Raw genomic sequence first — 72,089 nt, 5'->3', positions numbered from 1 at the left:
GACTTAAGACATTCGCCACACTATTCATGTAACCCTTTCGATAACGTATTAAAATCTTGCATTAACTCTGCTCATCTAGCCTTTCTTCCCCTCAATTCAGACCCATCACACACATACATGATTGATTGATGATCTGTCAATACAAGAAACTTCGAACCATACAAGGAGTGCCTCCAAACCTTGAAAGCATACACAACTGCATAGAGTTCTTTTTCTAGTGTGTGCCAACGATATTGGGTGTCGTCTAGCTTTTTATTCTCAAAAGCTATAGGTCTACCCTCTTGGAATAAAGCTGCCCCAATTGCAAAATCACTCACATTGGCCTCTAAAACATAATGCTGGGTAGGATCGGGTAATGTAAGAACGGGTGCTTCCTTGATAGTTAACTTCAAGGTTTCAAAAGCCTTGTTCAATGCATCATTCCAAGAGATCGGCTGGATAGACCTGCGTCCATGACGTTTCAATATGTTGGCCAGGGGTGCCGTGATGTTCGAATAATCACGCACAAACTTCCGTAGAAAAATCGTGAATCCTAGGAAAGAAAGAAGTTGTTTCATAGTCTCAGGGATAGGCCATTCCAAAAACTTCTGGATACGATCTAAATCAATGCTAATACCTTCAGAAGAAATCTTGTGTCCTAAGTAAATAATCTCCTTTATAAAGAAGTCACATTTACTCATCTTGGCACAGAGCTTATGCTGTCTTAGTATAACTAAGACAATCCAGAGGTGTCCAATGTGGTCCTCTAGCGTTCGGCTATACACCAAGATGTCATCTAAGAACACGACAACGAATGTGTGCAGAAAATCTTGAAACAAATCGTTCATCATTTGCTGGAAGTTAGCAGGAGCATTGGTCAAACCAAAAGTTAATATGAGAAACTCATAGTGGCCATTTCGGAATGCGGTTGTCACTTTATTCAATGGTTTAAAATCTATACACATTCTCCACGAACCATCTTTCTTCTTTTCTAAGAGGACATATGCTCCCCAAGGTGATTTACTTGGGTGAATATAGCCCATATTCAAACAATCTTGTAAGTGTGAAGGGTTTTAGACCACTCTATTCAAATTAACAAGTCCACATGTTCCAAGTGCATGACATAGCACGTAAGAGCAGCTGTGTAGTCTTGAATCCGGATAGAAAGTGCGTCAATCTTGTGATCCCAAAACTGCTTCCCAGATGGAAGCTGCACCTCGTAGGTGTGATCGCTAGGTATCGTGGACAGGCCCATCCTCTGCACAAGTTTGTAATTAACAAAATTGTGAGAGCTACCCGGGTCAAAGACAATGTGAATTCTTTGGTCCCTTACTTCTCCATAAACTCGGAAAAGGTCATGGGGGCCAACTAATGAATTATTAAAAGTGCAATTACAAGAAAGTGGGCAGGTAATGACATTGACAGAAATACATGTCATCGAAACTTCATTAGCTCCCTTAGCTTTGGTACCTTGTCTCGCATGGAGCTTCGATCTTGGCACTTGCATCTGGTTCTTGTGCTTACGACAATCATTCCAAGTGTGGTCCCGCTCCGTGCATATGAAGCAATGTCCTTCTTTCTTTAACTTCAATGTGCGTAGGAAACGGGCATGACCATTCTTTGTCTGAGTTAGAGTTCTTCTTGGAGCCGTTGTCTATAGACTTCGACTCCCCGGTACCAGTGGTAGACTTGGAGAACTTCCTCTTGTTCTTCCCACTCGTGTCGGAAATGGTGGTTCCCTTTGCGTTGGCCATGGTATCATCATAGATGTGCGCATAGTTCATGGCCTCTTGCAAAGTGGTATACTTGTTGTTCTTAATCTGAAGCTTGTACGAGTCAGGCAAACCATCCACAAAGAAACCTAACAAGGTAACTGGATCCATCTTTGTAGCTCTGGTCTGCAAATCTCGAAACCTTTGAAGATAAACCTCAAAAGTCAAATTCATCTTGGACATATCGAGGGCCTTGAGCTTGCCTACGATATCGTAATCTTTCTCCTCCTTCAAAAACTCTTTCCTGAAGACCTCTTCGAATTCTATCCATGTTGTAGGCTTGGATCGGAGTTCCTTCCACCACAATAAAGCCTTCCCTGACATATATCCTGCTACAAGCTGCATTTTCTTTTCATCTGGGTAAGGGTGAACTTGATTCATATTAACTTGCTCGAACTTTGAATTCACTGAAGGCAATCTTTGTAATCAAATCATCATAGAGGCCCTGGTCATCATCTACATGGTAATTCATATCTTGATCACCCATAGCGAGCCCGGGGTCTACCGAATTAGCCATGAAGAAAGTGGAGTAAGGGAAGCTCTGAAGGCCAAAGGGAAAGGAAAGGGAATCGTGAGGAAAGGATTAGAGCAGCGGAGACGGAAACCAAGAGCAGGCAGCAAGCAACGAATTCCCACGGGATTACGTCAGGAGGGAGAAATAGTGAAGCAGAGGGGTAGCAGGCTGACGAACTAGAAGGCAATGAGAGGGGGGCTGTTCCGTACTGACAACTGCAGCGAACCAGCCTAGGCTGATGGGTTCTACTCGGAGATAACAGGTGAAGAGCTAGGTGCACGCACTCATGGGCCTTCAAGCTGGAGCGTGAGAGATGGCCACTTGAGACAAGAGCGCCATAATCTAGGGCTTATAGCAGCATACATGCGTAAAAAACACACCCCTACTTTTAGTATGGCCTTTGCTTTTTTTAGCTTTCCCATCCCGAATTGCGTCCAAACCAGTCCCGAGAGATTGGCATCTGCTGTGCACCTCTTCCTGCTTCCATCATCTACACCCACTCTTTAGTGCTCAACCCCGAAGGATGCACGCAGCCTTCCATCCCGTCCTAGCTCCTGGCTTACCTTCTCGCCCCTCCTTCATCCCTTGCGTCATCCTCTAAAACTAATGATCCACTCCAAAGCTCTTCCCTACCAACCGACCTTTCTCTCAGCCTCTCTTCCACTCCACCCTGCTTCCTTCAAATTCACCTCTCTCTCTCTCTCTCTCTCTCTCTCTCTCTCCTTCTTTCCCAATCCAAGTAACCACAACCCTTAAGCGATGAACCAACTGACACTTGTAGGGCATGAACTTGAATTTTTGGAGAAAATCACATCCAAGATTTCTTGTAACAGAGATTTCTACCTTAGGAGTTGGCTTTGATACTAACTGACATGACCCTAGCACTCCCTAAACCTTTGATCCGCAAGCAAACACAAGAACACACCAAACGTGAGAATGTGAGTAGGATGCTCACCACCCAACCATGACATCTACGGGACGCGATCCTGAATCAGGAGATGTCTCCTTCGAGCCATGAGCTGAGCTACTGGCACGAACTCCCAACCAGATTCTAACCAGCCTAGTGTCCCCTACCACCAGGTTGTGTTGTGAAGCCTAGGATCTGCTGCTGGGCCTTAGGCTACGCTAAGATGCAGGCACGCATCCGTGACTCAATCTAGGATCAGACCTAGCACCTGCGAATGAGACTTGCTTCCATCAGCTCTCTGAGAAGTGAAACTCTGGGCCCCTTATATAGACTCGGGCCCCATGCACTAAAAATAGCGAAGACCTCTAACTGGCTCATACCCTTGCTACTCAACCCGAGAATCAAGCCTGCCTAGCCCTAAGCCTCCCCAGGCTACTTGAGCTAGTCTTGTGTACCTAGTACACGTCAGATACCAATCCGTGCACATGATAGTTTCTATAAAGAAACCTCATTGAAGCAAGCCATTAAGGTAGTTTTGCCAGTGAAACCCCTTTGAAGTAGTTTCACTGGCGAAACTATCTCGGACAACACTTTTGAAAGTGACATAACTTTCACGTCCAATGTTCAAATATAGTCATTCAACCACTCAAATTAATCGGAAAACCTCATTTGAGCACATTTATGGGGTTATATTTTGGAAAATCTTGCATATCTAGTATTAAATATTACATGTATTTTATGAGAATGATATATAAACCCAAGTTAATACTTATTTATAGTAATTTAAACTTCTTGAGAAACATATCCATAAATATCTTGTTATTTATGCTATAAAAACACTAGAAAGCTCTTGTCATATTGATATAAATGCGTTTAATAAGTAATTATATATGTATAATATTATTACATTAAGAGTGATTATGAGGGATGTTTCTTAAATGAATTATTTTGAAACACATTTTAAAGGTAATAACAAGGGTACGAAGGGATGTCTATGAATAAGAAAATTTATGTTATGTAAAAATGGGTGACTAGTCTGTATATTTTTATGATAAAACCATGTTTCCTAAAGAAATACAATTGTTTAAATCTCTTGAAAAACCTGCTCGGATAAACTTGCTCATAGGTTTTGGCTCGTAAAATTGACGCATCCCTAGTACATGTGCATGAGACCTTGTGTGTACCAGCTATCAAAGGACTATTGGCTGCATTTATCGGTGGCTATGGATCTTTAGAGACGAATATTGGAGGCATTTATACATGAGTGCAAGTACCGGCATAGTCTATAGAAGGTTTTCAGCATAGCTTGGAAAGGTCAGCCCAAATCAAGGAGATGTATAAACAACTCGGGTACCTTGTTGGGTTCTGCATTGCTTTGAGGCCTCTGGAGATCGAGCCTTAGCCATAAGTAGAAAACAACATACTCATCTCCCATCATAAGCCCGCTTTTAAGACCAGCTGTGGCTTGTTTGTCACCGTCCAACCCTAGATTCTTGCGGGATTACCCCTAGCCTAGAGGTCAGGTGACCTTGGGCATGTGCTCTTCTATGTAAGGCTATGTGTCCCATACGGTAACCATACCAGATAGCCCTACAAACATGGGTGTTGTTCAAGTGTCATGAGCCTACATGGGCTACTATCCAAGCTTGGTGCTCTTGGGAAGCCCAAATCACCAAGATGCCCCAAATGAGCCTATGCTCAAACTTATATAGCCTAGAGTGTTATAAGTGTCCACACACTAGGACTATCCCAAGGTATTATTTATTTTAGTGTCCCAAGGTTAGGAGCTATATCTCTATGCCACCGACATCGATAACTAGTGTCGTTATGTCCAAGCATGGACATAACATTCTCGCACCCCCTTATTTAGAGAAGGTTTAGGAAATAAAATCTAGGAATCTGCCTTGTCCTCCTTAGAATGACCTTAACTATTAACTCGTAGCTTTGGAACTACTTTGTTCTTGAGCCTACACTCTCGAGAATTCAGGAGTTTTGGTTCATGGGTACAACATCTGCAAGATCTTCTAATCTTAAAAGTTCATCAAGAGAAACTAAGATCCTTTTGCACCCAACACCCTTTTTTAGTTGACTGACATGAAAGACAGGGTGTACCCAAATACAATCTGGTAATTGCAACTTGTAAGCCTTCTCATTAAATTCTCACAGCATTAAATATGGACCACAATAGCGGGGAGGTATCCTGTAAACCTTACCATTCGTTGCCTAGAGCCCTTGGGGATTCTCAAATAAAACCATTAGCATTCTGAGAGAACTCGAAGTGAGCGCTTCTGATTGGCATAAAATTGTGCTCTATCTTAAACACTTGTGTTTTTTCTTGCTGGCTAAAACAGAACTTCTACTACTTACAATAATCGTAATTAAATTGATTATAGCAGAAGAGAGAGAGTTAGGAAAAGAGGAAAGAACACTCTTACTTGCGAAGAGGATATGTGCTATGGCCGATCACATGGGGCTCACATGTGTCCCAAGTCAGCACACATGGGGGTGGCTAGCTAGAGTTAGCGTTACTTCTTGTTGTATTTGGAGAACAGGAGCATGCTTTGAAAGGACAAGGTAGAAATGATTGTTGTCAATCATAAGTTGTCCTAGCAAGTATAGTTCAAGCCCCTCTTATATAATTCAAGGGAGCTTCACCATATTAACCTTTGTAAGCTGCAAGATTGCATGCATTTTCTTAAGCTCCTATCTAGCTTTTTGAGTGACAATATATTGGTCCAAAATAGTGGATGGTATTTTCACTAAATAGCCATATAAGACTTTAAAAGGGGTGGCCCTAGTAGAAGAGTACTTAGTTGAGTTATGACAACATTTTGCTCGTCAAAGCCACCTATCCCGAGTTTCAAAACAAAAATGCCTCAGGTACTCAAGCCACCGATATCAATCTTAAGATGGTGGGTAGTGCTAGGGGGTTTTACTTTGTGCCCAATCGCATGAACAATTCCTTCCAATATTATGCAAACAGAGTGGAGACTTTATAGGCTAAATAGTTGGTCTTAGTAGGGATAAAATGGGCCTCATTCTATCCACAACAACAAGAATATTGTTTTACCCTTTTGCTAGCTATATATGAGGATGTCTTCAAACAACACAAGGACAAACTTGAACAACCAGGGATTGAGAATCTTATTCATAAGATGCTTAAATGTGGTGGGAACATTTGGGAGGTCAAAAGACATCATCCCATACTCATAATGCCTCTCTGTGTGTCCTACAAGTTGTCTTATACTTATTGCCTGCTTCAACTCTGATTTGATGGCAATGTTTTTTCCATAGGTTATCATGCACTTACTCATACGAGTACGGAAGTATGATTGGAGTATGGTTGAGCCGTTGGGGCTGAAAGATACATGACCCTAATTTTACCAACAAAAAAATCAAAAAAATATACTTGTACACATTAAATTGACATAGAGCTACAAAACTTTCTGCTTGAAACTTGAAACTAGTATTAATTTTATAGTCATGACTCATGATTCATGAAAGAGTCCAACCTTCAGAGACCAGAGTCCTCTGGATTCTGGATACTGATACATAGTGTCAATTATAGATCATAGATCCATAGTACACAAAAACATAATGATCAAAGGAAGTAGGTACCATACCAAACATCAAATAAGAAAAGGCTGCCACAGCTCGGAAATAAAGCTGAAGCTTGAAGCCTGAATGCATAACGAATCACAACCGATGAGGCTCAAACCTCAAATAGCATCTTCATCCTCATCCTCTTGCTCATCCTCATCCTCATCATCATCAGCATCAGTGCCTACACCCTCCTCCTCCTCCTCCTCATCATCATCATCACTATCATCCTCATCTGCCTCGAAGCTGCAACGCCATCCATCCTTCCTATAACAATAGGGGCTGCAATCTCTTCTCCCTCTATATCTGCTTGCAAAGCAAACAGCCTCTAATCATCCTTCTCCTTGTTGATTATTCCCAGGGTCACTTCTATCTTGTCAAATCCCCTTTCCTTGATTTTGGAGGTGAGATGCAAATTAGTATGGATGTATACTAATTTCTCGGTATTCTTTGGAAACAGCCTATTCTTTCTTTTAGTATGGATAAGAGGATGTGCTCCAATTCCTCTCACAAGGAGAAGCATATGTGCCTTGCGAGAGCACTCGAAGAGCTAACCACTGCAAATTTGGTGTGTGAGCCCCAAATGTCTCCCACCATTTCACCCCTTGGTGCATTGTCTTTTCAACTCATCACATAAGGTATCCTAGCTCTCAACATCATACTTCGTGTACCGCTATATGACATCACACCTCCTTGTCACCATCTGGATTTTTCTCTCTCCAAATAGGATGGAGAACAAAACATGCTGTATGCAATGGAGAGTGCATCATATCGCACCTATCAACACACAAGGCTTTGACATCAGCCAGCTTTGAGGAGTCGATCCCATCAATAGTTGCTATCTTCTCCACCATTCAATCAATGAGCTCATATACAAGTCCCATGGTAGCCCCTTTCCTATTTGCCAGAAGAAAATAGGTGCATAAATGTTCACAATGAGTCTTGCATCTTGCCAAAATGAAGCACCCAATATAATAGAAGATGCCCGTTGTGCTTTCACAGTTAGTGACACCTTATTCCTACAATACTCATCTTCACTGACAACCATGCAGTGCAATCCATTGTATACCCTCTTATCCAAGAAGTTTGCTAACATGATCAACATGTAAGCAAACCATGTTTGTGCAGGTCTCACAAATTACTTCTTGCTGAATTTTCTATACATTGCTAACACGATGTGTTTTCGGGTAACAAATGTCACAATCATGTTAGCATGTATCAACATTGGCTTCACCCATGTAAGCTTTCCAATGTCCTCAAACAAGAGATCAAGGCAATGCATGTGCATCTAGTATAGAAAATATGGGGCCACTCTTCCTCCACCAATTCTCCTTCCTGCATACAGTTAGATGCATTGTCCATACACACCTTCACCACATTTTCAGCCCCAACATCAAGAATGACATCTTTCAATATCCCAAAAATGTACTCCCCTGACTTATACTTTCCACTTGTGTCCAACTGACTTCAAGAAGGCTGACCCAAAAATGCATGAGACCATGATATACTATGCATATTGCTTCATTATTTAGCTCCTTCTTGCGCAAAACATTGTAGGATGGAGGCTTGAAGGTAGGCCCAACTTGGCCAATGGCACCATAAAACAAGGGCTCTTCACCTTCCAATGAGGAATGTCCGCTACAAAGAAAAAGTGACGGAGAGCAATGTATGCATCCGTATGTGCCTGTGACTCCCATACCTTGGCCAAGACTCCCTTTGACATCTTCAGTGACTTTTGTTTTGGCTCATATGCAACTGCACTTTCACTTGCAGTACCACTAACCAAGGCATCCCCCAAATCAGCCACAACAGCCTTTACCTACAATCTTCAACAAGTATCTTTCACATTTTCTGGTGGAGTGGTACACTTCTCAATCCCTAAGCCCCCCAGCCCAAGAAATGTGCCCTTATGTGGGTCGGTCCTCATTGACAAGTGTAGTAGCCCTTCCTCGAAGACTTCAACGCCTCTACAAATTCCCATTCTAGTCCTTTTTGTCTTCCCATTTGCAGACCAGCTGCAAATTTGTAAAATAGGGGAAATAAGGAATAGGAGCAATTTGCCAAAGAGGACTTGAAGCCCTGTTGAAGATCTCCATCAACTAAACTAGAGAACTCAGAAGAGAGCAGCCATAACTGCTTGAAAATTGGAAAAGAGAGCAGCCATAACCATACCTTAACGTTTGGAGCAAGTAGAGGCAGCTGTACAGTGATGTTTGGAGCAGATAGAAGCTACGCAAGGACTGGAGATGCAAGGTGAAGGGCTGATGGAACTGCCTGTTGAAGAAAGGGGCAAAGAGCTGCTTATATAGGTCCTTGAGACTAGCCTTGAAGCCTACCACAGCCAAGTTGGCTAGCAGTCAGAAGTATGAATGAGTCGGGATAGGATGCCGTACGGATTAGAAAATGCACTGGAAATTGTGTTCTAAGGTTTGGGCACCCAATTTTTTTGCCCCAAAAAAGTCACGTACGGAATGCCGTACGTATGAACATACGGAAAAACCATCCGTATGTGTATGGACCGAACCATGTTTGATGGTATCCTTGAAAACAATCATACTGAAATACTTAGCACCATGAAACTCATCCAAGAGGTCATCAACCCTAGGTGTGGGAAATCTGTTTTTGAAGGTAATTTGGCTCCATAGTCAATGCAGTCTAAAAGTACCATCTTTCTTTTCCTCTAAAAGTGCTCAAAAAGCAAAGAGTGACTGGTTGTAAGGGGTGAACCGTTTCTCCCAACAAGTCTTGCACTTGAGCTGCAACTTCTTCCTTTTTAAATTTAGGCAACTAGTAGGGGTTTTCTTAACTGGTTTTGCAAGTGGTTCCAAGAGTATAGCATGGCCCACATCTTTGGAGGAAGCCTTGGAGGGGATTAGCAAATACTGTTAAAGTTTATGTGTAGTGAGAGAGCACTTCTCTATGGTGTGCCCACCACCTAGGGAAAGGATAGGCACACATCCTTCATCCAGGCCAGGTCCCAGGGCATTTTTGCAAGGGTCAAGGCAGGTTAGGGCAGAACTCAATTGCTGGTTGGTGGTCTGTTAGAGGCTTCCTAGGGTAGGCCTACTTGGCCCAAAGTTAGGGCAATGTTGGGGCCCGGTTTGCGACATTCAACCAGGTGCGGTCAAACCAAACTAATTGGACCCTATTTGGGTTGGGCCAGCGTAGGCCAGATTAAGGCCTATAAACTGCAAAACCCCTCCTCACACTTGGTTGTGGTCACTTGGGTCCTCTTTGCTCACATGTTCTTCTCTGGCTGAGGTTGTATTCTGTGGCATGTATGTAGTTGCTGTTGCTGTTGCTCTCTCTCTCTCTCTCTCTTTGAGATCAACGAGGGACCGGGAGAACGTGGAGCTAACACAGTGCAAGCAATGTGATATAGATCTAAAGGTGAATTGAAGTGGGCCTAGAACAAGGCAATCTAAGGCAAAAGGAAGAGAAGACTGTTTGGAGCAGTTAGGCATGGACAGCACAACATAGGAGGCTGTTCGAAGAACTTTCGAATGGACGACATAGCGGTCGGCACTGTTGGAGTCAGGTTGTAAGGTTGCTTCTCACAAAGTCAAGAGAGCAGACCTTTATGTGGAAGTAAAAGAGCAAGAAACTAGAGCACGCAATATGTTACGCATTGGGGGGATTGAAAGATGGCTGCCTTCATGATGATGATGAGAAAGGTATAAATGATATAATCATTGTGTTTAGAAGGAAGTATCACAAGTTGAATGGGAAGAAAATGATATATGCGAGTTGCTCCGAAAAGATCTCACCTTTATTGAGTGACGGTTATAGACCTTGGAGGGAATATCAACAGCATCCTGAATCCTGAGTTTTACTTGGATCCCTACCATCACCAAGATCACAATTGAGAGCTAGAGCTGCATTTGGGTAAGGGAAAACATATGTAGGTATTGAGTTGGTTGGATATAGGCCTTCCTAGCCTTAGCCATAAATCCATGCTAGCTTGTGCACCACTTGCATATGCACATCATCCGTAGCAATCTCCTTGCATTTAGGATCTCCTTTATTCTTGGCTTAGAGCAGATTAGTCCACATGACCCTCAGTTGAGTGAAGGCATTATTTAGTCAAACTCCATTGTCTTCTCCATAACCTACACTTTTTGCTCTAGGATCAATTGATGTGAAGTGAATTGAATAAACTATAGTATTATTTGTTGCATCGCATGTCGTTTGCCCATAATTTTTTTCAATAACCTCTAATGACGTATCATACGTTCCTCTTGTTCCTTAATTCTTCTCATAAGGTCCTCATAATTAGACTTGGAGTGATTGGAGTTAGAAGATGATTTTGCTTATGGGAGGTGGACATGGGCTTCTACATTTCTCTGCAGAGCATATTGCAAAGAACATGATCATTCTATTATAAAGCAAGACTCACCATTATAATTGGCTCTTTTAATTTGGTCTCCTAGCTAAAAATTAAAATATTCACATGAAGCAAGGCTCACCATCATCATGGGGCTTGGATACCCATTTGGCATACCATTCTTTTAATATTGTTGCCCTACTACATTCTTCACATTAAGAAAGGCTCGCCATTGGATTAGCATTCTTTTAATTTTCTTGCCTTGCTAAAATCTTCACATGAAGCATAGTGCACGATTGGAAGCCTCTGGTTGTAAGAGCAACATGCATGCATGAAGCATTTAGCCTTTGGACACGTGTTCGACACATACAGTGTGGTCTTGTATGCATTATTCAAAATAAGTATGCAATCACTCATCATGGTGTGCAACATGTTGGCATTGAGAGGGAAAGTTGAAACCTCTCTTGTAATGTAAGCAAGGCATTGAACATGTGTGCGTGTGCATGGCAAAGCATGTGAGGGCTATATGGCATAATGTGTGTGAGGATCTAGTTGGCAATATGTACCCAAACTTGAACAATCTACAACTTGCATACAAAATACCCCTCTATTGGATTCTTGAATATCTATGGAGTCAGTTAGTGTGTCCCAAACTATGGTCCCTACTTTGGAACCTCTAAATTTATCCAAGATTGTAGACAATGCTTTAGCCACACATGTAGCTCTACCTTAGGAAATTAGTGTTCAGATAATTTGCATGCCTTTTGCTTGATAAGACGGCCCTCCAATGTGGATATATTACCAACCATAACTCCATTGTTTAAGCCAATCAAGGTTGTGCTTCTATTTCCTTAATTTGCCACTTCACAACCATTTAGAGTTGGCCCCTTTACTAGCTCTCCTAAGACCTTGCTGCCTCTTACACCACTTTAAATTGCATTATTAAAGTATTAATCCAATCTTTTAGTAGAGCTAACATCAACTTGAGCATCCTTTTTCAATAGTTTCTTGAAATGTTGCAAAAGCTTAGTATCTAGAGGGTGGGGAGGGGAGATTATGCAATTGGTATGACATCTTTCCCCTTTGTCTAATGCCAACGTGAGAATTATAGATAGAGTCTAAGTGCTAAAGTCATTCACTTGATCATCTCTCAAAGCTTCATCCTTAGCAACTCTCTCTCTCTCTCTCTTTCTCTCCCCCCCCCCTCCCAAAAAAAAAAAAAGCTCTCTCTCTCTCTCTCTCTCTCTCTCTCTCTCTCTCTCTCTCTCCAAGATTTTTTAGGTTTGAACTAGGATTTCTCTTATAAAAGAAAGAGATAATATCTTTTAAATAAAATTTAAAGAAAGCTTTCAAGCAATGCTCCTCTCACACGATGATTCTTTTGAAAAAAGGAAAGCAAGTTGCTTAATGCTGGATCTTGAGGTTTATTCAAATGGAAATTTGTAAGGTTTTCTCAATCTTCAATTTGTCCTAAGGATGCTTATAAAGTGATAGAGATGTTATGGAGCGAGAGAGAAATTAGGAAAAAAGGGAGCTCATTTTGGGGCCCTGAGAGAAATCCACAATTTCTTCTTTTTTCGTGAGTCTGAAATATACGAAAGTAATAAAATACTCCTTAAAATATACATAAGTACTGTAAACATGTCGGAGGATGGAAAGAATAAAGACATTCTTCTATATTCACTCCATATCTCATGAACGTTATTATTCAATGCTCCTACAAGCCACGTCTTTCTCTCAATCATTTTATAGCCATCTCCATGATCGTTAAGCTTCTCTGTTAGGACACCATAACTAATCTTGCCATATGCTTGTTTTTCAAAGTTTACCACCTTCACGAGTCTTTGCCTTATGAAAAAGTAATGAAATCGTGAAGCAATGGAAAAACATTGCACTCAAAATGGTAACACCAAACTCCAAGTCTACAGAACAAGCCAACAAGAGACGGTAACACCATCTTCATATTGATTTAGCTCAAGAATATGCGCCTCTTCCAAAACAACACCACGTCGATGTCATGCAAAGAGAAAACCTGAGGAGAGAAGGTTTACAACATATCGACTTATAGTGTGATGGGAAGATTTATCCAAAATGTTTTGGCAGAAGGTCTACACCACCATTCTCAAATCCAACAACATTGCTGAAATTTGAGGGAGACGGAAGAAAAGGTATGCATGGATATACCACGGCTCAGTATCAAGTTGTGCACATGTATAATTCTTTATATGAGCAAGAGGCGAACATAAAAATACAACAGACAGCCAAAACTTCCAGATTGAAAGAGTAGTTACATAATGAAATTGAAGAACATACAAAGACGAGGGAGAAGTTACATAAAGCAAGATCGAAAGTGACCCCTTTGGGATATAGGCTTACAAGTAGAAAACTTCGCAACCTTGCAAAATTGAAAGCAGAAAGTGGAGGGTGCAAGCGTCAAGTACAAGTAGCAAGGTGAGATTGTTTAAAGCATGAGATTGCTAAAAGCGTTGACTATTTGCAATGCCGGGCTATGTGAATCTTCCTTTGTTAACTCCTATTTATGCATCTGGTTTATAGGAAAGTGTTGGAGCTCCAAAAGGAAAATGTTAATCTGAACGCTCTTCTCGTAAAACAAATGAAAGGTCTATTGCGAAAAGGGATGATTGAGGAAAAGAAGTTTAAAACCATCAAACACAATGTTGCGCAACAGTTCGTGGAAAGCAATAAAGTTGATGTAAACTTAATTCAGGAGGCTCTTGATGAGAGTGGAGTTAGCAAGAAAGGTTATTCTTGTATTTTCAAAGTAGTGTCATCAACGTTTAAAGATCAGAGGATCAAACGTGTGCTTCTTCCAAATCCTGCAGAAGTTTGGAATTCAAGAGCTTTACTCAATGAACAAGTAGATGATTTTATTGGTCATTGGTTGCATATTGAGGATGTATTTGAAGGTACCATAAGGGGACCACTGTGTATAATCCTTGAAATAATATTTTTGTTGATCTTGAATAATTACAAAAAAGAATGGTTGAATTCTACGGAATCACATTTGAAGAGTGTCAGGGACAGCTTGTATTTGTCAAAGTTGGATGATTGTGAAATTGTGAAAGGGAAAAAGATTGAAAGAGTGACCATCACACTTATGAATAGGGTACTTGATACATTAATCACTAGAGAAAACTCAAAGCATTTCAGTGTATAATTCGAGAAGCATATTTGGTGGTCGGGAGTATTTGAGGTAAGCATCAACTTTCTTTTTATTGTTTCATTTCATTTATTATATCTAGATGCTTCAATATAGTTTCTTCTTAATGGCGGGTAAAGACAGAGGATCACCAAACCTTGTTTTGGGTGTTTCACCATACCAAAATACCAGAACTCATAAAAAATCAGGTTCAAGGAGGGCAAATTCATGTTGAAGGCAAGGGTGATTTCCAAGTTGATTGGCATATGGCAGGGGACCTCAAGACCCTCAAATGTATGTTTAACATAAGCAAAGGAGGTAATTCAAAATCTCCATGTCTTTATTGCAAGGAGCCAGCCCATGTCATGGATCCTAAATGGTGGAGGAAAGCTCCTAATAGGGACAAGATTGATCTTGAATTCAAAGCAGTACTTGATACTCCTTTGTGTAATATACATATATGCACATTGCATGCTTTATGTAGAACCATTGAAAAGTTGGTCTTTTTGTATATTAGATTTGCTTGGAAGCTTCGACCAAAAAAAAAAAGGAAGAAAGCAATTGCTGCATTAGAAAAAGAGTTATCAGACATGGGTTTCCATGGAGATGTTCCACGGAGACCTTCATATCATAACAGATATCAAGAAGTCCTCAAATGGAAAATATGTTCCTATCAAACTGTCAATTGGTGGAGTCAAAGCAAGAAGATTTTTATTAGAACCACAAAGAGAAGGGAAACTTGGTAGATGATCAAGATATGTTTCCAGGGTAAGATACAGACTTTGGAAGCATGTGCATAATGCAGTTAAAGATGATATGGCAATGGTGGTGCTTGAAATGTTAAAGCGAAGGTGTGGAAATCCTTAAACAAGCTTTTTTAACTTTGTGACAAAAAGACATGGACTAAGAGCGATCATCGTGCATTAGAAAAGGAGCTAAAGAATTTTGGAAAATCCATGAAACAATCATGGACAAGCTGCAATATAACACACTACATGGTAAGTTGAATTAATTTGTTTTGTATGCATAGTTTGTACTTTCAAACATGGTTTATCAAGTTTTGACCTAATATTTTGTGTGATTGTAGCATATTCTTTACATCCAGCTTCCATATTTTGTTAAAAAGTATGGATGCCCTACAATATGGTCAACACAAGGAATGAAAAAGTCTCATTACATATCAAGAAATGCTTTTTTCTGGCATATATAGCATTTTGGAGGAGCACATAAGGCAAATAGTCTCAAAGAAGTATTTCAGTGGTTTTTTAGAGGTATACTTCAAAGGTTGCAAATTCAGAAAAGAGTTTCATTGTCAAAAGTTAAACTTGCCTTTAATATGGCACAAAAGAAAAGAAGAAGAGAGATCCTTAATAATTTAACAACTGCACAGAAACACATAAACTGCAGACAATCAAAGGTCTATGTGAATCACAAGTGGATGGATAGAGTTGGAAACTTTATGGAGATTTATAACAATGAAAAAGAGGCTTTGTAGTATTTTCTAGAAAAAATTAGTATAAAATCTGAGCTGACTATCTTTTTCTTGTAGGACTTTGTGTCCTTTGTAACTTTTGACAATACAATATACTTGAGTTTACTCTTGTACTTCTTTTACATCGAGCTACTCTCCTTCGATCTGTTTAGCCTCAGAATCTAGAAGAAGTGGCTCTCTAGTCCTAATCAAATGATGCTTTCCATAACCATCTAATTGGCTAGGATCTTTGATTCCAAGTGCTCAAGCATAAGTAGTGTGCAAAGTATCATGTCTATCAGGTATGAGGTAATTTGAATAACACTCCTCAGATACTATTCTTTGGCAATTGTGCATAACACTTAGTGATTAATGGAGTTTGTGGCATATTTTACGATCCAAATCATATCTGATGGATATGATATTTTTCTTGCATGTCTAATTAGGTTATATTAACACGTGTGCAAAGCATCGTGCCCATCCAGTATGAGAGCATTCTAATAATACACCTCAGATACTTTTTTTTAGCACTTGTGCATAACACTTGATGAAAAATAGAGTTTGTGACACGTTTGACCATCGAAAGCATATCTGATTAATATAACTTTGTCATTCTGTCAATTTACCTAGTACCCACTAAGAAACTTTGACAAACATTTTAAAAAGTAGATAGCTATCTCTCCATCATTACTTAATTGTCTATGGTATATCAGAATCTTAGCAGATGACATCTTGTTCATGTACTGTGCAAGGGAAGACAACTGTCCAAGTCCCCTTTCTCGGCTCCCACTCGGCCTTCTCAGAAAACTGTCATCTTCAATATAGGGCTACAGTAGAAAAAGTCATGCTAAAAAAGATCTAGCAAAGAAAATAGTGAGATAGTCTAAAAAAAAGAAGCAATGAGAAATATATACAATCCAAAAGATCCATGATAGTGAGATAGCGTACCTTCATATTCTCATCATCCTCCAAAATTTTATCGGTCCAAAGATTAGTTCTTCTCCCAAGCCTCTCTCTCTCTCTCTCTCTCTCTCTCTCTCTCTCTCTCTCTCTCTGTGCCTCGCCCCCCCCTCTCCCTCTATCTCTACTTGATCTCTCTCTAATAAGCATACCAACCTGTACTAACTCCTCATCCTGTGGTCTCATTGATGACTTCAAAGTCAGACTGGTGGGCTAGGCATGTCCCATACCCAGTGCAAATATGTCACCGATTGAGAGATGGCCTCTGTCTGAAGTGGTGTATAGCACACTGCCCCTATACTAGTTGATGAGTGGCAGAGGGCTACATATCACCTGTCGCCTCTCAAATCTCCTCCACTCGGAGATATTACTCCCCTAGAAAGGTGTCTCACTAGGGTATGAAACAACCACCTAGAAAGATTACTCCTCTAGAAAGGTGTCTCACTAGGGTATGAAACAACCACCTAGTTGATACGGGTCTGGAAGAAACTATCACTAAATAACTGTATTCGTGTACAATCTCCACCTCCTCCTTATGGTATGCAAAACTGTCTGTAGGACTGTTGGCCATGAGGTTTTAAAGATCATAGCCTTGGTCTTCCCAAGATTAACAGGGTTAGGTCTCCCTCTCCCACCTTACGAAACATCTCCAAGGCTTGTAGGTATCTCTGTAGACCTGTTTGCCGAGGGGGATAGAGGGCAACATCATTTGCACATAAGAGTATCGTGTCTGCCAACAGCGACCCCTCCGCTCCAAACCTGTGATCTTGTGCTCCAAAAAGTGAGGGCATCCGTCCTTCACATCGATCGTTCCCTCAACTCAGTCTAACATACCGCCCAATGCTTAGAATCTCCCTTTGATTGACTCATGTAATCTCACCACCCCCCAGCTCATGATTCCTCGATCGTTAGTCATGCGTGCTCGTGGAATCCTTAAAATATCTCAAAGCTTATGGTCAAATATCATTTGCAATGATTGTCATTATCTCCCTCTCACTCTACTTGATCATCAATTTCTATGTAGTAGACATCGAAGATACAGGCAGGAGTTACCCAGCCATACTCAGGAGACCATGGTTGAGAAAGAGTGATGCAGTCATCTATTGGAAGACAGGACACATGTCTTTTGTTGCTTCTAAGGAGAAGATCCCGATGCAACCAGGTGCCACGGAACCAGAAGAAGAAGAGGAGCAAGACAGTGATACTCTCTCATCCTCGGTATCTGAATCAATGGAAGAATCAGACGGGGGGGAGGATTTTTTAGAGGAGGAAGTTTACATGATGGGGGTGTCTCCGACCCCGCCACCTGCAGAAAAGGTAACAGCTAGTCCTCAACAACTTGTTTCCCCAGACCTCACTCCAAGTGAGAAAGATGATTTCCTAGAAATGTTCAAAGATTTCCCTGACCTCTGCTGCCCTGATTGGGACGACTGGACAGACTAGGTTGGTTGGCCCAACCGACCTGGTTGGCTCAGCCCAACCAGCCCTATATAAGGGCCCTTTGCTGGCCCTTTGTTCCATGCAGGGTCCAGCTCCTTTGCTGCTGTCCTGCCACCTGCCAGCCCTGCTTGCAAGCCATAGACCTGCCCATAGACCCCCACTATATTGCGCCTTGCTGCAGCCCTTTGCCGGTGCCTTGTCATGGCCGTACCTTTTCCATACACTGCCCTGCAGCAACATGTACAGATCCGTACAGCTTTGTACCCTGCTCTGTACACATGCTGATGTCAGCGTGCCTTTCATAGGGTCTTGCTGCAGTCCACTGAGTGCCTCATGCCAGGCCTGGATCCAAGACACTGTGTCCCCGCCATCTTCCTGCACATGAGCTGCTCCTGATGCTGCCTTTCATCCTTGGGATACCCCACCAACCATGAATGCTCCAGATCTTTCCCAGATCCACACATCCAAGTAATCTCTCTTTGGGCACATACTACCCTAGGTCTCCCTCCCCCACGCTCTCCTCATTTGGGGGCTTACAGATGGGGAGGTGACCTTTCCAACAAAAAGGCCCACTTGGATGCTAAAATTCGCAAGGGATGGGAAAGACACTTTGCTGAGGGGGATGGTCTGCTATGCTTTGATAACAGATTGGACCACCAAATAGATAAGTTCCTGCCACCGTGGACTGGTCCATACAAAGTCATCAAGGAACGTAGCAATGGGTCTGTATAAGTTCAGGAGCTGCATGAGCCATATGGCAAGAAGGTGATCAACAAGCATTGTCTCAAGCCCTTCTTTGTGCGTGATGTTCGCATGGAGTGGTAGATGGTCGACGACTCACCACCCTAGGAGTCATTGAGGATTTGCCCATCACTATCAATGGGTTACCATCCCTGCCTGGTGGGGGAAACTATTATGGATAAATTTGACCAAAGTAAAAGGCATAAATATGTGTGTGTGCTTGTATGTGTGGCAATAGTATAATAAAATATGGTGTGCATAAGGCCCAGGGTTGAGGTGGTAGGGCATGACCATGTGCCACCCTTCCATGTAAGAGGACCCATAAGGTGTGTTGTACATAATCCATGGTAGTAATAATATAAAATGATAAGGTGGCATGGGTCCTCCATGCACCACCCCCCCACCTAGGCGGTCCCCACGCTTGCATTTAGTGAGATATGGCCCAAGGACCAGTAGGATAGGCCCATGTGGGGGGGGTAGAAAGTCCAAGAATGCAAGTTAAATAATGGAAAAGTAGGATGAGGTGGCAAGATTCCTTGTGCCAACCCTCCACTTGTCCTCCTAGATGTTTGAACGTATTATAAAATTAGGAAAAGGCCAAGGGAGTATCTTAGACTTGGGATATGGGGGTTGATGTATGTGGAAAAATGAGGCAAAGGGTTGTCGCACACAATTGAGAGTGCGTAACCGCCTAGCCTACATGGGACACTCTTCCACACACACCATGCATGTGGGAGGATGCATTTATTGGGAGAGACCCCCTCTCTTGGCTATAAAAGGAGGGGTCTATTCCTTGATGGAACACGCTCATTCTTGTAAAGCCACCTAGCTAGTACTTTGATTCCCCCCCCCATCTTTCCAATAAAGCATGACTCTCTTCCCTTGATGTCTCCATCTCTACATTCCACCTCCCATCATGTACATGCTCCTCTTCCCCCTCTCCTTTTCCCCTTGTGTCATAGTCCCCCTCTTCATTCCCACCCCTCTTAATCTTTTTCCCCACCTATGTTAACGCTTCTTCCCTCACGTTCCCTTTTCCTCCATGGCCCTCGAGCGTCGCCATGCCTAGCGTCTAGCCTCATGCATTGAATTCTTTTCTAGTTAATAATACACGGAGTTAATGCCATTTGATTTGATGTCAATAGCATAATCACAGCCGAAACAATCATTACTGCAGAACCTGGCAGAACTGGAAAACCGTTGAGTTTTCCAAACCGACACACACGAGTTTGAATCAATACAACTATGAGCCATAGAAATGCTATCAGAGAGGGTGGCATCATTCTAGGTGAATGGGCTTCCTACAACAAATAGTGGTTACCACGACATGATGAGAGCTTGCGGTGTTTCCTTTTCTATTTCCATTTACACATGGTAACTACGAAGGATCCATTCAATTTGCTAACTACATGATATTGAGAATAACTACATTGTTCTCAATCTACACTTTGTACAAGCTACACATGCTAATCATGTATCAATTGAAGCAAGCGATCATGATCGCAAATAGTAGCAACACGACGTGTTTATAGCATGATATTGATCAGTTCAAGAAATGCAATTGAGATGCCATTAATCAAGACGTGATCAAGCATGTGTTATGCTACAACATGCCATCCACGATGCCTAGAACACCATCATGGCATCAAAGACAATTGTAGGATCTAATAGCAATGGTGGACACTTGGGGTCTTCCAGACTTCTTCTTAACATTTACTGCATAATTGCCCGCTAACACCAGCTTTTGTTTAGATACGCCATCTTTTATCATTTACCATATTGGTCCCACCTCAAGATCAATCACTTGCTTGATCCCATGCATATCTTCAAGAATGTGGCATCTACCATTTGGGAACTTTTTTTTTTGAATGGGACACAAGATTCTGCAGGCATAAGAGACTATCTACGCACCACAAGGAGGATGTGTGAAGCTTGGCCACAAGAGAGACCAAATGGGTGTGTTTTTTTGCCTCGTGCACCGTGGAGGTTATCAAAGCTAGAGATGGTGGCGGTGAAGCGCGCTATCACTACCATTCATACTCCCACTAGATGCATGAGGATATGAGGTGTCAGAAACACGATGGCAAGAGATCAGCATTATAGAGAGCATCACAAAAAAGTACAATGCACAATTCTCTTGGAAAGACTATCCAGTTGAATCCGCGATCCATTTATTTATGCACAAATACATACTACCATCAAATGGTCTTCTCGGCCGCATCGACCACCACGTTGTTCGATACAAAATACAAAACAAGGGATCCTTGCATACACATCTCCTACTATGGGTTCGTAAAGACGATTGTCCATGGATAACAAATGAGATCGCTGCATACATTCCCAGAGATGACGCATGGCCTCAAACTACAACACCATATAATCTATTATTATCGAAGCAACTGCATATTTCCAGAAGAAGCTGCTACACAAGATTAGCACATCACTCATGCAAGTATGGATTTCCTTTTGAGGTACAGCTTATCTCTAAACTGGCAGTCCTAGATCCTCATACACAAAGATGGCTTTACTTTCATCCTGCGTTCGAGCATCAGAATGTTGTTCCTTACCATGCAATATTGTTGCTCCTATGGGGAGCCCATATGAACATACAACGTGTGACAAACTCTGCAATAACACACTAACTTATCAAATACAAAATGAAGGCAGAGCGCCCATGGGAAATTTAAACATGCGGTCCGAGGATGCAGCACGATTGGGGTAGCATAATCTCGACACATTGAAATTGAAACTCATAGCAGCAATCCTCCTATCAAAACTAGTGTCACTGACAAAGGTTCCACTCAATTGCTTACAGATCCCAGTAATCACAAGGACCAAGTCTACTCATTATGTCGGCTCATCTCCTCCTACACTATATCAACGAATGATCTCAAGAAACCACAACGTCATCATGCATCTGATCGACCTCTATTGTGGAAGGCCCGCATGCCTTGAGAATACCACATTCTACGAGTATCACACAACATACATGACCTATTGGCCAAAACAAAACATCTGAGCTACTGAGAATCAGACAAGACTGAAGATGCTACAAATCTTGCAACAGTTCAAGACGGTTGCTAACGTAGCACTTACAGTCAAGCAACATTCGATCTTTACAAAATTTGCAACATCAAAGATAGGATTGCACATCATCATTGGAACTCTAGGAAGTGGAAAGACCTTTCTCATAAAGTACAATGTCTTGCATTTGATCTCACAAAACAAGATGGTCCTATTGATTGTGTCGACTGGAGCAGCCGCAATACAGTTAAGCAGCATTGCCACAACAGTGCACTACTAATTCAACATTCCAATCTATAGTAATCAATACCCAATATCCATCCATGAGATAGACGAGTAGTACAATGCTATCAAGGAAGCCGATGCAATTATCATTGATGAGATGTCCATGTTAACAAGGATGACTTTTGATTTCTCTGTGCATCACGCACAGGACCTGCCATTATTGGCCTTCAAAGGCTCCACTCAATTAGACAAAGAAAGCCTACGAAGCCACTCAATCAGACAGAGAAAGCCTACAGAGCTGGAGATCACAGAATGCCTTGGCCAATGCATTATCAACAAAGAAGAGGCTCTTCGATTCATTGACAGAAGAACCACCATTATATGCACGCATAGAGTAGACGTGCGCACATACAACGACCTATTACTTTAAAAATTTCATCCACCAAAGTTGGTTGTTCATATAACTCTTCACACAAATGCCTAACAAACAACACTTCACGACGATACTTTCAATGAGGTCAGCAAAATCAACGTTGGAGCAAGAGCGATGATCACATAAAACATTGACCTCACTATCGGTGCTGCAAATGGAGCAACATGCAAGATCCATGAAATTAATACATCTACAATAGGCACGATAACTAGAATTATTGTCATCATCGACAAAACTAAAGAAAAATTTACAATACGTCATTCAACATCAATGAAAGGCGGTGAATGGTAACTAGCACCATAAATTGACATTTGCTTTAACACTCGCATATGCATCATGAGTCACAAATCGCAGGGTGTAACAATCTCAAACAAAGCGTTGCTCATTTTTCATAAAGTGTTTGCATCGGGCCTTGGATACATGATGCTATCTCATGTAATTGAGAGACTGAAGCTATAAATCCTCAGATTTCCACATCTTCACTTCTTCACTCTAATTGCCATTAGATATTCTATGACAAGGATCCTCATGACAAAGTAGATGTCCATGTTTGCATTTCATAAAATATATACATCTCTGCACTTTTAGGCAACCCTCTAATAATCTTTTAATTCTTATTTCTTGTGTCTTCTCTTCTACAGGATTCAGCCGCCACAGGCCGATCAAAATGTGTAAACAAAGAATACAAATGGATACAAACAAGGGACAATTAACACAAACAAAAAGAAAAATGAAATTCTTCTCTTGCATCTTCTCTCCTCTAAGTTTACGATTACACTCTTTTGCAGTTGCTTTACATGTTAAAAAAGAACGCAAAAACAAACGTGCCCGTGGCAGCCAGGAGAACCCAGTACCTGACAACAAACTAGATGCGTTTGCCCAATGTTACAGGTGGCCACCCATCTATGTACATCAATGGATTCAGCACAATTACAGGGAGCTTTGTGAGCATATGGACACTTGCCATGACCAGTATTCAGTCAGACTATTCAGTCAGACAGGAATCAAAAGGCATTAGATATGCAAACCGTACATTGCATTTGGCATTTCATACATTAATTGCTTATATTCATTACACCATATCTTAGTACCCATGAAAAAAACACTCACTACACAACCGATTTCAACACATCATGTGATCGTAATAGGGCTTTTGAAAGAGATACTTTATGAGCTTGACATTAACTTCGACAAGTCGAAAGAACCGCTCAATAATATCGAGGCTCAAAAACTTCTGGATGAAAATACAAAGGGGATATTTGTATATGCTTGTGATTTACCAAGATTTGGGTATAATATGTCTTTAGATTTATTGAAAGACACAACAAGACATCAAGGCAATGCAGTGTAGAACAATTCATGAAACAATACAGGCATACACACAATGCCACGAACCCGCCTATCACAATCGAGAAGGTCAATTACTTTTTCAACAAGACAATTTACAACTAGAGATTCAGTGTAGACACAAATCCATACAAACCTTTGGAGGCAAACCATGGCAATCAAATGAAAAGCGTTGCTTATTTCATGCACTATGTAGTTAATTAACACCTTACTCATGCCAGCTTCTATTGTTTTCTTGGCAGACAAAATGCACCTGAAGAGCAACACCGACAACAAACAAGAGGCAACAATGAAGTGCCAACGCAAACAAACGAACAGAAGCACATAGTTTACAGCATAACATGCATTCTGACTAGTAGATAGTGTATAGGATACACGACAGACCTCTCTAGGAGGATAGCACAGCATAGGAGGAAACCATTGACAAAGATGGCGATCGATTTTGCTACTCATCAACCATTCGATGAGAATTTTGAAGTGAAAATTTTGGAAACTTCTAATAACATAGACAAAGCTCGCACACTTGAACAATATTTCATTTTCAAAACCAGTGCCATTGGACCGTTACGATACAATACTCTCGGCAGCCATCTTGCACGGTCTCGAAAGTATTATTTTTTGAAAAGAAGAAAACTATTATAAATAAACGGATATCTCCTTTTTGGGACATCCCGCAACTTAATTTTGCATTGCACAAGATGTCGAATTTAAAGGCCGTTTATCTCTTCACGTCGTTATCTACAGTTTTGTAATTACAATATCCATATCTTTCCATGATTCCTTTCATTGTATCTTACTCGATCTACAATAAATTTATTACAAGTTTTATGTTGTTCACGATCTACACTAAATTTGTTACAACTGCTTTCACATATCGTACATGTACAATATCCATATCTATACACAGTTCGGCTCATTCTATCCTACTCAAGTGTCCTGGCCAAGCATACTAGTTTAGTCTATTAAATGTAAGCTACTCCAATGGCATTCTTGATGTCTTCAAGTCAACTGTATTTCAATGATGATTTGCTATGACTCTTCTGGCAATCAAATCCGGACGTTTATCTCCAAAGAGGATAATTGGGCTTATCGAGCTTTCTTGTCTTTGCCAAGTTGGGGATCAACAATTTCCAAGCCATCTTGATGTGAACCTTCTAAATCACTATCGATTCGGTACTTAACTAAATCATTGAGCTTTCTGAATTAAAGAGGAATTGACTACACATAGCAATCAAGGACTTCATGACAACACCACTTTAGTTGCACCGACTCGGTTGTGCATGTAGTTTGTTCGGCTTAAAACCCTTCATTGTGGTCCTTCTCTTATGGCTACGTTAGTCCATGAAGCTTTATCTTGGCTCTAGACCCCAACTTGCGACTATATTAGGCTGTTATGCTTCATTCTTTGCTAGAGGACGAGCTTGTGGCGACATTAAGTCATGAAGCTTTGTCTTCGACTAGTAACTCCTAGCAATACCAAGGATCATGTTGCTCAAGCATTGACATCCACCAGTCTTAGCAACAACAACTATGTTACTCCCAACAACATTAGCTCAAATGTACGATGGTCTTTTATAAGTCGATCTCCCTTTCATTGCCATCTTGCGAAAGGCGGTGGTGTTAGTTCACACAACTGACTCCTCAGTGAGAGATTCCTCGTGATTTCTAGCCGTTGGAGTCAACCCTCGAATCAAATGCTATGATTCATAATCTAGGTCGTGAGCAAGGCTACCTATCTTTGGGGTCCTACCTGCCTTACGAGTAGAGTCTAAGATATCAAGAGGATTTAGTGTCATCCGAATCCACAACTCCTACCTTAATACAGCTCGATTCAAACAAATGAATGAATAAACTATACAAATCAAATATGGTGTCATCCGAATCCACAACTCCTACCTTGGAAAACCCAATGGAATAGAGCTTGATTCAAACGAATGACCAATTTGAATGAATAAACTATACAAATGAAATCATTTCATCCTCGTTCACATGCTCCCAAGCTAGCTCAACATACTACATACTACCTCAACGTACTACATACTAGTTCAACATACTACATGTATACTTTTGTTTTGTTTTGAGAGCCGGCTTTGCTGTGTGAGGTACTTACACCCACCAGACGTCTCATGGAGAACACTTTCCTCCCACCTTATTTATTTGGTGCCACCTCAAGTGTGGACCCTCCGTATTAAGTGGAAACTTAGAGAGCGGAGAAGATACCAGGACCCAGGCATGCGGGACTTGCCTTTGACCCCCTAAAACTCCATAAACTAGCGTCCATAAACTTTTGTTAGCACTTCCCCACTAGGAGCAAGCTACAACAACTATAGCAACAAAAAAGATTTGAGTCTAAAGCGGTTCGGCCATGTTGTTTCTTTTTTGGCTTACCCAAAGGAAGGACTAATTGAAGGAGATTCAAAACAAAGTGAAAATAGCCATTTTAAATTTCCCAAAAATCTTTAATGATTTTAAGATCCACTGGTATTGTTCCCTCTCGGGTTGCTATTTTTCCCTCTAGACTTCCTCCACAGTTTTAGAGCCCCCGCCCCCTCTTTTGGAAGGATGTTATGGATGGCGGTGCTGTTGATTTTGCTGTCTTGCCTGTGTTGCTCTATTGCCCTGTTGTGTCTGTGCTTCCTCCAAGTTTTTCTGTACTCTGAACCCAATTGTTACCTGATTGTCCCGCGCCGCAACAGTGGCATTCTGAAAGCATGCTGTAGCCCTAGAGTAAAGATTGGAGAGGAGCGAGATTGAGGTTGAAAATTCCCGGCCAGGATGTCATGTTCCACTCGAGTTTCTCCCGTTGAACTGCAGTTGCAAGATGGATGCCCTGAGTCTCTCTGGGTCGTGGGGATGGTGAGAGGGAATCCATTAGCTTTGGTGGGCGGAAGAACAGAGCATGCAAGTTTTCCCTGAGCCTCCTCCCCGCAATTATTCTCCTCTCAGTTCGACGAAACAATTCATCACCTTGAGAGAATGAATGAATTGTCACCTTAACACAACTCAAGAAAGTGGATTCATTTCTCCGGGCTGGATTGGATTGACTCGCTTCAGACTATCCCTGTTGTGGACTTGAATTGCAGGCACCATCGTCAAGCTGCTCAAGACTAGCATGTAGCAAGACATTTAGTTGTCGAATTTGCACCCAAAATGCGCAGAAGACATCTGAATCTCGAACTCGTAAAGTCCCTACTTCCAATGCCTGATTAGATGCAGGTGCTGGTAAATTTTTGCTTTGCAGATGTCTAGCCTCCTACCATCTAACCAGCAGGACCAGCTTCTAGCCTTCATATATACTCCAGTTGGAACTCTTTTTCTGAGTGTTTTACCATCCAAATTTTCGTGAGGGTTCTTGTAGACGTGATGATGATTCTGCAGCTCTGAACCTCATTGTTTTATTGCCGCTTATTAGGTGACTTACTTCTAGGTCCTCCCGCTGTGTGTTGTTCATTGTTTGGCTTGCTAATTTACCTATCTGTACCTATTGCTCCTTGTTGTGCTGATGTGAAATTGCCAAATGGCTGCTTATTCTTATGCTTCGATCTTCCCTTCCAAAATGCCCTTTGAATTATGGTCGTTTTGTTGGCGGTGGCCAAAATGCCCTTTGAATTATGGTCGTTTTGTTGGCGGTGGTGTAGCTCCCTCTGAGTTGTAGCTGTTGGGGGAAGCTTGGTAACATTTTGCCCGCTCCCCCTCCTGTATTTTCTGCTAAAAGATTGGAAAGGGCATTCAAGGTGAAGCCTCCGTTTCGTTCCTGCTTTCTAATTCACACGAGTGCCAGGACATCGCTCAGGCCTTCAAAATCCGTAGCGATCTCTTAATTTCTTCTTACAGTTCAGTAGTTCGCTCACAGCTCTAGAATGAGCAGTCATGTCCTAATGTTTTTCTTCCTGGCCTTTTTGGTGCTTGTCCTCTCATTTGCCAACAAGCGCTATTCCTCTTTCATGTTCTTCTTCTTTGTCATTTGTATCGAGCATGCCCAATCTTGCGATTAAGCCGTTATCCTTAGACACGAGCTGGAATGTCTGGATTATGTCTGACCCTCAGGCTAGCGATACCCAAATAGACATTAGTAGGCATAAGTGCATCTTGGGATCGTTGCCTGTCCCCTATTTGAGGTGGATGGCCATGAAGCTCAACGAGCTGGGAACCAACAAGGCCTGCAAGGCCTGTCGCTCACAGATGTTCGATGGGCACCCTCCGATGAATGAACACTTTGGTCTTGAAAGCTTCAATGCGGAGATCCTTGGTCAGCTGGGTCCAGAGACAGATCATGCTACGTATGCCTCTCTTTTGAGGCGTTGCACCAATGCCAAGGCCCTGTCTGAGGGCAAACGTGTGCATGAACGCATGAGCAGGCATGGCTATGCTGGTAACAGATTTCTGAGTAACCTTCTTGTCCAAATGTACAGCAAGTGTGGGAGCTTGGAGAATGCACGTGCTGTGTTCGACAAAATAGTCTCTCGAAATTTATAATCTTGGAGTATTATGATCGCAGCGTCTGCCCAGAACGGGGGCCTGGATGATGTGAGGGCATTGTTCGCAGAGATGCCACAACGTGATGTGGTCTCGTGGAATGCCCTCATCGCTGTATGTACTCAAAATGGGAATCAAAGGAGGCCCTGCAACTGTTTGGTCAAATGCAGGCCTCAGGGTTCAAGCCAAACGAGATCACCTTCATCTGTGTTGTTGTGCCAGTGTGGCAGCCATAGAAGGCGGTCGAGTTATCCATGCCGCTGCTGCTGGCAATGGATGGGAGTGCAATGTTATTGTGGGGAATGCCCTCGTCAATATGTATGGCAAGTGTGGGAGCCTAGATGATGCAAGGGAAGTGTTTTCACACTTGCCACAGCGGGATGTGCTCACCTGGAGTGCTATGATCACCGCATGTGGCCAGAATGGGCATGGCAAGGAGGCCCTGCAACTGTTTGGCCACATGCAAGCGGAAGGCCTTGAACCGAACAAAGTTACCTTCATCTGCGTCGTGGATGTGTGCGCCAGTGTGGCAGCCTTACAAGAGGGCCAAGTGATCCATGCAATTGTTGCTACCAATGGGTGGGAATGGGATGTGGTTGTTGGGACAGCTCTTGTCAATATGTATGGAAAGTGTGGAAAATTAGATGATGCAAGGGCAGTGTTTGCAGAGATGCCACAGCAGAACGTAGTCTCCTGGAGCTCCATGATTGCTGCCTGTACCCAGAATGGACATGGCAAGGAGGCCCTGCAATTGTTTAATCAAATGCAGGCCAAAGGCATCGAGCATGATAATATCACCATTGTCTGCATTTTTGATATATGTGCAAGTGTGGCTGCCTTTGAAGAGGGTCGAGTGATTCATGGTATTGTTACTGGCATAGGATGGGAGTCGAATGTTGTTGTGGGAACAGCTCTTTTAAATATGTATGGGAAATGTGGGAGTCTAGATGATGCAAGGGCGGTGTTTGCAGGGATGTCACAGAAGGATGTGGTTTCTTGGAGAAACATGATTGTTGCATGTACGCAGAATTCCCATGGCAAGGAGGCCCTGCAAATGTTTGGTCAAATGCAGGATGAATGCTTGGAACCAGACAGGGTCACATTTATTTCTGTTCTAGATACGTGTGCCAATCTGGCTGCCCTAGAAGAGGGTCGAGTGATCCATGCTACTATTGCTGGGAATGGATGGGAGTTGGATGTCGTTATGGGGACAGCCCTTGTCAATATGTATGGCAAATGTGGAAACCAAAGTGATGCGAGGGCAGTATTTGAAGAGCTGCCAGAACGGAATGTGATCTCCTGGAGTGCCATGATCGTTGTATGCGCCCAGAATGGGCATAGCAATGAGGCCCTGCAACTATTTGTCCAAATGCAAATAGAGGGCTTTGAGCCAGACAAGGTTACCTACATCTGCATTGCGGACGCATGTGCTAGTATGGCTGCTCTAGATGAGAGTCGAGCGATCCATGCTACTATTGCTGGCAATAGGTGGGAATTGGATGTTGTTGTGGGGACATCCCTTGTTAATACGAATGGCAAGTGTGGAAACCTAGATGATGCAAGGGCAGTGTTTGCAGAGATGCCACATCGGGATGTGGTCTCGTGGAATGCCATGATTTCTGCATGTGCCCAGAATGGACATGGCAAGGAGGCCCTGCAGCTGTTTGGTCAGATGCAGGCTGAAGGCTTTGACCCGGACAAAATCACTTTTATCTGCATTGTGGATGCGTGTGCCAGTGTGCCTGCCCCCGAAGAGGGTCAAATTTTCCATGATATTATTGCTGTTAAAGGATGGGAGTCAGATGAAGTTGTAGGGAATGCCCTTGTCAATATGTATGGCAAGTGCAAGAGCCTAGATGAGGCAAGGGCTGTGTTTGAAGAGATACTAAGTGGAATGTGGTCTCCTGGAATGCCATGATTGCTGGATGTTCCCAGAATGGGCAATCCAAGGAGGCCATGCAACTCTTTGATCGAATGCAGGCTGAAGGTTTCAAGCCAGACAAGGTTACCTTCATCTCCATTTTGGATGCATGGGCCAGTGTGGCTGCATTGGAAGAGGGTCGATTGGTCCATGCCATGGTTGCTAGGCATGGATGGGAGTCAGATGTTGTTCTGGGGAATGCCCTTGTCAATATGTATGGCAAGTGTGGGAGCCTAGATGATGTGAGGCCAGTGTTTAGAGACATGCCATGTCAAGATGTGGTCTCATGGAATGCCATTATCTCTGCATATGCACAAAATGGGCATGGCAAGGAAGCCCTGCAACTGTTTGGTCAAATGCGGGCCGAGGGGTTTGAGCCAGACAAGGTGATCTTCATCTCTGTGTTGACTGCTTGCAGTCATACAGGGTTTGTTGCTGAGGGGAAACGATACTTTGATTCTATGAAAAAAGAACATGGCATAACTCCCTTGGCGGAGCACTATGTGTGCATTGTTGATCTCCTTGGTAGAAGAGGCTCATTGGATGAGGCAGAGGACATAATCATCAGTATGCCATTTGAAAATGTCCCTTCAGTATGGTTGAGCTTGCTTGCTTCATGCAGACTTCACAATGACAAAGAGCGGGCTGTGCGTGCTGCAAATTTGGTTTTTAAGCTAGATCCAAGCAATGCATCACCATATGTATTGCTACAGACATCCATGCAAACACAGGTAGCTGGCAAATCACCATAATCAGTTTCTTTGGTTTTTGGAGAGAGTATTGCTGTTGACAAAATATGGCTATACGTCTAAAGACAGTTATTCACTCTATTTCATAGAGCAGGGGGAAAAAGTCAACTGGGCAAATGTTGTACATGACAGAATTATGGGTGAAATTTTAGGTGGGGATAAAAGATGCAGTACCCCGATTCCAAGATGAGATCTACTTTGTTTTATTTTCTTTAGTGCAGACTCCAGAATATCTTCAACCAAAGAAAGGGGTGATAATTTCAGAGGATCAAGATTCTGAAGATAAAGATGCTTTGGTTGAGGGGTATCGCTGGGCTGAAGCTGTAAAATCTCTTATGGACTGTGGTCACATTGAAGAGGAGACTTCTTTACAGGAGAGTAAGAGGGAGTACCCATGGAAACAGACACACAGCAAACCAAGACTACTCCTAGGAATAAGACTGAGAGGGGGAATTTCTCTAAAATGTTGAGCAAGAGCAATCAGAGGACTTAAAAGGTAGAGATTCCAATGCCTGTTACTGAAATAGAAGTTCATTTAGTAACTTACAAGATCCTATGCCTGGATCAGAGACAGCCCATGTGGAACGTGAACATGAAGTCGACATTAAGACAGAAACTGGAAACAAAGCAGGCTAAATTAGAGTAATATAGTCAAAAGGAACTAAAGATATTTCTTTCTTTGATGCTGCTAGAGCTATACAGTTACAGAAAGTTTGCGGATCAACAAAAGGTCAGGCAGTCATAAATGCAGCACATTTATATGGAGTGGCATGTAGGGCACAACGTATAGAATCATCAGACGCATTAAATAGTAATGGGGGGCTTTGCCATTGTGTTTGGAAGAATTACCTAGCACTAACGTGTGCTCAATGAGTTCAAGGATAGACCCATTGCAAAAGCTGCAATAGTTCAAGGATGCTTTCCAGAACAAGTACAATTAATGAGTGCATTCCCAGATGCTTGGCAAGAACAGTTATCACAGTCCACACAACGACTACAACAGGAGCGGGATCAAAAGAACAAGCTTACTAATGCAATGGAGAGCACAACAACGAGATACAAGACTTAAGGGAAGAGCTCATTAAACTTAAACAAAATAGGAAGCTGTTTACAAGAACAACATATTGTATCAATACAATCAATACAAGAAAAGGTACATGCAACTCCAATTTATTGACATTGTCAATACCGCAAATTCATCGATGGACACCAAATATGTACATGCAAGTCCTAAGCCTCAACATCGATAGCCTCATTCTTTCCTCTTAACAAACATTGAATGAAGTATACCTTGCTAGCATTATAGTTTTATTTGCACTCTTTACAATAGGGTTTATATATACTTGCTACAAGGTTGACGGAAACATGGAGAAGACATGAGGGATTTTACAAGGAATGTGCAATTGATTAGAAGTAAACAGGGCTTCAGACCTTATATGCGTTAGAATATGATTTGGAGTTTTATTACCTTTGTATGTGCACAAAGTGTGCGTTGAATGTTGTTTTCCAAACTTATTATGAGCTAACATAACGACCTTGCTTTTTCTCTTTAATAGGACTTACACTCAATACTAAGTTGAGAGAAGCATGGAGACTACTTCTTTGTCTTTTTAGGAGAGGCGACTATTAGTAGGCTAATGCTAATTTTTGAACTATTTATCTTTTGTGCTCTTTTATTGGTTGCTACTTCTTGTGTTGGTTGTTGTTGATCCCCTTAATGTGGGCATGGCTACTTGTCAGCTCTATCTTTCTTGTCAAGTTGCCTTTGCTAGAAAAATACTTCAATTCTTTGTTTGATTAAATGTGATGTCTTTGAAAGTTGATGCATGTTGAGGCAATTGGATACATGTTGCTACATGTACGTTGTATGTTGCCACTCTCAATGTCATTGCCATTTTTTGTCTGATTGGATGTGCCAATTGTGGTTGACTTTGTTATTGAAAAATGATATTCTTTTTGAAGTCAGATTGCATAAGGTTGCATGGCCATTGTTTTGTGCTTTGCTTGCTTATTGATTATGCTTGCCACTTGATTGCCGATATGAAAAAGTCGACTTGTAGTCGTATGGTCAAAAGGTTTTTTCATGCATTTGATGTTTTCAATCATCTGTATTGTGTTTTCCCATTGACTATTAATGAATCAAGGTTTGCATGTACTTTTGGATTTTTTGGGCTTCCCGTTTGTCTTCATCAACCTCATGGATGGCCTTTGCTTTGTCTTCCAGCACCTCATCGATCTCATGTATAACCTTTGCTTTGTCTCCCAGCACCTTCTTTGTCTTTTCTTGCTCCTCCTACTAGTCAGCTTCCAAAGACACGAGTTGGGCTTTCAACATATTGTTTTCATGCACCAATTGTCAAAATTTGAAATGGCCACCTTCCTGAGGATGAAATTATGTGATGTGTAGCATAACAAACTGCAAGCTTGGCATATCATGTCAGAAACTCTTCATTGTATGTACTTGCTTGTCTCTTGTATAGTTTTTTGTGTCTAGCTATGGCATAGGGAACTTAGGCACATCATATATGCCTAATGTTACTCTATGTGGCTTAGGAAATTTTGGGCTCTTGGGTTCCTCCTCCTTGTTGTCTTCATTCTTTGGGCTAGTTGAACCCTTCCCCTTTTCTTCTGATGTCAACTTTCCTTTCTTTCTACCTTTGGTCAAAGGCTTCTTTTTCTCCTCAATTTGTTTCTCTGGGAGTTTTGGCATCATCTCCCGAAGTGATGTCTCAGGCTTTGGCGACTTGTTGAAAAGATCATCGATTAAGCTGTGTGGGCTCAATTGGGGGCTAGGTTGATGCATCTATGTAGCTTTGGACAACCATGCATAGGTGTGCCCCCAATCATCCCCCTTTTTTCTTGCCATTTTGAATTTGGTTATTGATGGCATTGGAAACCATCCTTGCACAGTTGTGATGCCTTCCCCTTTTGTCGCATTAAGTGCCTTCTGCATTAGTCACTGTGTCACACAAGTGTTCACACTCTTGATCCAAACTTATTCAGAAAGAAACCGAAGATAATTGTTGGCACTGGCAACTTGCACCTTGGTTGTGAAATACTGCTATCCAAGCAACCATGCCGTGTTGATGAACAACTTTTTCTAAGCTATGGGGGGATCCGAGGTATCTTCCTTTGGGTTCGGCAATTTCAATGCCTCTGTAACTACTTCTTTGATGCCACTGATGGTTCTTCCCACTGTGTGGAATGCCTGCACTGTTGGGACATAGGAGTTGACCTTTGCAAGGTTTCTCATGTTTGAATCAAGGCAACAAATAGGCCCCCCACTCTGATGAGCTAGGCTTGTGGATGACTTTGAAATTGAACTTCTGGACCAAAAGCATCCACCAAATAAGCCGTGGCTTCATGATTTGTCTTGTTGATGAGGTACAAGAGCACTTGATGATCCACATAGAATACGAAGGGGTTGCCGAGGAGATAATACATTATACACCATACCCAGGTCTTCCCATTTGGTCATTGAGCAATTCATTTTGCAGAGGATAACATTTAGCTTGCATAGTAGATGTAAAAACCAAATTTCCTTTGGGCTAAGCTAGAATGGACCCAATCACCTTGATGCATGAACATGAACATGGAAAATTACATTCCAAATTGGGATTTCGTAGGATTAGTGCCTTGACCACCATCACTTATAGGGTCTTGAATATGTTTTGTCATGTTGGTTGCTCCAATTGAACTTTATGGTAGACCTTGTTAGTCGGTGAAGTGGTTTGGAAACATCTACAAACTTCTTGATGAATCATTAATAAAAGTTGAGGTATCCCACAAATAATTGTACTTGTGTGACAATACCCGACTCTTTCATCTTATGTATGGCATCTACTCTTTGACTTTTTGGTCATGATGCCTTCATAAAAAATTGTGTGACCTAGTAAAATACGTGAAAACACACAAAATACACATTTGTATGGGTTAAGGTAAATTCTTGTCTTAAAACATTTCTAAATTACCTTTCAAAGGCGCTCTAAATGTGCTTGTTTTGTGCCATAGATTGAGAAGTCATCCAAGAATATTACAAGAAATTCATCGGTGTACTCTTGGAACTTCTCCACCATGATTCTTTTATGGCATTACTTTGCTCAAGTATGCCCCTCACTTGCACTCTAATGTCTTCTCTAGTGCATTTGATTTACACTCCCTAGCAAGATTACCAAAACTTTTTGCCCAATTATGTAGATGTGTATTGTAGTTTGGCCTATCATCCCATGGTCCCCTTCATGTGTCTAGGTTGTGAGGCAATTTCCTTTTCTAGATAATAGATGAGTGGCACCCTTTGTCGAGCATCATATGACAAATGTAGCAAATGCGAGGTGTTGTACACAATGGAACTTGCACAAGGAAGGGAGTATGGTTACAAAATGAATGCAAGAAATGTTGGAAGCAAGTGTATCATATGGTCAATTGGCTAGATACAACAACACTTGGATGCACTCTCCACACACTTGATGGCACCTAGCTATGTGGACTCGAGACCCTTTTATACATGGTGCATTCACCTGGGTAGGTATTACCCACCACCTTTACAACAACACTTGGCTAGATACAACAACACTTGATGGCACCTAGCTATGTGGACTTAAGACCCTTTGATACATGGTGCATTCACCTGGGTAGGTATTACCCACCGCCTTTACAATGATACAACATTCTGTTAGACAATGACATTGTCACCAACACCCCAATGCCACAATGGTGGTCAAAACCCAGAATAGTTCCACTAGCAGCAGCTGCCACAAATAATAGCCCCATAAGAATGCGACTCAAAACAGAGTTGGGGTGAATGTTGAACCCAGATGTTTAGATAATCCAAATATAGGAGCCCCAACTAGGACGAAAGGAGATCCCAAGCAAAGGATGAAGTGGCCAAATGATGCTCCCACCTAATGACATCTTGGAGCAAATGGTCGAAGGCATGGAACCCACCAATGCAACCTTGTCTTTAGGCTACCATTAAAGAATTAAGTGGTGGCCATTAAGGAATAGAATGGTAATAGTGGGTAGAAGTCAATACGTGATGACAGTTTGTCAGACACAAAGTAAAGTGGTTGTAAATGGATAGTGTCATGGTCTGACACAGTGCCAAATAGTTGAAAGGCGATGGGTAGTACCTGTTGCCTCTATCAAGCGGATGTCATACCCACACCATTTATAAGGAGGGGCCAACCTCCAGAAAATCAAAGCGAGGGAAGTTGTATGCAATGTTGTGATCCACTTCTCACATCTTCTCAAAATCTGGCCAACTCCAGCATCAATGAAGGTGGGGTCAATCCTCCGTTCAAGCCCTGTGTAGCAATAAGTCCACCAAAATGCTATGCATTTCAAAAATGGGATTCTCCATTGAGGTTGGAGACCAACATCCTTATCGGCTCGGGGTACTATGTTGTAGTCAGATCAACTATATCATCCCCGTGTATGTCGTTGACATTGCCATTTGTGGAAGATGTGTTGAATGAGATCAGTTAAAGCTCTCACCTCCATTATGTATTTTTTGGAGAGGTGAAAGCTTTACAGCTTTCCTTTCCACCTATTCATGTCTACCACATCTTTGACTGTGATCTGAATGAAGTCATTGCCTCGTACCTGGTATCGTGGTCTGGTGTGGAGTCTTGTGGCTGCTGCTACTACGGATCCTCTTCCTCTAGGGAATGTTGGGCAACTTTCTCTTTCGGCTCCTCTTCATATGGCCCTTCCAGGTCGGACAAGAGCATGGGCTTAAGTATAATGTACCACTGTTTGGTACCCATGTCTTCATGTCCCTCTCCATCGAGAGGTGGTTGTTGCTTGTCCCTTGTTCCATGCTCTGAGGTGGAGGGTTGTGTTGAGAGACCATGCTCAACATCATGTGATTACATATGCATAGCACTAACACATATAGAGTGCTATAAAGGAAAGGGTTAGATGCCCTAACGCTAACCCTAAATAGGTTTGTATATATTCTACATTTTCAACTAAATCTAGTGTACAGTTATTCATTCGTGGTGTCCTCTCTAGCTATGCCCCTCTCTTCTCATCTCCACTCTTCTCCTCTCCCCTCTTCATGTTTTGTCATGGTATCAGAGCTTCCTTGCCTTCTGCTGAGGCATTACGATTCTTGAGAGAGTGAGAGTGTCTATATGGTGCCTTGCATGGAGGAGCACTACTTGGGATAAGATCAATCTTATGGTTCTCAGGTCTAGACTAAGAAGGCTAGGGGGGGTAAGTCTTCCATAAAACAATCAGCATAGGTAGCTATAAAAACATCAAGAGGCTCTTGCTTAGGGTTTTTCAATTGCGAGACTATTTGCTTGTGCTTTCTTATGTTTGTGGATATCAAAATCTTTCCCCTCATTCTTGTATCACTTTCTTTCATGTTTTTGCCATTCGTAGATTTCCTTGCAGTCTCGTATGCTTCCTGTGCTATAGATCAACAAATCCTTGCTTTGATACCACTAGAACAAGAATCACTCAATGATGAAACCTACAAATCATCAAAAACACAGCAAAAACTATACACACAAATATGCACGATCTTACCGCTTTCTTTCACATTTTTTTTGTTCGTAGATTTCCTTGAAGTCCCCATGCTATGAATCAAAGAATCCATGCTTTGATACAACTACAATGGGAATTGCTCATAGAACCTACAAATCATTGAAAGCACAACGAAAACTATACACACAAATATGCACGATCTTTCAAAACTCACAAATGGGAAAGATAACAAGCATGTTGGGTGCAATCTCCCCCCATAAGAGCAGTGCTTGTCTTCCACTTCCTATGTATTTGATTGATTTGACAATTTTGAGAAACAACTAATACAAACTCATGTACCTATCCTCCATGCACAAACAGGAGATAAGCCCCACACACCCTTTCCAAAATAGCTTGCCTTTTAGATATAGAGTTTTCTTTTCCCACTTTAGTTAATATGATTAGGCTAAGCCTCTAATGTTCCACTTTAGTTAATATGCTTAGGCTAAGCCTCTAGTGTCCCAAAATTTAAAATATGTACATGAGCATTTGTAATTTCAAAAACTAGGCTTTCTGAAGTACGCCTTGTTTATTACCCGCATCACTGGTTGCATCTTATGTGCACAAAAATGCTTGCCACCAATAGCCATCACCCGAGTAGTTACTCTTCCCCTGAATTCATAACATCCATCAATAATGCAAATATTTTAAGCATAAAAAACCTTGGAATCAATCACCAATATTATTCAATCTTTTAGCATTTAGGCAATGCAAAATCAACAAATCATAGATGGATGGTGCACACATGCAACACATATGATCTCATCATGGACACAATACTAATTTATCATACGGATGGTGCACACACGAGTACACATACTGTCATTGCGTAAGTAGTGCACAGATTGCTACATAGTCATATGGCCATAGCCATATATCCAGCCATACATACGGATGGTGCACACACTACTACACATACCGTCACTCGTCGCGTAAGTGGTGCACACACTACTACACACTCATATGTCATGTAAGGGGTGCACACACTGCTACACACTCATATGTCACGTAAGTGGTGCACACACCTACACACTCATCGCATAAGTGTTGCACACAATAATACACACTCATACAAACACACACACACATTGCATCAGCTGTGCGACAAAATGCTAGATTCCACAACTAAATACTGAAAGATTTAAAAAAATAATGGGATAATCCCAATTCTCATAATGCTTATAATTGCAAGTTCTCAATTTAATGATTGGAAATGCATGTTTTTTCTACGTTAATGTAATATGCTTGTTGTTGTGCATGTATATATCAGAGAATTTAATTTCAAATTTGTTTTGGAACATGAATTATATTTAAGATGGTTATCTCGTTATTGTTTTACTTGCGAAAATAGCTTCTACAAAATGAATATGCTCTCATATGCTGATAGACATTGTAATTTATGTGCCTTTATAAAGTGCAGAATGATGAGAAAGAGACTACTATCTTGAACAACGAGCTCTCCCCTATTACCAGTCACAATACCAGCCCATCTGTGTTGCATGGTGTCACATCTCTTTTGGCAGCTTCCCCCCCTCCTCCCATGAGAGGTTCTCTTAACTATAACTAGTTTGTCAGTAAAAGTATTTCCTTGATAAGTCAGCCAATGAGGATAAGAAAGCCAAGACCCTCAACTTTGGAGGTGAAACCTCAAACCCTATTTCTCATGTAGATGTCTTGCCATTAACCCCACTAGGGTCACCTTGGAATTGGAATGTAGATGAAAATCCAGCCCCAATATTACCTCCTAATAATAAGCCCTTGTGTGTTCTAGACATATTAAGAATGGTGTATTTGAAGGAAAAGTACTGAATAAGTACAGCACCTATATGTTAAAAAATGGCTCCTACCCTGAATCCCTCAAAGTTGAATTGGTAGGAAGGGCATTGGTGGATGCATAGCTCTACACATAGATGAACTATACTATGTGGATTTTATCAAGACCTTGAATGTAGGGGATTGCATCCATGTGGTTAAATTTTATTTTTATTCCAAGTATGTGAGGAATGATGGAGCAACATTAGATTATACATTGACATTTGATTCCTCTACTCACCTTCAAAGAATTCCAAAATTTGTTGTAGAGCCTTACTTCTTGCATGAACATTCTATCTCCAAACACAAAGAAACTTGCAAGGACCTCATCAATAAAGGTGAGGGAAATCAATTTCCATCGGCAACATTGGTTGTGACCATTATCAAGTTGGGGAGCTCCTTCAAGAAAAGGCATGAGCTTATTATAGGCGATGATGTGCTAGCTGCTGAAGATCATATCTCACTATAAGTGATTTGATTGATGTATGATGTTTACTTTGATGATGGCACTTATACTTCCTCTTTAATCTAACTTAATCTTGTATTCATCCTCTAGTTATCTTCTAGAGCAATAGAAGGTCATACAATTTGAAGGTTGTAGAACATTTCAAGACATTTGGTGAATGTTCATTCATATTAATAAATGTTGAAGTCAAGCGGAATACCTAGCCAATCGCTCTCAACATGTTGGATGCTACAATAATTGCCTGAATTAAAGATCCAGCGCTTTCAGCTAAGCTTTCAAGAGTATTTCTTACGCACATTCAACAAATCAGTTGTGGAAATCACGTATGTAGTCTTGGCAAAAATCTTGAAAGATATATCTCTGAAATGTAATGAGAATTTTGTAAAAACACTGTTATGTTGAAGCCATGTTTTTAATTGCAGTAAATGACTTTAAACCTTTGCGAAAATAGCAATCTATTGGAATATGTCAGAGTTTAATACAGAAATTACAAACTAGCCTTTAATTAAATTGTGTGGTGAGTTGAATTTACTGTAGGTTATTGGGTCTTTGATAGTTCATGGGGTTAATTCCACTCAATGTGAGTCTGTGTGTGGTGTTTACAAGGAGGGAAAAGTTTATAGGCCACTGGACAGGCACTGGACAAGGTGTTTTGTATTGCGTGTGACAAGAACACTATTATGAGAATTGGGATTAACCCATTATTGTTTTAATCTTTCAGTATTTATTTATGGGATCTAGCATTTTGTTGGACAGTTGATGCAGTGTGTGCTTGCTATTCATCAGTTTGTGCACCACTTATGCGATGGTTGTGTAGCAGTGTGTGTTGCACTTATGTGAAAAGTGACGGTATGTGTAGCACTGTGTGCACCATCCATACGCATGGCTGAGGCATGGCTGGATATATGGCTATGGCCATATGAGTGTGTAGCAATGTGTGCACCACTTATGTGATGATGGTATGTGTAGTCGTATGTGCACAATCCGTATGATTTTATGCATGTGTAGCAGTGTGTGCACCATGTGATGACATGTGTCACATGTGTGCACCATCCATCTTTGATTTGTTGATTTTGCTAAGTGACACCCCAACCCCCTATTTACTTTTGCCGGAAGTAAGATGTAGTCAAATAATAAAGATACTTAATTGGCCATGCAATTTACATTAGATTTTGGTGGCTTTGGACCTACAAGATAAGAAATGTTTTTGCCAATTCAATGGCAAGATATCATGGCAATGTGCTAGCGTAAATGTACTCTTAATGCATTGTAACTTTCATAGTATGTAAGTCTACGCCCAAAGCATCCCAGCAGAGTCCACAAGTGGAAGTAGAGATGCATTCTACGTTGCACACATCACATTCTTTGCCCAAGGAATCACAATCTAGCCCACACTCAAAAGCAAAGATTCAATATATGTCCAGCAAATCACAACCTCCAATGGATTCTATGCCTAAACCATCACAACCAATTCCACACTCAAAAGTAGGAAAATTCTATGCTCGAAGGAAGAGTCCATATACGCCAAAAGCATCAAAGCCTCAAGAGAAAGAGTCTACTTCCAAAGCATCACAATGGAGTCCATAGCATATATATGTTTAAAAATATAAATATATGTATGTGTAAATATATATATATATATATATGTATATATATATGTATATATATATATATATATATATATATATATATATATATATATATATATATGTATATGTATATACATATATATGTAACACCTATTTCATTAATTTTGGACTTTTTGTGTTGTTTTTGGACGAAGCCCAAAAATCCTTCCCAAATGAAAACTTTACTTTATGAAAATATCCTTTCCAAATCAAAATTTTACTTTCTGAAAATATTCTTCCCAAATCAAAAGTTCACTTTGTGGCACTATCATATTCACATAAAAATATTGTTTTTTCAATCTATACTTTTGCACCAACATGCAAGAATTTGAAATAATCCTATATTAGAAATTCTAGCTATATCTAAGTTATTTGTTAATTTAATTATTTTTAATATTTTTCCTTGACGTTTTTCCTTCCCAAATCAAAAGTTCACTTTGTGGCACTATCATATTCACATAAAAATATTGTTTTTTCAATCTATACTTTTGCACCAACATGCAAGAATTTGAAATAATCCTATATTAGAAATTCTAGCTATATCTAAGTTATTTGTTAATTTAATTATTTTTAATATTTTCCTTGACGTTTTTCATTGACGTGATAAATTTATAAATCCATGAAAGGAGACTTAAATATTTCATGAAAATAACATTGTCACTCGGCAATATGCACAAAATTTAACAAAACTTTTAATAAATAGAAAGAAGACATGATGCCATAAGACCCAAGTTTTGTATTGAACCAAAGAGGTATAATAGCAATTATAGCTTCTTTATATGATTACATTGAGAGACGTTGCTCTTAGCTAGAGTCTTTATATCCAAAATGATATAGATTGAACATATGTTTACAATTTAAATTGTTGCTCTTAAAGAGCCTCAATTCATGCCATCTGCATAATTTGACACCCCATTGTCTTATTGCTCAATGTCACGACAGTCCCTTGCCAGGTGCCATCTGCATAATTTGACCTAGGCTTGTCTTGCCAAGCCTTGCCCCTTGGGTGCATTGACTCCCCATTGTCTTATTGCTCAATGCGATAGTCCCTTGCCAGGTGCCATCTACATTAACTCCCTATTGTCTTGCCAAGCCTTGACCCTTGGGTGACATCCAGTGCAAAATACAGGTTCCATCTGCATTAACTCCCACAAGTTATCTTGCCAAGCCTTGCCCCTTGGGTGCATTGACTCCCCATTGTCTTATTGCTCAATGTGATAGTCCCTTGCCAGGTGCCATCTGCATTAACTCCCTATTGTCTTGGCAAGCCTTGACCCTTGGGTGACATCCAGTGCATATTTTGACTCTCATTTCACATAGGAGGTGATGACTCTGATTATAATTGTCTTGGATTGGCTCCTTGCCTAGTACCCAAATAAAATCCTTCAATGGACTTCAATACAAAGCTTTAATCATGGACATTCTTCATTTGCGTTGTCTCCTTCTACTTCCTCCATGGCGAGCATCCTTAAAAATTCGTGTATATGAAAAATAGTTTGTTGTGGTATTTTTATTTTTCCTTCTACGTCATATCCCATGTGCTTCTTTGATTTCTTTGCCCTTGAATGCCAAGACACTATGATTGTCTCCGTCGAAACTTGAGAGACTGCTTCATCATTTGGGACCCACTCCTTCATTATACAATTAGTATATAATGTGTTGTTATCCATATTCTCCTTCCTGCCCTTTGGCTCATACCATACCGCTGTAAATGTTGTAGCTCTCCCTTGGTCATCTCTTTGCACATCAACTACTTTTGCAACCCAAAACTTCACATTCTCATATTCATCATCCGATGGCCGAACCACAACAAAACAATTGACCTCTATATCTACTTGTGGCATAAACTCTCTCTTCTTCGGTCCACAATATGGATGTGGGAGTAATGATACAAATTCATTTTCAAAGACTGGAGCTGGGCGCAAATCGTTATGAACATTTGGCCAAAACATATTGCATTCTTCCTTGACATCCTTTGAGCCTCGCATTCTCTCAAGGTCCTTTATTAAATTTTGTGTCTTGTTAATTACAGTGGTATAGTGTTCTCTCCAAGTAGGCTTCGAATCAGGATATCTCTGGAGCATTTTCTCTTTGTATGTAATAAATGCTTTTAATCCATCTATTTCACAATTAGACCTCTCATTAAATTCTTGTATAGGAGCCCATGTTGGATACCTTTCCTTGCTGGGAATTGAAGTTAAGAGACTGTAAGGTTCTTCAGGTTCCCATTTTGTCTCATGAGAATAGTGTTGCCATTGCATTACGGGTTTTTCATCTTAAAAAAAAAAACGAAAGTAGTGTGGATTGGTATGACCTGTCAATGCATCACCACCCATTTGTATGAAAGGTAGAATGAAGCTCTTCCAATCATACATTCTTTCGAGCCTCTCACATACTGTACTTTCCTTACGACCACCAACTTGCCTGCCACATCTTCTTACCAAGTCATCTATTGTCTCCACATCCTTGCATTTAAGCTCCCTTGAGACTGTGCTAAAAACCTGATCGATATCCTCATGTGTATGCCCAACATACAAAAATCCACATTCGACCTCATTGAAGATTCGATGAGCAACTAGCATGGAGCAGAATGCAAACATAAGTACATTCTTATTTTCTCGCCAGCAATTATCAGCTTGTATTCTCAAAGTCGGTGGCAGGCGACCTTTTTCTGCATGTACATTGTGAATTGCCTTCATAATAGATGTTACAACTTGATTGCTATCGTGTAGATGCAAGGAATCAATCCATATATCTACAAAGAACTTAATTCCATGCACTAACACTCCACATAGATGTGTCTTTAAAAAGTGCTTTCCTTGTAATTTAGGTGGAGTGGCAACAAAACGAGGCAATGTTGTTGTATTCTGATCCATGCCATCTACAATAAGGCACATGTAGTCATCAGGATGCGAAATAGCTTGCTCCTTCCAAAATGCATATTTTTGTCAGGAATGTCGAATAAGGTCATGATGAGATTTTCGGTTTTTTTTGTATAATTCCCTTTGATTTGGACATGTTGCACTCTCAATTGCTCGCTTTAAATCATCACAGACATTGCACTTTGACATTTTTTGCCTCCTTGGGATTTTAACATATCCAAAGTTCTTCTTCCAAAGAGTATACAAAGTATGAGAAGAAGCTACGGCATCCCCTCTTTGCCTTTGCTTTTCTACAATAGAGTCAAATACTTCGAGCTTTGTCAAGCCCATTGGAAGGTGCATTTTAGTGATCGCGTCACCGTTAGGGAGTTTGGTAGATATATGAGGTTGAGGCAAAGCATTTTCATGTATGAAGTCTTGCAAAATTGCTGCTGCCCTGACAGTTGAGATTCTTGATTTGGACCTTCCTCTATTACCGTGAATGCTAAATTTGTTGCCGCCCTTTGCCTTGGTGACTAAATCCCAATATGTACCATGGGATAATCCAGTAATATTGCGATATGCCTTATTGCAAATCCTTTTTCCAAATTTTACGAGAGGTTTTACCTTTTGTCTTGAACTTAGCCTTTTATTGCCATTCTGAAGAAAGCAAGAGAGACTTGTGAGAAGGTATTCATTTCTTTCGCTTCCTCTTATTTGCCACATGTGTCCTCTACATTCCCTGATGTCTGCAAGATCAATGAAGCGCATACATCTTCGCTTGCAACATAGATATCCCAATGCATTTAACATGTTCTCCTCCTTCATTACTCTCTTCCTCTTTGGTTGCTTTTGTGGATCTGCCTGGATTCGCTTTCTCTTCATGCATATGTATGACCGTTTTCGTTCCTCGTGCACGTTGTTATCTGTATTTATGCACTTCTTCTCCTCACATTTGTTCGTAACCAAGCATCCATGATTGGTCGTTGCATCCTTGTTCATATCACAATCAAAGTTAAATACTGAATAATCCTCTGTTGATCTCATCCTCGTTTTTAACATACTCTTAGGACCATTCAATGAATTCAATATTCTACGAGAGTATTGAGAACCTTGAAACTCTTCCACTCTTGAGAGAACATCACTCATTGGGACATCTTGCATGGCTTTCACAAATCCACAACCTTGATCGACACCAGGTTTGTTAATATGCATGAACTCATCCACACTTGACAAGACATCACTATTGAAACCTTTGCCCTTCTCACTGTGTAAGAATTCATCCACCCCAGATAAGGCTTCGCTTCTAAAATCATTTTGTTTCTCGGAACCAATGAACTCATCCACTCCAGATAAGATCTCACTTCTATAATTGAGTATATTGAAATCATCCACATTTGAAGTGATAGAGCCTGGCACATGGGCACGCTTTTTAGGTCCTTTGATATTGTAGTATACGTTGTCTTTATCATTGAAAACCACGTGCCTTTTTCTCATGTTTAAAAATTGCATGCTCCATCTCATATTCTTGCCTACCTCATAGTAGGGATCACATAAGGATGTTATGTTATCAACCATACCATCATGCCCATCGGATATGCTTTGCATGGTCGATCGAGCATTAAATACCATTTTTGCCTTAGTGCCATGTACATCCTAAAAAAACACGCTGCTAGGTGTGTTATCTGATCAAGCACTTATGCGGTGGGCGTGCCACTTTTCATGTAACTCAATTCCACCTAGTTGAAGGTGTGTGCAAATTATTGTGCCCATCGGATATGCTTTGCATTGTCGATCAAGCATAACACACCGTTTTTGCCTTAGTGTCATGCACAACCATAAAAAAAAACACGGCCATAGGTGTGTTATTCAAATAAGTACTTATCAGATGGGGAATCCACTTTGCACACAAGTCCATTTTAACTATGTTGAGGTACATGCAAAGTATTGTCACCATCGGATATGATTTGCATGGTCGATCACGCATTATACACCATTTTTTCCCTAATGATATGCACATCTGCAAAAAACAGATACCAAATTCTCAATCGACCTACTCATCATGACATATTAAAAAAACTTAGTGTGTCTTACATAAGGTACATAATATAGAAGTAACAATAGATTAATAAAATACTTACGTTTGCACTGAGCCATGAAAGCCTGCAATCGAGTTAACAAACCAACAATAGTTGTCTTCAAGGTCCCAAACCACTAGACTCCAATGTTCCCTACACAAATAATTAAGAACCATTATTATTTAACACAATGTTGCCAGTATAAAATGAAAATAAAGGTTGCCATGATACTTACATCTTGTGATATGCCATAAATAGGACTCGCACGCCATGTAAATGTAAAGGCTGTAACCATTTACAAACATTGGCTATCGTCTTTCTGCTATCGCTAAGTATAGGAGAAAGGAGGGAATCCAACATATACACACGGTTTTGTACGGCTCTACAAAATCATGAGATAACTATACTGCACCAACAAATAAATGAATATTAGCTTAATAGATTTAATCAAAATATTGAATTATCAAGCAGAGAAAAAGTTTGTATTAAACCTGAGAATGGCCATCATAACGTTGTTATTTACCTCATTTGAAGCTCTAGAGAGGATTGAAATCTCCTCTCCCCCAAATTCAAGATACTGAGGTCTATGTTGAATCATAACCCTAACATTAAAAGAGCTTCCCAATTCTTCCAATGAAGCCATGTTTGTAGAGTTGAGGTCTTCTATCCCCTTTGACTCTTTGACGGCATTCATTTCGCACTCCTCTGAGCCATTATCTATTTGCCTTGTGGGAGGGTCCATAATGTCGCCCTTAATGATTGCTCGAATGATACATGTTATAAATGCATAGAGAGGCAAATCCATATATGTTGACAGTGTGGTGTCATTTTGTATCTCAAAAATTTGACCAAGTACCAAAAAGCAATTGCAGCCCACCCTCCATCCACAATTATAGATGTGGCTATCCTCTTGATGTGATACCTAACATGTTATATACTCTATTTGTTGTGCCAAGTCACATTGCCGCATTACTGTGTCGATAGCACCTACTAACTTTCGAGCTGATCTGCACATTAAAACATATAACAACTGTGAATATGTGCATTGCATATCAATCTACATGTCAAGAAGTGACAACAAGTGTAGTCTACACTTACTCTAACACAGTGCCATGGACGGATGTCATTGAGTTGGCAAAGAAGCACTTCTTAGCAAAGATGTCCATGACTACCAGACTCCAATGTGAGCTGCATTATCAATAAAGAATAATTATTGTGTTTGAGACAATTCTAGCAATGCAATAGAAAAAACAAGTAGGGTTTGATGCTTACTTCTCATAATATGTTGTAAAAATAACTCGTGCCTCATTCATAGGAACGTGCTTTAACCACTTGCAAACATCCTCTATGGTTTCTTCTTTGTTGCTAAGCACTTCCGAAATACGAGGATCGAGCATATATGAAATGCTTTGTATATTTTGCGGAAAATTTGCTATAACATTACTATATTAAAAAAAAAAGCATTAGCTTCTTGGGTTTAATCAAAATAAGCAAAGTATAAAGCCAAGGAAAAGGCTGCATCAAACCTGAGGATGGTTGTCATGACTTTGACATTAACCTCTTTCTTAGGATTCAAGAGGATTAAAATCTCTTCTTCACCAAATTCAAAAAAACGAGGTTGTTGTCAAATTAACAACATAGCGGTGAATGAACTTCCAATCTGCTCCAACAGATTCATATTTTCATGACTCATCTTATTGAGAGAGTAGTCTACATCATATTCTTCTTCACTTGCTATGTCTTCTACATCCTCCTTCTGCTATAAAAATATAAAAAAGTTATGCGATGTATACATCCCAAATAAAGGCTTAAACAAGCAGATAAGGTTTCATACATGTTTTCATTAGAGTGAGTCTCTCCTCCTCTTGGAGCAAAAATTTAAAAGTAAGGTTTCATACATGCTTTCATTAGAGTGAGTCTCTCGTCCTCTTGGAGGAAAAATTTAAAAAGTTATGAGATTTACACATCCCAAATAAAAATTAAGGTTTAAATAATCATAGAAGTATAAAGATAGCATGCTTTCATGAGACTCGGTCTCTTCTCCTCTTGGAGGAAAATATAAAAAAGTTATGAGATTTACACATCCCAATTAAAGGCTTGAACAAGCATACAAGTATAAAGATAAGGTTTTATACATGCTGCAATGTAGTCATATTTTCAGGTCATTTCCCAATGGTAGCAATTAGACGCTGAATACTCTTAGCCCGAAACGCTAGTAGATCGGCTTCTGTATATGATTCCATTTTGACTGGTAACTCCAAATCAAAAATCTCTCTAAGAAACAACATGCAGTTGTAGGCAACTCTCCACCCACAACTGTGCCCATCTTTTTGCTCCACTGGTAGATGTCTTTTGAATTCTACTTGGTCTTGTTGCTCCGTGGTTATTCTGACAGCAGATACTAGCCGATATGCAGCACTGTCCATCATGACATATTAAATATATTAATATGTCATGATCATAAGATACAAAATAAGAAAGTAACAAAAATATTAAGAGAATAATTACCTTGGGGAGTTGGCATGATAGCCTTCCATTGAATTCACAAACCACAAACGGTTGACTTCAAGGTCCCAAGCGATCAGACTCCAATGTGAGCTACATGACCAGAATAAAAATGATTATTGTTTTACACAAACTTGCCAAAGAAATAGTAAAAATAAGGTTGGAGTTGATACTTACTCCTCATAATAAGGCATAAAGATGACTCGCACCCCATCTAAATTCAAAGGGCTTAACCAGGTACAAACATCTTCTATAGGCTTTTGAGGAGAGCTAAGAATAGAAGAAAGGAGAGCATCGAGCATGTAGATACGATGCTGCACTGCACTAGGAAGCTGAGAAATAACTACACTGCACTAAGAAATAAACAAACATTAGCTCATAGAATTGATTTGCATTAAACTGATATATAACTACACTGTAAACAAATAAACAAATGTTAGCTCATTGAAGTAGCAACAAATAAACAAACGTTACCTGAGAATGGCCAGGATAACATTGTCATTAACCTCTTTTAAAGGATTGGAGAGGATTGAAACCTCCTCTCTACCAAAGCTCAAATACTGAGGTTCTCGTTTCAAAACGATCCTAACTTCAAATGAGCTCTCCATTTTATCCAATGCAGCTAAATTTGCAAAATGGGTCTCTATCATAGCTTGTATTCTATGTTTGTGGTCATTTTGCTTTTCCATGGTGTCTTTAAAGCTCTTGTGCTCATGGGATTCTTCAATCAAATTTAGAGGTGGTTGCATTGCTGAAGTAGAAGGGAGTGCCTCCATATTGACTTCATCCATTTCTTCTCCCTCTATTGCCTGTAAACAAATATCAGAGATTAGATTCATTATCTTTAAATTTAAATCTTATTTAAAAAATTGTATTTAGTTGAGAAATAGAGAGTTCATACCGCTAAGTATTGTCGTAGTGGCCTTTTTACATAACCCTGCGAGCCATAATTATCAAAGAAGGCATCATCATGTTTGTCTTCATCCACTAACCTCTCTCTGAACGGGTCATGTAAGTCCATCTTTTCATCATCATCAACTGGGACATTATGATCTTTAAGGTAATCATCCATGTCATCAGTGTCCTTGTGCTCTATCTCTTTTTCATATCCTGTGGCTAGATCTGCTTGAAGCTGAAAATAAGCCATGAAATGTTTGTTTTCAATAATATTTGTGGAGTTCCTTTTCTGAGGAGATCCTCAAATAAATATCCCATCCTGCACAAGGTGACCTCCCAACCTGCTGGTAGCAAATTCTCCATCATGGTAAGCAAGAGACTCCCACTTTTTGCAGGACTTCCATAGTTGTTTTTTTGATAATGTATGGATCTGGGAATATCTTGCTCTTCTAGCATCAATCTCAAATTATTTGAATTCCCTCTTATGTTCTTTTGTAAGGAGTGATCAGGGTTGGGACTCCGCATACACAAAAAGAATGATTCAAGAGATTGAATCGCTATGCCACATTCTCTCTTGCCTCTCTTTGCTGCATAAACACCACTATAGATCTTCAAATCTAATGAATATGCTCGTTCTAGAGTAACCTGCATGGCTTCTTTGTCTTTTTTATCAACAAAATGACAATGTTGCAAATTGCCACTTTGCTAATGGTGGTATATACTATTCTATCAATGAAGTTATGGATATCATCGCTAGAAACTTCATTGATAAAGAATAGTTGTGGCTTATCCCATGCTGACTCATTCTTGATGAAGTCATCTTTTGAAACTCCCCTGAAGTTCACAAGCTTTCTAGACTCTGCCGTAACCTCTACATTGAATTGAAAGCTTTGGTGCATATATGTCGGCATCCTTATCTTGCTGATTAATATTTCCACATATGCAACCACCTGTTGTGAGATTTCTTTTCTCATGTAAGAGGTTACTATTTCTGACCCATCTTCATCCTTTTTAATCCACCTGTTTGCCCATAGCTTTACCTTGGGTGTTGACAAAGAAGCTATATGCTTGACCACATTATATTCAATGTTACAATGAGTAAGTGGAATTTGTTTCTCTGACAGCAAATACTTAATGGCACTATGCACTGCATCACGCCTCACCTGTACATTGATGCATTCTTCCATGCAGTGGTTTTTGTCTTTCTTTCCAAAAAACCATTCTTTCTTTAAAATTTTTTGTGCTGCCATGGATGCATACTTGTCAGGTAAGTACTTTATAGGCCTCCACATCCTTGCCGTCAACTCCTTCTTATCCATTACCTTTGACTTTCCGGAGATAAACAAAGGAGCTTCATAGGTCAACTGTCCATGCTCACAAGCAATGCACGTTTCAAGCATCTCATTTAACACTTCAACAGGACGAAATATGATAGAAGTGTAGTCAGCATATCTGTCCCTCACCACCTTGAGGCTTGTCATATTTTCTTCTCGCTCTTGAGTTCCCCTAGGCACAACTGCACTCAAAGAAGTATAGAAGTTTGTGAGTGTTTCGGCGTCTGCTTTTGTGACCTTTCGCTTCAAATCAGGATTTGGAGAACCAAATGTTGTCCATATAACCCTTGCCTTCTGTAAGACCTCTGATGTTGAGGATATCTTACACTTTACATGGACATAATGATTAAGTCTTTCGGACTCAATCAAATACTTGATCTCATGCTTGAATATACAGATTGTTGCAGAATAATAATGGAATGAACTTATCTTTGCAAATTGTTTTGAAGTGAGATTTTGACCTCCTTTGCTTCTTTTGTGATCTGATTACAAGCATAAGCCCAATGTTGACCATCAATGGGCTGGAATCTGCAATGAAGGAGGAATTCCTTCTTTGCTTTCTTTAGCATATTCTCACCTTGTGCCTCTTCGCCTTGTTCATGTGGAATATTTTTAAGAGTGTCTTTAAAGAATCGACTAAAGGTTTCCTCGAAATGTGTAGGCCCTGTAAATGTTATTTGATCCAGAAAACTATTTTTGATTGGACAAAACATTATTGGGCGCAGGACCACATTGCTTGCCACAGGTTTGTTATCATCTCTCAAAGACTCGTATATTTGCAGTGCATAGGATATATCAAGGCTTCGGCTATTAGTAAAGATAGTTGCAGCTTCCACATCTTTGGCATTCACAAACCACGTCCTTTGACCCTAAATATATCCCACATCATCATCTGTTACTACTTCATTAAGATGCAGATTAAGATTTTTGATTGATGTGAGTTCATCTTGATCATCTTCAGCCTCGGGTTCTGAGTCTTCTTCATCTTTCTCTTCTTTTAACCGTTTTTCATCCACATTATCTCTCTCTACAGTGGGACGATGCCTTTTTTTACTGCTTGGAACCGTGGCTCTTGCAGTACTAGCCTTTTGCATTTCACATCGTGGTTTGCTAGCAAGAGCTTCTAGCATAACTACAGTGGATCGACCTTGATCTTCTTCAATTTTTTTAATTCCCGTGCACTCAAGGCTTGCGTTTCATCATCCTTAGTTACATCCACCATTTCTTGCTCTAGAAATTTGTGCTCATGTTCTACACGTTTGTGATAGTGTGCGTGTTCTTCTTGTCCCTGCATCGAAGTCTGAGCTTTTTGATCTCCTTCATGTGAAGATCCTTGAATATGAGGAGCATATTGTGCATCCTCAAAGTACTCAAACATTATCTTTTCATGCATCCTTTTTGCCACCACACTAGGAAATTGCTCCCAAGTATATGCAAGAGCCTCCAATGCACTTTGCAGCTCTGGAAACTTTGATGGTTGAGGAGGAGGCATCACAAAGGTCTTTGAGTCTCTCCTTGACACAACAAAATGAAGACCGCCAACTTTAGGATCTGAACTCTTTGTAAAAATATCCATAAAAGTCTCTTTTGGCTCTATCATTATGCCTACTACAAGGCTTGAAGTCATATCTTTTTTGAAGAAAGTAGCATCCCATGGATCTTCAACATCATTGAACTCCCTTTTTGACATAAGTAGAAAGAGTCTCTTTTCCTTTTGATGAAGAAACCAAGCTCTTCTGCCCATGTGATATCGAGTCCACCTACTAAAGCCATTGGGGCTATATTCCTTTCCTTTCAAATTCAAAGTGACATCAGAGACCCATGCTCTGATCTCAGAGTCATTTAGGATAGCCCCCACATTAGTTGATTGCTCCATAATCCTACAAGAAAAGATAATGAAGAATTTAGATACATACAAGTAAAGTACAATATACAACACTTGATACAATAAATGTGGGAAATAGCCCAAAAGGCTTTACAAGGCTTCATATGGCAATAAATGTGACCAATAGTGGAGAGGGCTTTACAAAGTATTTTATAGCAATAAATGTGGGAAATAGCCTAGAAGGCTTTATAAGGCTTAAATATTTGTACAAATGTAAAAAAATTAGCCAATAAAGTTTTACAATGAAATAAAATGTCCTCTAGTGATAAAGCTTCAATCTTCGTGAAGACATGTAATCTGTCCATCCATTGATTTGCCCTCTAGTGATAAAGCTTCAATCTTCGTGATGACATGTAATCTGTCCATCCATTGATATCTGGGCACTGATACCCAACTGATGCAATCTACCTACTAAAAACTGTTCCACTGATATCCACTTATGCAGCCCACTGATACTCGTTAAATAGTGAATGGTCGGGATGGTCGGGTTTATTACAAGGCACTTCATATGACAATAAATGTAAAAAATAGTCTAGAAGGCTTTACAAGGTTTTTTATGAAATAAATGAGCTTAAATATTTATACAAATGCAATAAAAATAACCAATAATCATCAAGCTCCAATATGTCCCATGACATGTAATCTGTCCACTGATATCTGCTCATGCAATCTGCCCACTAATAAACTTCTTAGTAAATGGTAAAAGGTCTTATTTAATAGCATGTTATGAGTGTTAAACCGCATGTGAGCGAAGGGACTGACAACGATTAGGAACTAGTTAGAAAAATTTGAGCATGGCTTCGATTGGCAACTTGGAGAATTGTCTCTCCTCTAAGGCAATCTAATCTATGATAAACTATGCTAAACCAACCGTCGAAGCGAAGAAAAGCAATAAATAATTTCTTTTTCTGTGTTCATTTTAATGTGCTGGGGTTTAAGAGGCTTAAATATGCAAAAGAAGGGGTTTTGATGTAGAGGCTAAACCTGCATGTGAGAGAAATGAAGAACAAGTATCTAAAGAAAAGTTAACATTTTTCAATTTAAAAGATGAATATATATAAAAATTTATCTCACCTTCAAAACAAACCATAAATTCACTCTTTTATAATTTTTTAAAAGTATAATATAAAACATGTAAATATATAAAACTCTCTCTTTCCTCTGAACTTTCTCTCTCTCTCTCTCTCGACTCCTAATTCTCTCTGTAGCCATAGTCAAGACACCTCATTCTCTCTCTTAATCTCTCTCTCTCTCTGACAACTCTTATGTGTTTCCCTCTCTGTCCTCATCCCACTCATTCTCTCTCTTAGTTTATCTCAAGTCTCTCTTTCTCTCCCTCCCATGGCGGCTAAGATTTATCATTCTCTCTCTTTATCTCTCTCTCTCTCCCTAGGATCTGTAATTATTTCTCTCTCTCTCTTCACCTCTCTCCTCTCTCTCTCTCTCTCCTCTTCTCTCTCTCTCCCTCTCTCTCTCTCTCTCTCTCTCTCTCTCTCTTAGCCTCTCTACCTCCCTACCTCTATCCTCTTGGCCGCTAGGATTTGTCATTCTTTCCCTCTCTATGTCTCTCTCTCTCTCTCTGAATTATCTTTCTTAATCTCTCCCAGCCTTCCTCCCTCCCTCCCTCCCTCCCTCTCTCCCTTTCTCTCTCTCCTCTGTCCCTCTTCTCACTCTTAATCTCTCTTTCTCTCCCTCCCCTCTTCTCTCTCATTTCTCATTCTCTCTCTCTCTCTCTCTCTCTCTCTCCCTCCCTCCCTTGGCGGCCATAGCCGCGAGAAGTCTCACACACTCTCTCTCTCTCTCTCTCTCTCTCTCTCTCTCTACCTCCCTCTCTTGGCGGCCACGGCCGCTAGAAGTTTCATTCTCTCTCCCTCTCTCTTTATCTCTCTCTCCCTCTCTCTCTCCCTAAGTCTCCCTCCTCTCTTCTCTCTCTTCTCTCTCTCTCTCTCTCTCTCTCTCTCTCTCTCTCTCTTTCTCTCTCTCTCCCTCTCTCTCCCTCTCTCTTTCTCTCTCCCTAAGTCTCCCTCCTCTCTTCTCTTTCTCTCTCTCCCTCTCCCTCCCTACTCTCTCCCTCCCTCTAGCACAGAAGTTTCCCTCTCTCTCCCTCTCTCTCTTTCTCTCTCTCTCTCTCTCTCTCTCTCTCTCTCTCTCTCTCCCTCTCTCTCTTTCTCTCTCCCTAAGTCTCCCTCCTCTCTTCTCTCTCTCTCTCTCTCCCTCTCCCTCCCTACTCTCCCTCCCTCTAGCAGCCACGGCCGCCAGGAGACTCTCTTCTCTCTCTTAATCTCTCTCTCCCTCTCTCAGCTCTCTCTTTCTTTCCCTCCCTACTCTTCTCTCTCATTGCTGCCAAGAGACTCTCTTCTCTCTCTCCCTCTCTCAGCTCTCTCTTTCTTTCCCTCCCTACTCTTCTCTCTCATTAAAGGAGCCCCTCTTCTCTCTCTTAATCTCTTGTCTCTCTCCCTCTCTCTCTTTCTCTCCCTCCTTACTCTTCTCTCTCATTTCTCATTCTCTCTCTCCCTTTGGCGGCCACGGCCGCAAAGAGCCCCTATTCTCTCTCTTAATTTCTCTCTTTCCCTCTCTCCTCTCGCCACATTTCATTCTCTTAAACTTCTCTCTCTCTCCCTCTCTCTCTTTCTCTCTCTCTCGCTTTCTCTCCCTACTCTCTCCCTCCCTCTAGCAGCCACGGCTACCAGGAGACCCTCTTCTCTCTCTTAATCTCTCTCCCCCTCTCTCCTCTCTCTCTTTCTTTCCCTCCCTGCTCTTCTCTCTCATTTAAGGAGCCCCTCTTCTCTCTCTGAATCTCTCTCTCTCTCTCTCCCTCTCTCCTCTCTCTCTCTCTCCTCTCTCTCTTTCTCTCCCTCCCTACTCCTCTCTCATTTCTCATTCTCTCTCTCATTTCTATTCTCTCTCTCCCTTTGGCGGCCACGGTCGCCAAGAGCCTCTCTTCTCTCTCTTAATTTCTCTCTTTCCCTCTCTCCTCTCTCTTTCTCTCCCTCGCTATTCTCTCTCATTTCTCAAATTTACAAACTCAAATATAAATAAGAAACTAATTAAAATAGAACTCAAAAACTCAAATAAGAAACTAATTTAAAAAGAATTGTAATGCCTTCTTAAAAACCCCCCTCCTCTAGCTGCCATGGCCACCAAGAGTTTTCTCTCTCTCCCTCCACCCCTCTTCTCTCTCTTAATCTCTCTCTCTCTTTCTCTCTCTCTCTCTCTCTCTCTCTCTCTCTCTCTCCTACTTTCTCTCCCTCCTTTCTTTTCTCTCTTAATCTAGTGCTATCTCTCTCACACACACTCTCTCTCTCCTCTCTCTCTCTAGCTCTCTCTTTCTCTCTATCTCTCTTTTCAAATTTAGAACACAAATTTCAATAAGAAATTAATTCAAATAGAACTCAAAAACTTTAACAAGAAACTAATTGAAAAAGAATTGTAAGTAAAGAAAAAGAATTACAAGATGAATTTTAAGAAATAGAACTCAAAAACTTTAACAAGAAACTAATTGAAAAATAATTGTAAGTAAAGAAAAAGAATTACAAAACGAATGAAAAAGAATGCAAGTACCTGGAAAAAGTGAAAAAGTAAGGCTCCGCTTATCCTTTCTCTTCCGCTCTTGGTTGCTTCAATGAAATGAGGAGAGAATGAGAATGAATGAATGGAAAGAAGAGTATATATAAGAAAAACTAGCCCACTCCTCCCACACATAAATTTGAATTTTTAAATTTGAGAGGGAAATTTGAATTCATTATAAATTTGAATTCAAATTTGTGTTCAACATTCTTCTTGATACTTTCTTCTCGTACGTTCCTTTTGAATTCAAATTTGTGTTCAACATTCTTCTTGATACTTTCTTCTCGTAAGTCCCTTTCATTCTTCTCGTAAGTCAAATCTTATTTGTCGCTCTTGCTCGTGATAGTAAGTCAAATCTTATTTATCACTCTTGCTCGTGATAGTAAGTCAAATTTTATTTGTCGCTCTTGCTCGTGATAGTTCTACTTTCAATTGTAAGAATTCAAATTTGTGTTGAAGAGCTCGTGATAGTTCTACTCTTAATTGTAAGAATTCAAATTTGTGTTCAACATTCTTCTTGATACTTTCTTCTCGTAAGTTCCTTTCATTCTTTTCCTAAGTCAAATCTTATTTGTCGCTCTTGTAAGAATTCAAACTCTCTCCCTCTACTCCTCTTCTCTATGTAGTGGGCTCTCTCTCTCTCTCTAATGGAGCTCCCTCTCTATGCGATGGAGCTCCCTCTCTAGTCGCATATCTCTCTCTCTCTAGTCCCATACCTTCCCAACCTCTCACTCTCTGTCTCGCTTTCTCTCTCCCTCACTCTCTCTCTCTCTCCCATACCTTCCCCCCCTCACTCTCTCTCTCGCTTTCTCTCTCCCTCCCCCCTCTCTCTATCTCCCTCCCCTCCCTCCTCTCCCCTCTCTCTCCTTTCACTCCCTCCTCTCCCCTCCATCCCTCTCTCTCCCTCCCCTCCCTCCTCTCCCCACTCTCTCCTTCCGCTCCCTCCTCTCCCCTCCCTCTCACCTGGTGACTGCGGCTGCTAGGACCCCCCTCCCCTCCCTCCTCTCCCCTCCCTCCTCTCACTTTCTCTCTCCCTCCCCTCCCTCCTCTCTCTCTCCCCCCCTCTCTCTCTCTCTCTCCCTCCCCTCCCTCTCATCTCCCCTCCCTCTCACCCGGCGGCTGCGGCTACCAGGAACCCCCCCCTCTCTCTCTCTCCCTCCCCTCCCTCCTCTCCCCTCTCTCTCCCTCCCCTCCCTCCTCTCCCCTCCCTCTAACCCTGGTGGCTGCGGCCACCAAGACCCCCCCCACCCCTCCCTCCCCTCTCTCTCTCCCTCCCTCCTGCCTCCCTCCCCTCCCTCCTGTCCTGGCGGCCACGCCCCTCCCTCCCCTCTCTCTCTCCCTCCCTCCCACCTCCCTCCCCTCCCTCCCGTCCTGGCGGTCGTGGCCGCCAGGACCCCCCCACCCCCCCTCGCCTCCCTCCCCTCTCTCTCTCCCTCCCTTGCGCCTCCCTCCCCTCCCTCCCATTCTGGTGGCCGTGGCTGCTAGCACCCCCCCTCCCTCCCCTCCCCTCTCTCTCTCCCTCCCTCCCACCTCCCTCCCCTCCCTCTCCCCCTCTCCCTCCCTCCCAAACCGGCCGCCCCTCCTCTCGATGCCCCCCCTCGCCGCCCCTCCCTCCCGTCCTAGCGGCCGCGGCTGCCAGGACCCCCCCTCCCTCCCCTCCCTCCCTTCCTCCCCTCTCTCTCTCCCTCCCTCCCGCCTCCCTCCCCTCCCTCCTGTCCTGGCGGCCACGACTGCCAGGACCCCCCCACCCCTCCCTCCCCTCTCTCTCTCCCTCTCTCCCGCCTCCCTCCCGCCTCCCTCCCGTCCTGGCGGCCACGACTGCCAGGACCCCCCCACCCCTCCCTCCCCTCTCTCTCTCCCTCTCTCCTGCCTCCCTCCCGCCTCCCTCCCCTCCCTCCCGTCCTGGCGGCTGTGGCCGCTAGGACCCCCCCTCCCTCCCCTCCCCTCTCTCTCTCCCTCCCTCCCGCCTCGCTCCCCTCCCTCCCGTCCTGGCGGCCGCGGCTGCCAAGACTCCCCCCTCCATGCCCTCCCTCCCCTCTCTCTCTCCCTCCCCTCCCTCCCGTCTTGGCGGCCGTGGCCGCCAGGACCCCCCCACCCCTCCCTCCCCTCTCTCTCTCCCTCCCTCCCGCCTCCCTCCCCTCCCTCTCGTCCTGGCGGCCGCAGTCGCCAGGACCTGCCCCCCCTCCCTCCCCTCCCCTCTCTCTCTCCCTCCCTCCCGCCTCCCTCCCCTCCCTCCCGTCCTTGCGCCGCGGCCGCCAGGACTCCCCCCCACTCCTCCCTCCCCTCCCTCCCCTCAATCTCCCTCCCTCCCGCCTCCCTCCCCTCCCTCCCGTCCTGGCGGCTGCGGCAGCCAGGACCCCCCCCTCCATCCCCTCCCTCCCTCCCACCTCCCTCCCCTCCCTCCCTCCCGCCTCACTCCCTTCCCTCCCATCCTGGCGGCCGCGGCCGCCAGGATCCTCCCCCCTCCATCCCCTCCCTCCCTCGACCCCCCCGCCCCTCCCTCCCCTCCCTCCCGTTCTAGCAGTCGCGGCCGCCAGGACCCCCCTCCCTCCCTCCCCTCCCTCCCTCCCTCCCTCCTGTCCGCGGCCGCAGCCGCTAGGACCCCCCCTCCCTCCCTCGACCCCCCCGCCCCTCCCTCCCATCTTGGCGGACATGGCCGCCAAGCCCCCCTCCTCCATCCCCTCCCTCCCTCGACCCCCCCGCCCCCTCCTCTCGACCCTGGCCCCCCTCCTCTAGACGCCGCCCCCCCTCGCCGCCCCTCCCTCCTCTCGACCCAGCCACCCCCCCTCTCCTCTCAACGCCGCCCCCCCTCTCGACGCTGCCCCCCCTCCCTCCAGTCCCCCTTTCCTTCCTCCCTCTTCCTCCCTCCTCCTACCTCCCTCCCTCTCTCCCCCTACCTTCGCTCCTCCCTCCCTCTCTCCCTCTTCCTCCCTCCCCTCTTCCGTCACTCCTCCCTCCCTCCTTGGCTCCTCCCTCTCATCCCCCTCCACTTCCCTCTTCCTCCTGGAGGCCACGGCCTCTAAGGCTTCTCTCCTTCTCTCTAAACTTTCTCTCTCTCTCTAGTTCTTCTCTCTCTTTCTTTCTTTCTCTCTCTTCAAATTTTTAAAAAAAATTGTAGATAAAGAATTAATCAAAAAAATTTACAAGTACCTGGAAAAAGTTTGTAAGTTTGCTCTTTCTTGCTTTCTTGCTCTTCCTTCCTTGCTTTCTTGCTGGTCCTTGCTTTCTTGCTTTCTTGCTTCAATGAATGAAATGAGGGGAGAATGAATGAAGAAGGAAGACTATATATAAGAAAAATTAGGTTTTCCTCCTCCTCTCCTATTGGCTTTCCATTCCTCCCCTCTCTCCTATAGGCTTTTCATTTCTCCCCTCTCCCATTGGCTCCCATTACTCCCCCTCTCCCATTGGACCCCCATCCCTCATCCCAATCTTCCATTGGCCCTCCCCCCATCCATTTCTTCTTCCTCCGCCATTGCCACCACTCCCATCCCACATTTCCACCATGTCCCATACTCCTCCCATTTCCCAAAATCCCATATTTCCCCATCTTACCCTCCTCTTTTTCATCCCCTATTAACTCCCCTCACTCATTTCACTCCCTTATTATCCTACTCCCCTATTACCTCCCCCTCTCCCATTCCATTCTTCCCTCCCCACTCTCACTTCCACTTCCCATTACACACTTGCCATTTGAAAACTATTAATATATTATTATACTATTTTTTATACTTATTATCATACACCCCTATTACTTCCCTCTCCCATTCCACTCCTCCCTCCTCACTCCCACTTCCACTTCCCATTACTCACTTGCTATACACATTTGCAAACTATTAATATATTATTATATGATTTTTTATACTATTTGCAAACTTACATGTGGGCAAAATCACAGGTGTCAAAGCGATCCTATTGTGGTCATACAACAACTGTGCTTTTATTCAAGGGCGTATTTATCCTCATCAACAAGCTTATTTCAGCTTTTATTTTGACACAATACTCAAGGTATGAAGTGCATAATTTGTGCACTAGGTGTTTACTTTGTTATATCAAAATTGTTTGCCACACACACACACATATACACATACCGAGAATTTTCTAATATTATCGCATCTACATTTCTCTGATGGGCACAAAACTTTGTACACGCCTCAACCTAGGTCGTATTGACTTGCATACAAAGTGGTGCACCCATCCCATAAGTACTTGTTCAGATAACACACCTCCAAACGTATTTTATGACGATTGTGGATAACACTAGGAACGAAATGGTGTATAATGTGCGATTGACTATGCAAAGCATATCCAATGGACACAAGACTTTGCATGTTCCTCAACCTAGGTAGTATTGACTTGTGTGCAAAGTGGCATCCCCATCCGATAAGTACTTGTTTGAAAAATACACCTAGGATTGTGTTTTTTGATGGTTATACATGACACCAAGGCAAAAACGGTATTTAATCCTCAATCTACCATGTAAAGCATATCCGATGGGCACAATACTTTGCACGTGCCTCAAAAGCAGTGGTATGGTGTTCCATGCAAAGTGGAACGCCCATTCAATAAGTACTTGGTATGATAATATACCTAAGAGCGTGTTCTTTGACGAATGTGCATAACACTAGGGGGAAAACGGTGTATAATGTGTGATCCCCCATGCAAAGCATAACCGATAGACACAATACTGTGCACGCACATCAACCTAGTTGAAATGGACTTTCTTGCAAAGTGGCTCCCCCATCTGACAAGTACTTTTTAGAATATCACACCTAGGACCATGTTTTTTATTGGTTGTTGTCCATGACACTAAGGCAAAAACGCTGTTTTATGCTTAATCGACAATGCAACGCATATCCGATCATCACACTACTTTGCACACATCTAAACCTAGGTATTATTGACTTACATGCAAAGTGGCATGCCCATCCCATAAGTACTTAGTCGAATAACACATCTAGGACCGCATTTTTTGACGGTTGTGCATGACACTAAGGCCAAAACAGTGTTTAATGCTTGTTCGACAATGCAAAGCATATCCGATGGGCACAATACTTTGCATGAGTCTCAACAATTATGTTATTGCATTGCATGCAAAGTGGTACACCCATCTGATAAGCAGTTGGTCGGATAACACACCTAAAAGCGTGTTTTTTTATGGTTGTGCATGACATTGAGGCACAAACGGAGTTTAATGCATGAAAAGTGGTGTGTTGGTTAGATAAGTACTTGATCTGATAACACACCTAGGACCGTGTTTTTTTACAAATGTGCTTGACACTAAGGTAAAAACAGTGTTTTATGCTTGATCGACAATGCAAAGCATATCCGATGGGCACAATACTTTGCACACACCTTCAACTAGGTGGAATTGACTTACATGCAAAGTGGCACACCCATCCCATAAGTGCTTCATCGGATAACATACCTAGCAGCGTGTTTTTTTATGAATGTGCATGACACTAGAACAAAAATAGTATTTAATGCTCGATCGACCATGTAAAGGATATCCGATGGGCACAACACTTTTCCTACACTACAACCTAGGTGGTATTGAAATTTTCTCAAAGAGGCACACCCATCCGATAAGTACTTGGTCAGATAACACACCTAAGGGCATGTTTTTTTGCGGATGTGCATATCACTAGGGAAAAAACGATGTATAATGCATGATCGATCATGCAAAGCATATTTGATGGTGACAATACTTTGCACGCACCTCAATGTAGTTGAAATGGACTTGCATGCAAAGTGGAGCCCCCATCTGATAAGTACTTGTTTGATTAACACACCTAGGACCATGTTTTTTCATGGTTGTGCATGACACTAAGGCAAAAACGGTGTTTTATGCTTGATCGACAATGCAAAGCATATCCGATGGGCACAATACTTTGCAAACACCTTCAACTAGGTAGAATTGACTTACATGCAAAGTGGCACGCCCATCCCATAAGTGCTTGATCGCATAATATACCTAGCAGCGTGTTTTTTTACGGATGTGCATGACACTAGAGCAAAAATAGTAAGTAATTAATGCTCGATCGACCATGCAAAGGATATCCGATGGGCACAACACTTTTCCTACACCTCAACCTAGGTGGTATTGAAATTTTCTCAACGAGGCACACCCATCCGATAAGTATTTGGTCAGATAACACACCTAAGGGCGTGTTTTTTTGTGGATGTGCATATCACTAGGGAAAAAATGGTATATAATGCGTGATCGACCATGCAAAGCATATCCGATGGTGACAATACTTTGCACGCACCTCAACGTAGTTGAAACGGACTTGCGTGCAAAGTGGAGCCCCCATCCAATAAGTACTTGTTTGAATAACACACCTAGGGCCGTGTTTTTATATGGTTGTGCATGACACTAAGGCAAAAACGATGTTTTATGCTTGATCGACAATGCAGAGCATATCCAATGGGCACAATACTTTGCACACACCTTCAAATAAGTGGAATTGACTTACATGCAAAGTGGCATTCCCATCGCATAAGTACTTGATCGGATAACACACCTAGCAGCGTGTTTTTTTACGGATGTGCATGACACTAAGGTAAAAATGGTATTTAATGCTCGATCGACCATGCAAAGCATATCCGATGGGCACAATACTTTTCCTACGCCTTAACCTAGGTGGTATTGAAATGTTCTCAAAGAGGCACACCCATCCGATAAGTACTTGGTCAGATAACATACCTAAGGCCGTGTTTTTTTACGGATGTGCATATCACTACGGGAAAAACATTGTATAATGCGTAATCGACCATGCAGAGCATATCCGATGGTGACAATACTTTGCACGCATCTCAACCTAGTTGAAACGGACTTGTCTGCAAAGTGGAGCCCCCATCCGATAAGTACTTGTTTGATTAACACACCTAGGTCAGTGTTTTTTCATGGTTGTGCATGACACTAAGGCAAAAACGGTGTTTTATGCTTGATCGAAAATGCAAAGCATATCCGATGGGCACAATACTTTGCACACACCTTCTACTAGGTGGAATTGACTTACATGCAAAGTGGCACTCCCATCCCATAAGTGCTTGATCCGATAACATACCTAGCAGTGTGTTTTTTTACGGATGTGCATGACACGAGCAAAAATAGTATTTAATGCTCGATCGACCATGAAAAGGATATCCGATGGGCACAACACTTTTCCTATGCCTTAACCTACGTGGTATTGAAATGTTCTCAAAAAGGCATACCCATCTTGGTCAGATAACACACCTAAGGGCGTGTTTTTTTGCGAATGTGCATATCACTAGGGAAAAAATGGTGTATAATGTGTGATCGACCATACAAAGCATATCCAATGGTGACAATACTTTGCATGCACCTCAATGTAGTTGAAAGGGACTTGCGTGAAAAACTAGGTGGAATTGACTTACATGCAAAGTGGACGCCCATTTCATAAGTGCTTAATCGGATAACATACCTAGTAGCGTGTTTTTTTACGGATGTGCATGACACTAGAGCAAAAATAGTATTTAATGCTCGATCAACCATGCAAAGGATATCCGATGGGCACAACACTTTTCCTACGCCTCAACCTAGGTGGTATTGAAATTTTCTCAAAGAGGCACACCCATACGATAAGTACTTGGTCAGATAACACACCTAAGGGCATGTTTTTTTGTGGATGTGCATATCACTAGGGGGAAAACGGTGTATAATGCGTGATCGGCCATGCAAAGCATATCCGATGGTGACAATACTTTGCACACACCTCAACCTAGTTGAAACAGACTTGCATGCAAAGTGGAGCCCCCATCCGATAAGTACTTGTTTGAATAACACACCTAGGACCGTGTTTTTATATGGTTGTGCATGACACTAAGACAAAAACGGTGTTTTATGCTTGATCCACAATGCAAAGCATATTCGATGGGCACAATACTTTGCACACACCTTCAACTAGGTGGAATTGAATTACATGCAAAGTGGCATTGCCATTGCACAAGTACTTGATCGGATAACACACCTAGCAGCGTGTTTTTTTACGGATGTGCATGACACTAAGGCAAAAATGGTATTTAATGCTCGATCGACCATGCAAAACATATCCGATGGGCAAAATACTTTTCCTATGCCTTAACCTAGGTGGTATTGAAATGTTCTCAAAGAGACACACCCATCCGATAAGTACTTGGTCAGATAACATACTAAGGGCATGTTTTTTTGCGGATGTGCATATCACTACCGAAAAAACGTTGTATAATAAGTAATCGACCATGCAGAGCATATCCGATGGTGACAATACTTTGCACGCATCTCAACCTAGTTGAAACTTACCTGCCTGCAAAGTGGAGCCCCCATCCGATAAGTACTTGTTTCATTAACACACCTAGGACTGTGTTTTTTTATGGTTGTGCATGACACTAAGGCAAAAATGGTGTTTTATGCTTGATCGACAATGCAAAGCATATCTGATGGGCACAATACTTTGCACACACCTTCAACTAGGTGGAATTGACTTACATGCAAAGTGGCATGCCCATCCCATAAGTGCTTGATCGGATAACTTACCTAGCAGTGTGTTTTTTCAGATGTGCATGACGCTAGAGCAAAAATAGTATTTAATGCTCGATCGACCATGCAAAGTATATCCGATGGGCACAACACTTTTCCTTTGCCTCAACCTAGGTGGTATTGAAATGTTCTCAAAGAGGCACACCCATCCAATAAGTACTTGGTCAGATAACACACCTAAGGGTGTGTTTTTTTGCAGATGTGCATATCACTAGGGAAAAAACAGTGTATAATGCGTGATCAACCATGCAAAGCATATCCGATGGTGACAATACTTTGCACGCACCTCAAAGTAGTTTAAAGGGCCTTGCGTGCAAAGTGCAGCCCCCATCCGATAAGTACTTATTTGAATAACACACCTAGGGCTGTGTTTTTATATGGTTGTGCATAACACTAAGGCAAAAACAGTGTACAATGCAAAGCATATCCGATGGGCACAATACTTTGCACACACCTTCAACTAGGTGGAATTGACTTGCATGCAAAGTGGCATTCCCATCACATAAGTACTTGATCGGATAACACAGCTAGCAGCGTGTTTTTTTACAAATGTGCATGACACTAAGGCAAAAATGGTATTTAATGCTCGATCGACCATGCAAAGCATATCCCATGGGCACAATACTTTTCCTACCCCTTAACCGAGGTGGTATTGAAATTTTCTCAAAGAGGCACACCCATCCGATAAGTACTTGGTCAGATAACATACCTAAGGGCGTGTTTTTTTGTGGATGTGCATATCACTACGGGAAAAACATTGTATAATGCGTAATCGACCATGCAGAGCATATCCGATGGTGACAATACTTTGCACACATCTCAACCTAGTTGAAACTGACTTGCATGCAAAGTGGAGCCCCCATCCAATAAGTACTTGTTTTATTAACACACTTAGGACCGTGTTTTTTCATGGTTGTGCATGACACTAAGCCAAAAACGGTGTTTTATGCTTGATCGACAATGCAAACCATATCCGATGGGCACAATACCTTGCACACACCTTCAACTATTGGAATTGACTTACATGCAAAGTGGCATGCCCATCCCATAAGTGCTTGATCGGATAACATACCTAGCAGCGTGTTTTTTTACTGACGTGCATGACACGAGCAAAAATAGTATTTAATGCTCGATCGACCATGCAAACGATATCCGATGGGCACAACACTTTTCCTATGCCTCAACCTAGGTGGTATTGAAATGTTCTCAAAGAGGCACACCCATCCAATAAGTACTTGGTCAGATAACACACCTAAGGGTGTGTTTTTTTCGGATGTGCATATCACTAGGGAAAAAACGATGTATAATGCGTGATCGGCCATGCAAAGCATATCCGATGGTCACAATACTTTGCACGCACCTCAATCTAGTTGAAAGATACTTGCGTGCAAAGTGGAGCCCCCATGTGATAAGTACTTATATAATAACACACCTAGGACGGTGTTTTTTTATGGTTGTGCATTACACTAAGGCAAAAATGGTGTTTTATGCTTGATCCACAATGCAAAGCATATCCGATGGGCACAATACTTTGCACACACCTTCAACTAGGTGGAATTGAATTACATGCAAAGTGGCATTCCCATCGCATAAGTACTTGATCGGATAACACACTTAGCAGCGTGTTTTTTTACGGATGTGCATGACACTAAGGAAAAAATGGTATTTAATGCTCGATCGCCCATGCAAAGCATATCCAATGGGCACAATACTTTTCCTATGCCTTAACCTAGGTGGTATTGAAATGTTCTCAAAGAGGCACACCCATCCGATAAGTACTTGGTCAGATAACATACCTAAGGGCGTGTTTTTTTGCGGATGTGCATATCAATACGGGAAAAACAGTGTATAATGTGTAATCGACCATGCAGAGCATATCCGGTGGTGACAATACTTTGCACGCATCTCAACCTAGTTGAAACGGACTTGCATGCAAAGTGGAGCCCCCATCCGATAGGTACTTGTTTGATTAACACACCTAGGACCGTGTTTTTTCATGGTTGTGCATGACACTAAGGCAAAAACGGTGTTTTATGCTTGATCGACAATGCAAAGCATATCCGATGGGCACAATACTTTGCACACACCTTCGACTAGGTGGAATTGACTTACATGCAAAGTGGCACTCCCATCCCATAAGTGCCTGATCAGATAACATACCTAGCAGCGTGTTTTTTTACGGATGTGCATGACACGAGCAAAAATAGTATTTAATGCTTGATCGACCATGCAAAGGATATCCGATGGGCACAACACTTTTCCTATGCCTCAACCTAGGTGGTATTGAAATGTTCTCAAAGAGGTACACCCATCCGATAAGTACTTGGTTAGATAACACACCTAAGGGCGTGTTTTTTTGTGGATGTGCATATCACTAGGAAAAAACGGTGTATAATGCGTGATCGACCATGCAAAGCATATCCGATGGTGACAATACTTTGCACGCACCTCAAAGTAGTTTAAATGGACTTGCATGCAAAGTGGAGCCCCCATCCCTTAAGTACTTGTTTGAATAACACACCTAGGGCCGTGTTTTTATATGGTTGTGCATGACACTAAGGCAAAAGCGGTGTTTTATGCTTGATTGACAATGCAAAGAATATTTGATGGGCACAATACTTTGCACACACCTTCAACTAGGTGGAATTAACTTACATGCAAAGTGGCATTCCCATCGCATAAGTACTTATCGGATAACACACCTAGCAGCGTGTTTTTTTATGGATGTGCATGACACTAAGGCAAAATTGGTATTTAATGGTCGATTGACCATGCAAATCATATCCGATGGTGACAATACTTTGCACACATCTCAATCTAGTTGAAATGGACTTGCCTGCAAAGTGGAGCCCCCATCCGATAAGTACTTGTTTGAATAACACACCTAGGACCGTGTTCTTTTATGATTGTGCACAAAAATGGTGTTTTATGCTTGATCGACAATGCAAAGAATATCCGATGGGCACAATACTTTGCACACATCTTCAACTAGGTGGAATTGACTTACATGCAAAGTGGCATTCCCGTCACATAAGTACTTGATCGGATAACACACCTAGCACACACCTAGCAGCGTGTTTTTTTTATGGATGTGCATGACACTAAGGCAAAAATGGTATTTAATGCTCGATTGACCATGCAAAGGATAACTTGGCATGTCCATATGATGTATATTTGATCGGATAACTTCTCCCACCAATAAATTAAGTACTAATTAAAAATTATAATAAATGAGTAATTTATTAAAAAGAGACTAATATTTATGTAATTGTTGCTACTGCAGCTTGCTTGCGAAGGACTCTCACAAAGGAGATGGCTATAGATTTTGTTCTGGGGATGGATGTGATTTTATGTAGCAAAAGAGAAGTAGTTGCATTTGCTACAATCCATGATAGTGATCCCAATTCAGTTTGCCACTTTCGAAGACTTGGCGAAGATAAGGTGGCAGTTACTGTATCAAAGATTCTTAGCGCACATGTTGAGCTAAAGTATAAATGTGGAGATATGGAAACACTTGAAGATGTTATGCCCTATAATACATCCAACAAATCATTTATAGCATGGGACAAAGATGAGACTTATGCAACATACATTATCAAGAATACAAAGTGCACCACCTTGGATTTTACTATAGGGGACATTTTACAAATGAGATCATTTGCAAATAAGACTGTAGCAGAAGGTGAAGTATTGGGATTTGAACAAGTGGAGCAATGGTCATTTGCACAGATGAGGATTCTAAAAGTCACTGATGATGGTATGGTTGATAACATAACATCCTTATGTGATCCCTACTATGAGGTAGGCAAGAATATGAGATGAAGCATGCAATTTTTAAACATGAGAAAGAGGCACGTGGTTTTCAATGATAAAGACAAGGTATACTACAATATCAAAGGACCTAAAAAGCATGCCCATGTGCCACTTCAAATGTGGATGATTTCAATGTACTCAATTATAGAAGTGACATCTTATCTGGAGTGGATGAGTTCATTGGTTCCGAGAAATAAAATGATTTTAGAAGTGAAGCCTTATCTGGGGTGGATGAATTCTTGCACAGTGAGAAGGGCAAAGGTTTCAATAGCGATGTCTTGTCAAGTGTGGATGAGTTCATGCATATTAACAAACCTGGTGTCAATCAAGCTTGTGGATTTGTGAAAGCCATGCAAGATGTCCCAATGAGTGATGTTCTCTTAGGAGTGGAAGAGTTTCAAGGTTCTCAATGCTCTCGTAGAATATTGAATTCATTGAGTGGTCCTAAGAGTATGTTAAAAACGAGGATGAGATCAAGAGAGGATTATTCAATATTTAACTTTGATTGTGATATGGCCAAGGATGCAACGACCAATCATGGATGCTTGGTTACAAACAAATGTGAGGAGAAGAAGTGCATAAATACAGATAACAACGTGCATGAGGAACAAAAACGGTCATACATATGCATGAAGAGAAAGCGAATCCAGGCAGATCCACAAAAGCAACCAAAGAGGAAGAGAGTAATGAAGGAGGAGAACATGTTAAATGCATTGGGATATCTATGTTGCAAGCGAAGATGTATGCGCTTCATTGATCTTGCAGACATCAGGGAATGTAGAGGACACGTGTGGCAAAGAAGAGGAAGCAAAAGAAATGAATACCTTCTCACAAGTGTCTCTTGCTTTCTTCAGAATGGCAATAAAAGGCTAAGTTCAAGACAAAAGGTAAAACCTCTTGTAAATGGAAAAAAGATTTGCAATAAGGCATATCACAATATTATTGGATTATCCCATGGTACATATTGGGATTTAGTCACCAAGGCAAAGGGCGGCAACAAATTTAGCATTCACGGTAATAGAGGAAGGTCCAAATCAAGAATCTCAACTGTTAGGGCAGCAACAATTTTGCAAGACTTCATACATGAAAATGCTTTACCTCAACCCCATATATCTACCAAACTCCCTAACGGTGACGCGATCACTGAAATGCATCTTCCAATGGGCTTGACAAAGCTCGAAGTATTTGACTCTATTGCAGAAAAGCAACGGCAAAGAGGGGATGCCGTAGCTTCTTCTCATACTTTGTATACTCTTTGGAAGAAGAACTTTGGATATGTTAAAATCCCAAGGAGGCAAAAAATGTCAAAGTGCAATGTCTGTGATGATTTAAAGCGAGCGATTGAGAGTGCAACATGTCCAAATCAAAGGGAATTATACAAAAAAAACTGAAAATCTCATCATGACCTTATTCAACATTCCAGACAAAAATATGCATTTTGGAAGGAGCAAGCTATTTCGCATCCCGATGACTACATGTGCCTTATTGTAGATGGCATGGATCAGAATACAACAACATTGCCTCTTTTGTTGCCACTCCACCTAAATTACAAGGAAAGTACTTTCTAAAGACACATCTATGTGGAGTGTTAGTGCATGGAATTAAGTTCTTTGCAGATATATGGATTGATTCCTTACATCTACATGATAGCAATCAGGTTGTAACATCTATTATGAAGGCAATTCACAATGTACATGCAGAAAAAGGTCGCCTACCACCGACTTTGAGAATACAAGCTGATAATTGCTGGCGAGAAAATAAGAATGTACTCATGTTTGCATTCTGCTCCATGCTAGTTGCTCATCGAATCTTCAATGAGGTCGAATGTGGATTTTTGTATGTTGGGCATTGGGCATACACATGAGGATATCAATCAAGTTTTTAGCACAATCTCAAGGGAGCTTAAATGCAAGGATGTGGAGACAATAGATGACTTGGTAAGAAGATGTGGCAGGCAAGTTCGTGGTCGTAAGGAAAGTACAGTATGTGAGAGGCTCGAAAGAATGTATGATTGGAAGAGCTTCATTCTACCTTTGATACAAACGGGTGGTGATGCATTGACTGGTCATACCAATCCACACTACTTTCGTTTTTTTTTAAAAGATGAAAAACCCGTAATGCAATGACAACAGTATTCTCATGATACAAAATGGGAACCTGAAGAACCTTACAGTCTCTTAACTTCAATTTCCAGCAAGGAAAGGTATCCAACATGGGCTCCTATATAAGAATTCAATGAGAGGTCTAGCTGTGAAATAGAAGGATTAAAAGCATTTATTACATACAAAGAGGAAATGCTCCGGAGATATCCTAATTCGAAGCCTACTTGGAGAGAACACACTACCACTATAATTAACAAGACATGAAATTTAATAAAGGACCTTGAGAGAATGTGAGGCTCAAAGGATGTCAAGGAAGAATGCAATATGTTTTGGCCAAATGTTCATAACAATTTGCGCCCAGCTCCAGTCTTTGAAAACGAATTTGTATCATTACTCCCACGTCCATATTGTGGACCGAAGAAGAGAGAGTTTATGCCACAAGTAGATATAGAAGTCAATTATTTTGTTGTGGTTCGGCCATCGGGATGATGAATATGAGAATGTGAAGTTTTGGGTTGCAAAAGTAGTTGATGTGCAAAGAGATGACCAAGGGAGAGCTACAACATTTACAGCGGTATGGTATGAGCCAAAGGGCAAGAAGGAGAATATGGATAACAACGCATTGTATACTAATTGTATAATGAAGGAGTGGGTCCCAAATGATGAAGCGGTCTCTCAAGTTTCGACGGAGACAATCATAGTGTCTTGGCATTCAAGGGCAAAGAAATCAAAGAAGCACATGGGATATGAGGTAGAAGGAAAAATAAAAATACCATAGCAAAGTATTTTGCATATACACGAATTTTTAAGGATGCTCACCATGGAGGAAGTAGAAGGATACAGCGCAAATGAAGAATGTCCATGATTAAAGCTTTGTATTGAAGTCCATTGAAGGATTTTATTTGGGTACTAGGCAAGAAACCAATTCGCTTGGGTGGTTGTGTGTCAAAAAACATCTTTGAGGTCATGAAAAGTGAGGGTGTTCTAAAAAAGGATGTCATGGGGGAGGACTGTGGTGAGAGATGGTG

General features: G+C 41.6%; 2 protein-coding genes across 2 annotated transcripts; both read left to right on the top strand.

The window, feature by feature from the left end:
- The first annotated feature begins 27,872 nt into the window (after nt 1–27,872).
- Nucleotides 27,873–30,291, top strand: LOC147899323 (pentatricopeptide repeat-containing protein DOT4, chloroplastic-like). Its single transcript, XM_087377695.1, has 4 exons — nt 27,873–28,269; nt 28,396–28,487; nt 29,098–29,970; nt 30,052–30,291. The coding sequence occupies exons 1-4, from the start codon at nt 27,873–27,875 to the stop codon at nt 30,289–30,291; spliced, it is 1,602 nt and encodes a 533-aa protein (XP_087233821.1).
- On the top strand, nt 30,288–31,679 carry LOC147899322 (pentatricopeptide repeat-containing protein CRR2, chloroplastic-like). Its single transcript, XM_087377694.1, has 4 exons — nt 30,288–30,460; nt 30,713–31,025; nt 31,196–31,421; nt 31,612–31,679. Exons 1-4 carry the CDS (start codon nt 30,288–30,290, stop codon nt 31,677–31,679), a joined length of 780 nt encoding a protein of 259 aa, XP_087233820.1.
- Nucleotides 31,680–72,089: the final 40,410 nt, after the last annotated feature.

The sequence above is a fragment of the Dipteris shenzhenensis genome, chromosome 8 (genome assembly GCF_047967505.1).
Source record: "Dipteris shenzhenensis isolate YYH24624 ecotype China chromosome 8, Dip_SZ_1.0, whole genome shotgun sequence".
NCBI lineage: Eukaryota > Viridiplantae > Streptophyta > Polypodiopsida > Gleicheniales > Dipteridaceae > Dipteris > Dipteris shenzhenensis.
This window is presented reverse-complemented; position numbering and strand designations above follow the sequence as displayed.

Bases quoted from the DNA above. Each gene is read 5' to 3' on its own strand.
- LOC147899322 (XM_087377694.1), top strand. From the start codon at position 30,288: ATGATTGCTGGATGTTCCCAGAATGGGCAATCCAAGGAGGCCATGCAA. The intron at 30,461-30,712 runs GCATGGATGGGA...GACTGCTTGCAG, and splicing joins GTCCATGCCATGGTTGCTAG to TCATACAGGGTTTGTTGCTG. The intron at 31,422-31,611 runs GTAAGAGGGAGT...TGCCTGGATCAG, and splicing joins GGAGACTTCTTTACAGGAGA to AGACAGCCCATGTGGAACGT.
- LOC147899323 (XM_087377695.1), top strand. From the start codon at position 27,873: ATGCCCAATCTTGCGATTAAGCCGTTATCCTTAGACACGAGCTGGAAT. The intron at 28,270-28,395 runs GTAACAGATTTC...TTATGATCGCAG, and splicing joins GAGCAGGCATGGCTATGCTG to CGTCTGCCCAGAACGGGGGC. The intron at 28,488-29,097 runs GTATGTACTCAA...GCCTGTACCCAG, and splicing joins CGTGGAATGCCCTCATCGCT to AATGGACATGGCAAGGAGGC.